The following is a 60,948-nucleotide window of genomic DNA, read 5'->3' as shown; positions in this document are numbered from 1 at the left end:
GAACACAAGAAGGAGGAGTGGGAAAGGGAGAAGCAGGCTGCCTGCTGAGCAGGGAGCCTGATGCTGGGCTTGATCCCAGGACCCTGGGATTATGACCCAAGCCAAAGGCAGATGGTTAATGACTGAGCCACCCAGGTGTCCCTAAAATTCAAAGAATATTATTTTATAACTAGGTGATTTCAGTGGCCAAGTAATACAGACATGAAAAATGAGAGCATTTGAGCATCCCGAGAAAGCTAGATTTGGAGCAGAGAGACATAGGCAAAAGTTGAGAGGACAATTTGCTAATAAAGATTTGGTTCTTTTCTCTATTGAGGTGGCTAATACTCTATTCTTGCCCTGTTTCATCAAAGCAAACAGTTTCTCTACAAACAGTATCAGTATCACAAATTACACTTAAGTGGGTATTATAAGACAATGAAAGTTGGAAATGTCTTCACTCCATATAAATTGAATTTCACTTTGAAAGTTGGTATATGTCATATGATGGGTAGGAGCATGGCCTCTAGAACCAGAGTATCTGGCTCAGATTTCAGCTCTGTTACTTACCGGTTGCATGCTTTTAAGGCAAGTTACTTGATTTGTCCTTCAGTGTTCCCAAATCTAAAATGGGTATTACAACCCCTTTCAAATTATTGTGAGGATTTACTTGTTAACTCATATAAAACATTTAAAGTAGTTTCTGGTGCATAGTAAGCACCGTATGTTAACTATTAATTCACGGATTAGAATTTCACCATCCAAGGGACATGATGAGCAACAGAAGGGGGAGGGTACATTACTATTAATACTCTCTCAAAAAATTGTGAAAATTCTGAAAATACCATCATAATTTTCATTTACCTCCTACTAGTGTATTAACAAGAAGTGTTTTAACAGTTGATGTCTCAAACATTATTTTGGCAAAATAAATCTAAATATAGGTAGAGATTCTATTCATATTATATATTATTTTAAGAAAGGTACATAAATATTTATGTTAATTATTATATAGGTGGGGTTCCTACAGGTCTATCCTATAATTCGATACATATTTTATATATATTACCTGATATTTTATTTACATATATATATGTATGTATATATATATAACCTGACTTGTAATTAGGGGGCTAGGGCATGGCATATAATTGGGTATTTAATGTGCAATGCCCGACAAATAGTAGGTGCTTAGTAAATATTGTTGAATAAAAGAGTAAATAACTAAATGATTAAATTAATTTATGTCAAGGATATGTCTAAAATTGACAAGAGGAAAGAAAGAAATGGGAAGTGGGCTAAATGTCATGGTTCTACAAGATAATGGCTTTGAAGCTCTAAATGCCAGAAAAGGGTGTAGGCAATACCAGAAAACTGAGACAGGGCTAAAATTCAATTTGCATCTAACATGGGGATATTTAACAACAGACTCTAAGCTTAGTGTTGAACTGTTGTAAGTCTTTCTTTAATGTCATCATCTCTGGCACCTGGGTAGCTTAATCGGTTAAGTGTCCACCTTCCTCTCAGGTCATGATCCTGGGATTAGTCCCAAGTCAGGTTCCCTACTAGATGGCAAGTCTGTTTCTCACTCTCCCTTTGCCCCTCTCCCTGCTCCTTCTCTCTCAAATAAATAAATAAAATCTTAAAAAAAAAATGTTATTTTCTAGGGGTGGGGGATGGGTTAGCCTGGTGATGAGTACTAAGGAGAGCATGGATTGCATGGAGCACTGAGTGTTATACGCAAACAATGAATCATGGAACGTTACATCAAAAACTAATGATGTACTGTATAGTGACTAACATAACACAATAAAAAATATATAAAATATGGATATATGATTTTTAATAAAATATGAAATTTCACTATAACTTACATTTATATAGAAAAGATGTAATTTACACATTCATTTCAGTTTTAGTTACACTGTCCTAAGCAACAAAGAAGTGAGCCATTGAGTCTTTGTACCTTTACTAGGTGTTGCTGTGCATATTTTGTCAGTGATGAGAATTACAATAACAAAAAGCAATTAAGAACCGATGGGATTCATGCCTTGTAGAGGTAATATATTATTAAAGTTTCAATAATCATTAACTTTCCCTTTCTTAAAAAAATCTGAAAAATAAAAAAATTTGTTTTGATTTTGTAATAAGAAAATTATTATTTAAACCAAAGTAGAAAACATATATATTATATGCAAATGAAAACACTGTCAAACAAAAAGAGATCATGTCATATTTATGAAACCCTTAAAAAGTCAGAAAGCCTACTCAGAAATTCATAAAATCAAGGGCAGGAAGTTAAGACAAATTCAAATCAGAAATATTCCTTTTTATTTAATCCCCTTGAAAGTCCTATAAAGAGTTTCTAGTCACATTCACCAATTTAATTTTTATAAATTCAGCAGCAATCTTTGGGACACTACGAGACAAAGGATGTACTGGAATCCTCAGTGAACCAGGTGGATTCTTGCTCCATTCCATTGTTCAGGTCTTCCTCATGGGGTCTTCAAGGCTAAACTGAAACCAGAAATAGAAAAACTGTTATTTTCCTCTTTATGCACACTTACATAGAATTATGTTGTAATATGATGTATTATATGACAGCACACACACATACACATGTATTTTATTTTATTATTATTTTTTAAAGATTTATTTATTTGACAGATAGAGATCACAAGTAGGCAGAGAGGCAGGCAGAGAGAGAGAGAGAGAGACGGAAGCAGGCTCCCAGCTAAGCAGAGAGCCCGATGTGGGGCTCGATCCCAGGACCCTGGGATCATGACCTGAGCTGAAGGCAGAGGCTTTAACCCGCCGAGCCATTCAGGCACCCCCACATGTATTTTAATACATGTGAGTTTGTGAACCAAACTCACATGTATTAAAAAGCTTACTACTTCCCTGAACAGAAAACTTGAAAGCAGTGATTTGCAGATTTCACTAGGCATAAGAATTATTTCTAGCTCATAAAACGAAGATGGCACCCCAAAATGCCATTTTTAAAAGTACCCCCACCTGATTCTGAAGCAGTGATTCAGCCGTGATTCCTCTTCAAGGAAAAAGTAGTTTAATCCTTATTCATTACATCAGAATAATATTCATATGTTCAAGATTATAAATCATAAGTCTATTGTAGTCCTAATCTAGCAAAGTTTGATATTTAATGTTTTCATATACATATACACACATATACTCTTATAGGTATAAACATTTAATTATATCTGATAACATGAGCCCATAAATGGAATGATGCTGCTTTTTTGAGGATGATTCTTCCTTTTTCATTTGGCCATACCATAATTTTCTAGCCATCAGCTCACTGATACTCATTCTGTTCCCAGTTTTTTTGCCACTACTAACAATGATATACATAGGAATCCTTACATACAAGTTCTTACACACTTGTGACTTTATCTGTATGGAAGAAGTTCTCAGGGGTAGAATTTTGCATGAAAGGATTTGTGGAACATTTAAAAAAATGTTTCCTAGACATTTCCAGATTGCTTTCTGCAAAGGCTACCACACCTCCCATTTCCAATAACAATGTTTGAAATTACAATTTTCCCTGTATTCCCACCAGCAATAAATAGTGGTGCTGTTTTAAATATTTGGCAGTCTGATTTACTTGAAGTGACACCTCAATGTTAATGGTAACTTGAATTGCCTGGATATAGTGGTGAATTTGAGCATTTATAAAGGTCTATTTGTCACTTGAAATTCATTTTGTATGAGTTGTCTTTTCATAGCTTTGCCCAGTGATGATCCATCATCAGATGTTATCCTTTAATAATTGTTAAGATATATATTAAGATGCATATATATGTATATTTATCCCTTTCATGCTATATAGCATTTATTACCTTCTATGTGTGTATGTGTATATGTATAATTTAACACTTTGCATTTATATACTTTTAAGAGTTCCAACTTTAATCCTGTGTCTCAATTCATATTTATTACATCCACCAAAAAATGCTAAAACAAAACCCATACCTCAGTATATATCATTTGTAAATATATAGTCCTCCCCAAATTGTTTTTTTTTTAATGGAAAATATATCCACTACCTCATTTCACCATTTTTTCTTTTTGACGTATAACTTAACAAATTCCTCATCTATTCACTATTTTCTTCTGTTATACTTTCCACATGAAAGCAAATTATAAAATGCAAATCTGATTTTGTCTTGCCCCAGCTTAATTGTTCAAAGCCCACTGCCTCCCTAACGGTCCCTAAAATAAAACATGAATGTGAACTACAATACAAGGCCATTCATGACGGAGCTCTATGCAGCCTTTTCAAGCTTAGATTCTCACCATTTCCTCTCTCTTGGGATTTACTTTAAACAATCATGTCTTTGTCAGTAGTATCTTTTATTTATGTGTCTTCAGTGCTCAGAACACCACTTGTCACTGTAAATATGATCAATACATATCTTTTAAGATTTTTATTTTTAAGTAATCTCTACACCCCATGTGGGGCTCAAACTTACAGACCTGAGAGCAAGAAATGCCTGCTCTGCTGACCAAGCCAGCCAGGTACCCCAATTCAATACATATTTTTGAAAGAAAAACTTCTTACTATTCCCCAGATGTGGTTCTTTTCTATTCCTCCATAGTTTGTACATGCTATGTCCTTGCCCTGAAATTGTCTTTCAATCATTTGATGCTTTTCCTGAATATCACATCTTCAGAATCTCCCCCAATTTCTTAGGAAAACTTTCTATGTTCTTATGGCATCTGGTACTACATTTACCATAGCATGCATTATACAAGTGTTGACATAAGTCTTTTCTCTTTCACAAAATGACCATTACAATATCTTGAAAAGATTTAATCCTATAAATGTACCCAGTTTCTCCTTAACTCCATGATGTACCATTGTTATTGCTTAGAATATATAACTAAGAGTTGGGGCACCTGGGTGCCTCAGTTGGTTGAGCATCTGACTCTTGATTTCAGCTCAGGTCATGATCTCAGGGTCGTGGGATCAAGCCCCAAGTAGGGATCCCTGCTCAGTCAGGAGTCTGCTTGGGATTCTCTCCCTCTCCCTCTCCCTCTGCCTCTCCCCTCTCTCTCTCAAATAAGTAAATAAATCTTTAAAAATAATAATATATAACAAAGAGTTGGATAAGAGTCACATTTATAAAGAGCAGTTATGTATTCTGAATATAAATATACATACATAAATATATTTACATATATATGGAAATATGTATATATACATTCTTTTTTTATAATAACAGAGGAGTTCTCAATTTTAAAAAACATGTACCTGTTTTGAACAACATTGAATAATTTCTCCTCACTCACCTTCTTGGGTTTAATTCCATTTTTCTTTTCAGTGTACCTCAGAATGGTCTTCTTTTTCATCCAGAAACAGGAAGAGATTTAGACACAGAAATTAGCTCACCATCATTAAAATCATCTGACTCATTGGGATTTTCTGAAAGGAAGAAAATAATTACTGGGAAATAAATCAGACCTCCCCCCAAGTGTTGTAACACCTCTTTGAACATTTAAGCCCATTGCCCACAGTTAGGAAGACAAGCGTGTGATTTACGGGGCACAGGAAGTCTTTTCCATGCCGTAAGTATATTTTCCTAACATAGTTGCAGCAAATACCACGTCCCTGGGATTGAAGAAGGGAGGCAGGGCCTTCTCAGAAGGTAAGGAATACGGAGAAGGTGTTGAGCCTTCATGGAGTAAGTGGGTATTGGGCTATTTCTTCCAACCCAGCAGAATCAGGCTGCCCAGAGGCAGAATTAGTCCATTGGTGCAAAACAGAAGTTGGAGGACAAAGAAACCTGTATGATGTAATGGGAAATAGCGATGGCTTCTATGGGAAAAAGAGATAGGAACTTTAAGTTTTTAGATTTTTAGGAGAAAATATCATAAATATCAAGTTAGAGAAAGGAAAGGAGCAGGAAGTGAGAAGGGAAGGAAGTGTGAAAGAGAAGTGAAAAGTGAAACCTTTTAGATGAATGTGTTCAGTAAGTTGAAGTCTGAGTCATAATATTCTACTTGCATGGTTCTTTGTACCTCCACCAGAAATAATCATCGACCTCTAAGCCAGATCGCATGATTACGTTCTCGAAGAATCACTTGTAGTTCGTTCCTGCCTTTCTTCCTTATGTGCATCATAAGCTTCCTATGACATGTTTGAGATTTCTTTCCATTGCTATGCAAAGTACAATGCCTCAGCTGCAATTGTAGCTACTGGTCTGAACCCCAGGGCTGTAGACCCTCAAAGAACCCACAGACCTGAGGAAGTCAGCACGTCCAGATCATCTGCTTTCAGGCAAGAATTCATCTCCCGGTATTGAACTTGGTGAACCGAATTCTCTCCTCTCAAGGAAACTGACAACAGAGGTCCTAGGTTAGGGATCAACAGATCATAATAAAACTTGCCCTCCCTACCAGGGCTTTTTCCCAGCAGTGCACACATACTCAATCTTTATCCATGCCCTTGTCCTTTTTCCATCCCTTCTAAGGCCAAACTTTTCTCTTTTAATGTTGCAAACTCAAAGGAAGCAGGGTGAGGCCAAAGCACCTCTACTGCCATCATATGCCACCCCAGTTTCTTCCTCCAACCAGGTGGCAGTCTTCTCTAACTCGGAGCTTAAAAAAAAAAAAAAAATCTCTAGGAAACCTATCCATCCTCTCTTCTCCATGCTCACTATCAAGTCCTTTTCATCTTTCATGCCAACTATTTCAAAATGCTACCCCTACAGCCTCTCACACATCCTGTCATCAAACAGAACTTTCTAAAAAACAGCTGGACTATTTCACCCCCTCCACCACATAATACTCTGACTAGTCATCTTCTTACCGTAAAGTACATGATTCATCCTTTGTTCCCCATCCTTCTACAGTCTTATTGTAGCTTCTCTCCTTGAACTCAACTTTTACTTCCCCTCAAAATGGCAGGTGGCCATCCTTTAAGCTTCTCTGCATTTGTATGTATTTTTCTCTTTCCCTATAATGCACTTTACCCAGTTCTTTGAACTTGATTATCAAAATGTCTCAAAGCCTCCTAGAAGCCTCCAATTCTCTCCATGCCCTAGTTAATTACTGTCTTCTCTGTGCCACTTGTGTTCCTTATTCCCATGAACAGGCAATATTACAGGGTGCCTTATTGTTTGCATATGTATCTCTTCTGCTAGACTTGAAATCCCAAGACTACTCAAACACTTCACTATTGATGTCTATACCTTCAGAGCCTAGTACATTGCTTAAAAGAACAGTAAAATGAGTACTAAGTATATAGTAAGAGCAAATAAATATTTGGGAAATAAAGGATTCCTCCCAAACCATATAAGCACATTTATCTGAAACTACCAATTCTATAATGTCCTGCTTAAACATACAGCTAGAGTACAGGAATCATCAACCACCCCAAACCCCTTTCTCCTCTGAAATCTTGTTTCCTTTTTTGGAGAAACTACTTGAACCTCTTCTAGGTTCCATTCTTTTGGCTGTTGATGCTTGAGTCTAATATGTGTACACTTGCTTTTAATAGGTATATCTATTGCCAATAATATGTATTTTATCCCAAGAATCTTCTTATCCCATTGAGACACTAGAAACACCATAGCTTGGCTCAGACCTGTAAGCCGCTGTTGCTGTCTTCGCCTCTGAATCCACAAGAGGAGAGCAATGAGAAAGGCCAACACAATGACGCCAAGGATCCCAAACACAACAACGGATGAGTGACCTAAGTGCAAGAAAGCATCACGAGAAATGACGTCTTAGCTGAGAGACTGAGGTCCCTGGTGCCATCCCTCTCTTAGATACAGGATGGCTGAAGTAAGCTTCGCAATCTTCAGAACGACTTCTGATCCAAAGTCTCTTAACAAAAAAGATTCTAAATAACACAGACAACTGGACCCATGCTCATAAACCCCACAATTATACCTCCAGCATTTGATGATCTGTGGGCCATGGCAATTTCTGTAGGAGAAAAGAGAAGGAGACTCAGTCTGGGGAGTAATGCGTAGAACAAATATTTCTATTTTTTGGTGTGAGTCTTCGGTGCCTCTCAACCAAGTAACCTACTCCTTCCCACCTAAAACTAGGGTTCCCTTATCTTTTACTCCTTCTGTGCAGAGAGACATGTAAGTCATATGCTTTTCCTTGGTGAAAGCCAACGGATAAGAACAAATATTCTCATGGTTCCTTGGACTGAAACATCATCACTCTTTCCCTACCAGATCCCTGTGTTGAGGTGTCCAGTCTTGACACAAGGCACTTAATGCCCACCCCCTTGTTGCTGCCCGAGATTCCAAGCTTACTCCAGGCTCCCGGCACTCACCTGAGCACCTCACAGCAGCATCTTCCTTGTGCCCACAGTCACTGTGCCCCCAGGGTCTAGCAGGACAATCCCACAAGGAAGACTCATTTCCTTTGCATGCCACTTCATTGAGCCAGATGGGCCCAGTCCCCTGACCGAATGCTGCCTCTTTTAGTGCCTCTAAGGCTGGGCCACAGCCCAGCTGTCGACACACCACCTGCGCGTCTTCAAGGTCCCAGGAGTCGTCACACACTGTTCCCCAGGAACCTCCGTGCCAGAGCTCCACACGTCCAGAACAATTAGAGTTTCCTTCTTGAAGTCTTATCTTGTCTGAAAAATCATAGACACCTAGATCATCTCTGAGAATATAAAAACTCCTAAGAGGTCACAGAAGAAAAGACAGATTTAAAAAATCTTTTAAAATCTTTATTTTAAGGGGCACCTGGGTGGCTCAGTCTTTAAGTGGCTGCCCTCAGCTCAGGTCATGATCCCAGGAGCCTAGGATCATGACCCACATTGGGCTCTCTGCTCGGTGGGAAGCCTGCTTCTCCCTCTCCCACTCCCCCTGCTTGCGTTCCCTCTCTCGCTGTGACTCTTTCTGTCAAATAAATAAATAAATAAAATCTTTTTAAAAAAATCTCTATTTTAATACTTTGCTTTTAAAAATAATATACTTTTAACAAAATTTGTCCTGTATGAAAGCCTATGTTCTTTCAGCAAACTGGGTGTATTTCATCCTGGACATAAGAATATTAGTTTGGGGGCACCTGGGTGGCTCCGTTGGTTAGGTGTCTGCTTTCAGCTCAGGTCATGATCCCAGAGTCCGATGACCGAGCCCGGAGCTGGGCCCCTTAACCAGTAGGGAAACTGCTTCTCCCTCTTCCTCTGCCTCTCCCCACCTGGTGCGCGCTCTCTCTCTTTTTCCCTCTCTTTCTTTCCTGCTTGCTCTCCCCCTTTCTCTCAAATAAATAAATAAATAAATATTTTTTAAAGAAAAGAACATTAGTGTGACTCAGGAAATGTGAAATAAATGAAGTTAATATGGTATAATGTTAATTTTCTCAAAAAGAAAATGATTTAGGAGACTGCCAGGTCTGTAAAAAACCTTTTCCAGTGTAAGAAGATGGAGAACAGCAAAATACCTTCAAGACTAATCTTTTTGACTGCTTCACTTCTTCCGTTAGTAAAGCAAGATAATATTTGAAAGAAAAGTGAGAATGGTAAGGTAGACCGTTCAATAGCCAACTACTGAATTATCTATTTTCTGCTTCTCATGTGTTCTCTGAGAAAGCAATTAAATAAAAACTTTCAAGAAGACCATGGGAAGTGTAATGCTTTTTGTACAACTAATCCATGATCCTGAATACCTATAAGCCAAATTAAATGAAACCAATTACGCCAACCAGGTAGAATAGGTAGCAAATGTTATTCATTCCTACTAAACGAGATCAGAAGATGATCATGGAATTACAAAATTCTCATATCAGCCAGAGGATACTCACCAGCACATGTGATCCAGGTCTCCTCTGAAGGTCTGGCCACTCTCTGTTTCCATGGAGCAGATGGGCACTGCCATAGCGTGTCGGGTCCTTTTGGACACTGGACATTGTCCACCCAAATGTGCCTGGACGTTGGCTTGTCTAAAGATGCAGGGATGATGTCTCCTCTGTCCGCGCAGCCCAGCTGCCTGCATACCACCTCCACGGTGGTTGCAGACATCCCGCTCTTGCCAATGCTGCCCCAAGCTCCATTGTAAAAAACTTCCAGACGCCCTGCACAGCTGTGTCTGTTGGTTTCATCGATCAGTCTCAGAGACATGAACTCTGGGGTGAAATACAGAGTTAGTGGTGTCACATCTTCTCTGAAGATTCACAGGGCTCCCTCCCTTTAAGGTGAGAATGGCTTTAAAAATAGGTACAGCATGTCAATTATTAGTAATTCTTTAGTAACTTCTAGATGATTTAGTAGATTTTGGTAAAACGTAGTATGTTGTACATTAAGTATAGTATGGTTCTATAAATAGCTTATAGTGTTCCAGTATTGGGTTTTGTGCTTAGGGATCTCTTTAGAAGGCCACCAATGATTCTAAATTGATTTCTAAATCTTAATCAAGGGCTCAGAGCCTTTTATATCAATCGCATAGCTTGGATTTTTCTCCCCAAATTACTGCAATTTTAGCCTCAAGAAACTTATTTCATTAATTTTTTTGCAGGTCTCTTGATAGTTAAATTTTAGTGAGATACTCAGACACTAAAACCAATGTTGTGTACATCACCTTAAAATGAAATATTTCCTTCTCTCTTTGTAGTTGGCTGCGTATGTCCTCTACCAGTTTATGTCATTAAATGTGAATGATATCAAATCACTTCTGGCATGTAGAATTTTTCACTTCCCTAAGTAACCAAGTCATATTTCTGTTTGTCCCAATATATCACCACTGAGTACAGTTTTCAACTTCACAATAGTTTCTAAGGCTTGCCACGTAACAGAATAAAAGCAGTGGGCTCTTATGATAATTTTTGCTCCTATGACAAGTAAGTTTCATTTGCCTATCATGGAAAATTACTTGGGAATGGTGATTATCTTTTGCCCTATGGAAGTAGTTCTGGATTTATTTCTTCTTGTCCCTTCTAATCTACTTCTTTATACAGTGATACAGTGCTCGCTTCGGCAGCACATATACTAAAATTTATACAGTGATACAAGTGGTGTGCTGAATATAGTTCCATATATATTCATAAAAGTTCTTGATTTGGGTTTTGTTGTCATGTTCACGATAGGTAAGCCTAGTTCTGTATTTTTCTCTTTCTGATGTTATACTACCTTGCACTTGGGGTAGCATCAATTAATTAATCAAATCTACACTTTGGGACCCTGACTGAAGCAATAGTTCCCTCTAAACCTACTGTTTAGGGAATTCTCTCAGTCCAGTATCCCTTAATCCCCTTGGCTCCTCCTCGGTCCTTCTTGAGTAATTGTGACCAGAGCTCCAGCACAGAACTCACCTGAGCAGATGACTCCTGCATCCTCCTTATGCCTGCAGTTGTGCCGTCCCCAGCCATGTGATCGGCATTGCCAAATGCGAGATTCTTTTCCGTTGCAGTTCATCTCATCCAGCCAGATGGGCCCTGCTCCTTCCCCAAAATGAGCAGAGCCAGTGGCATTAATGGCCATTCCACAGCCCAGCTGTCTGCACACCACGTGGGCATCACTCAGGTCCCAGCTGTCATCACAGATGGTGCCCCAGGAACCCTCATGGTAGACCTCTATTCTCCCAGCACAGCGACCGCTTCCATTTACCAGGCGAAGTTGACCACTCCCTGGAAAGAGAAAATAAAATGTTAATGAAACACCTTCCTAAGGATGGATAGGTCACTGATTTTTTTTTTTTATTTTTTTATTTTTTTTACATTTTGGTCACTGATTCTCACCTATGCAAGTGACACCACTTTCTTCTGGAGTCGTAGATCTTGTTGTGTCCAGAGATGAGGAGTTGCACGGGGATAGGGTCTGACTCTGATTTCCTGAAAACACCAAACTGCTCAGTCACACAAGATACACAGAAGTTAGGGTGTGGAAGGGAGACCCCAGCTGTCTGTGTAAGACAGACGAGCTGAGAACAAAGAGCTCTAGAGAGAGGGGACGGTGGTGGGTCAACCAGGTTGGGAATGATTTGAGAAGGGCCAGTACATGGTAAGCACCAGATAGGTAATTATGAGTTTTGTGAAAATTAAGTGTACTTTTCCTCTAGAAAGACACATGAGGTTACGTTCTGGCACACTTCTCATGATCTCTTAAAATAGATCATGCCCTTTCTCTTTTGTTCTTTGTCCCTATAAGTACACCGGCTCTGACGGCTCACCACCATGAGAAAGATTCGTCACCAGGGGTCCGTCATCCTCTTACCTGAGCAGATTACAGAGGCCACTTGTCCAACTGAACACAGCGACGCACCCAGAGCAGTGACAGGACAATCTCCCATGTGCCTCTCAGTCCCTGTGCAGTGAAACATGTGCCTCCAGATCTGACCGCTTCCTTTCCCAAAATGCGCTCCTCCCGGGGTAGAAAGGGCAACTCCGCATTTGAGCTGCTGGCACAAAACATGGGCATCTTCCATGTCCCAGTGAGAGTTGCAGAGGGATCCCCATTTTCCAAGTATCTTGAGTTCCACTCTTCCCTCACACTGGGACTTGCCATTCACCAAGCGGACTTCTGTGTATCCTGGAAGGAGAATAGGGCTTTTAAAAAGATGTCTGCAATTACCTAACCCCACCCTCCTCACAGTACAGGAACAACTGCAACATGTTCTCTGGGTCTCACTTGAGCAGACGACTCCAACATCCCTGCTGTGGCTACAAGTCCCATCGGGCCGGGAGGCTACTGAGCAGAGCGAAAGGTGGGACTCCTGGCCCTCACACTGGAATTCTTCAGCCCAGATCTGTCCATTTCCTTCTCCAAAATGAGCTCCCCCTAGGATGGAGATGACTGTGCCGCACTGTAACTCTCTGCACAGCACACTGGCAGCTTCCAGAGAGAAATCAGAGTCGCAGACGGTGCCCCACCTGTCGCCGTGTTTCACTTCCACACGCCCAGAGCAGGGAACTTCTCCTCCAACCAGTCTGGGTTCCCTGTGGGCTGAAGAATGATACTATTTCAGTGAGAAATGACATGAGTCTTCGATTTTCCTTCATGATGGGCGTGGAAAGGGGAGGCTGGGTTGTTTAATGATTTTCCATACTTGTTCGCCTTGGCTTTTCTGCCTGGAATTGGGCATAGCAGATTCTAGATGTCTCCATTCCTCACTGGACCAATTCATCTGAGAGAATTTTAGAACTTTGGTTCTTGGCATCAACCATTCCTAGAAGCATGATAACTCTTTCTTTTTATATTTTGTGTACATTATTCATAACACTGGAGACCACAGATCTATATTACATATATATATATATCTCCTTTTTTAATTTTTTTTAGCCTATATTCATTTCTCTACCCACCACTGTCTGGTGTTGGCCCCAACCCTTTTGAATGGTTTTATATATAATGTTGCAACATACTTCCTGTTTTCAAACTGAACATGGGATTTCTTCTTCTCTTTGATATGTGTTAACTTGATACATGAGATACTCCTTTCTCCCATTTTCTCCTCCTTCCCCTCTGACAGTACTTTACCAGAACCTTTCATGAATTCCCTGACCAAAATATTGTCCTCAACTCCCTCACCTTCTCTTAACTGCCAATAAATATGTTTTCATCTATATGTTTCTCTTTAAATTTTTATTCATAAACATATCTACTTGGACATTTGGCACATAAAGTGTTCAAAATTGAACGAATTATTTTACTGACAGGACCACAATATTCTTTACTCAATTAATTTACTCAATTCTTTACTCACAATATTCTTTACTCATCCAGACCAAATTAGAATCATTTAAAAATTGAACCACTTCTAAATGACTCTTAATCTCACAAAACAAACTGGGGGTTGCTGGGGGGAGGTGGGATTGGGAGAGGGGGAGCGGGCTATGGACATTGGGGAGGGGAGGCGAACCATAAGAGACTATGGACTCTGAAAAACAACCTGAGGGTTTTGAAGGGTCAGGGGTGGGAGGTTGGGGGAACAGGTGGTGGGTAATAGGGAGGGCACGTTTTGCATGGAGCACTGGGTGTTGTGCAAAAAGAATGAATACTGTTACGCTGAAAAAATAAATAAATAAAAATTAAAATAAAAAAAATTGAACCACTTCTTTATCTCACTTCTTTATCTCATAAATGATAATGATAATGAGAGTAAGAACATTAAATGAGCACCTACTTTATTTATGGCACTTTACTACATATTGAACAAACATTATTTCACCTAATCCTTACAATCTCCTCAGGGGAGAATTTTTTAGTACCATTCCAATTTTACAAACAGGGAAATGGAAACAGAGAGGTGTAGTAACTTGCTGCGGTCACACAGGGAGTTCCTGAAGGGCCAGGATTTGAAGGCAGACAGTATGTTCCAGAGGCTAGAATCCTGACCCTGTCAATTCACAGCTCATGTGGAATATCACCAAGGTCTGGTAGTCCTTCAGTATATTTCTCCTCCTTATTTGTGGCTACTGCTTTTTCTTTTAAGATTCCTTTATTTATTTTAGAGAGAGGGAGAGAGAGAAAGCGCAAGCCAGGGGCGGGACAGAAGGAGAAGGAGAGAGAGAAAATCTCAAGCTGACCCCCTGCTGAGCACAGCTCATGACATAGAGCTCCTTCTGGTGACCCTGAGATCATGACCTGAGCCAAGAGTCGGACCATTAACTGGCTGAGCCACCCAGGTAGGTGCCCCTGTTGCTACTGCTTTCATGTAATTTGTCTTCTTTTTTTTTTTTCTTGTCTTCATATATCATGTAGACCCTTGTAATGGTGTCCTAAGCAATCCTGTTACCTTGTTTCTAAGCCATCTTTCTTTTCTTTTTTTTTAAAATTTGCTTATTTTCAGCGTAACAGTGTTCATTGTTTTGGCATCACACCCAGTGCTCCATGCAATACGTGCCCTTCCTATTACCCACCACCTGGTTCCCCAACCTCCCACCCCCCCGCCCCTTCAAAACCCTCAGGTTGTTTTTCAGAGTCCATAGTCTCTCATGGTTCATCTCCCCTTCCAATTTCTCTTAACTCCCTTCTCCTCTCCATCTCCCCATGTCCTCCATGTTTTTTGTTATGCTCCACAAATAAGTGAGACCATATGATACTTGACTCTCTCTGCTTGACTTATTTCGCTCAGCATAATCTCTTCCAGTCCCGTCCATGTTGCTACAAAAGTTGGGTATTCATCCTTTCTGATGGAGGCATAATACTCCATCGTGTATATGGACCACATCTTCCTTATCCATTCGTCCACTGAAGTCTAAGCCATCTTTCGAATGAATCTATGTCATGCCCACACATGTTATTATGTTCAAGTATTTCACATGATTTCTTTGCCTTCAAGGCAATTCAACGTTTCTTTACTATTTATGAAATAATTCACCCTTTCACCAAATAGTATTAAGGACCTACAATGTTTTAGGCATTTGGGTGGGCTAAAAATTCTGTCACAGTTTAGTCCATCAGTAAAAATAGATACTACTACTACTACTACTACTACTACTAGTAATCATAACCATAGCAATGAACATGTATTGATCACTTGCTGTGTGATTCCTGTGGAGCAGGAATTATAATCACCACTTTTCTTTTGAGGAAATTGAAGCAGAGAGAGCTTTGGAAGATTCTCCAATGTTACCTGTCTATTAAAATTAGAGATGATAAACACTAATTTCTTAGCATGCCTTAAAATACTTTATGGTGTCACTTTTAAAGCTCTCATGTCCATTACTTTATCAATCATACCCGATGCTTCAATCTTAAAGGAGCCTGGTCATGCCATGTTTGTGTGGCTCTACACTTACAGTGTATTTCCTAACCTATGTACCTGGGAAAAAGCTATTTCTTTGCAGGGCTGCTCAATTTCTCACTGATCATCCTCTCCCTCAAAAACATACAAGTGAGCAGAAGATATACGTGTTCAAATAATGATGAGTCCAAGGGTGCCTGGGTGGCTCCTTCGATTAAATGTCTGCCTGCGGCTCAGGTCATGATCTCAGGGTTCTGGGTTTGAGCCCTACATCAGGTTCCCAGCTCACAAGAAGTCTGCTTCTCTCTCTTCCCCTCCCGCCACCCTCATGCTATCTCTCTTTTTCTCTCTCAAATAAAATATTTTTTTAAAAATGATGAGTCCAAAACTAAAAATATATGTTAGATATGAAACTAGTAAATGAAGGAGTGATCAGCTCTGTTTGAGGCTTTGCAGGAAAACTATAGAGAATGCTATAAATTTGAGCTGAGTTTGGAAATAATAAGATCAGGAATTTGCCAAGTAAGTGATTATAGATCCACATTTAAAGGATATAGTCATAGGGGCACCTGGGTGGCTCAGTTGGTTAAGTGTCCTACTCTTGACTTTAGCTCAGGTCATGATCTCAGGGTTGTGAAATTGAGCCCTGCATGGGGTTCTGTGCTCAGTGGGGAATCTGCTTGAGATTCTCTCTCTCTCTCTCTCTCTCTCCCTCTGCCCCTCCCCTGCTTTCCCTCTCTAAAATAAATAAATAAATAGAATATTAAAAAATAAAGGCTATAGTCCTGAAATATGGCATAACTGAGGAATTATGAATAATTTGGCATGATGGGATTTAAAATGTAAAGAAAAGGCACACCAGAAATAAAGCTAGGGGCACCTGGGTGGCTCAGTGGGTCAAGCCTCTGCCTTCAGCTCAGGTCATGATCTCAGGTCAAGCCCCGCATCTGACTCTCTGCTCAGCAGGGAGCCTGCTTTTCCCTCTCCCTCTGCCTGCCTCTATGCCTACTTGTGATCTCTCTCTCTCTGTCAAATAAGTAAATAAAATCTTAAAAGAAAAAAGAAATAAAGCTAAAGAAATGGGGCTCAGGTTTTAAGAACACTCTTTGCCAAGTACAATTCTCAAGATAAATAGGAGTTTCTTTTGACATTCTCAGTGATGATTCAAATTATTTGGAAGATATAAACTGTTTCCTTTAATTAATTTTTAAAGAAAGGACGTGCATTTGAAGGACCTTCTGAAGGGCATACGTCTTTTAGAAATGCCTGCTGTCAAACAGCACTAATTCCCTTGATGTTAGTTTCAGCATGACACAGATATCCTATCAGCACTTGCCAGTTCCTGAAAACGTTTCAGATCTGGCTATATGCTGTATTGCAGCAGTATAAAATACCCCAGCATGTGAAGATTTCACTACTTATCCATTAAATCTGAACAAAGCAAGTTTCTACTCAAATGTAGGTCGAAGAACACATCGCTTTCTAAACACAGCTCCAACTTTAAAGCAGATATGATTCCTCTACCCCACAAATAATGAAGGACTCTTGAGTTGAGTCCTTAATTTCTTCTTGTTAAACCATTATCTGGGCATGAAATTCCTCTAAGATATCATTAACTAGCACACATATGATCCCCTTCCACTTTGGAAGAGACATAAACCTTTAATTAAAGGGAGTTTCTTTCTTTTTTTTTTTAAAAGATTTTATTTACTTATTTGGCAGATAGACAGTGAGGAGGAAACACAAGCATGGGGAGTATGAGAGGGAGGAGCAGGCTTCCCACCAAGCAGGGAGCTTGATGAGGGGCTCTATCTCAGGACCTTGGGATCATGACCTGAGCTGAAGGCAGATGCTTAAGGATTGAGCCACTCAGGCGCCCCATAAAGGCAGTTTCTTAGGTTGAGCCAAAGTCATCATTCTTGTGAACTCCTGCTCTCTCATCCGGCTTCATCTTGAACAAAATAAAACATAGCTGGTGCCAAAACAAACCAAAAAATGAAACCAAACCAATAATCTCTTTCATGGTGAAAACGTATTAAGCACTTGAAAAGAGATCCCTTCTATAAATATCCTCTTCTTTCATTTTTCCTAAAGTGTTTGAACCCTGGGCAAAGGGAAATTCTTTCATGCAGAAATGACTTCGAGATTCCATTCTAGCTTTTCTTTTTTCATGAATCTGTTAGTAACACATTAATCTACACCATAAGTTGGCTTCCTCATATTGTTTACTCTGTGTACATAGTTACACTATTCAAAACTTACTCCTTTAAGAGATTTCTTTTCAGCTAAACCTGTGACTGCATTTTAACATGGAAGCCATTCATTTGATTTTTGCACCTGGATTTAGCTCCTTTGATCAATAATATAAACTTCCCCCCTGGCATAAGTAACTGAATTTGTCTTTCTTTCTTTCTCTAGAAGTAAATAAATAAATGAAGACATGAAGAACAAATGTGAGAAAGAATTCCTTAGAATTACTTCCTTTTGTTTAGTAATAGATAAACCTCACAATATGATTTAAAGAAACATTAACATATTATCACTTATTTCTTTCCAGACTCTGAAGAAGTATAAAGCATTCTAGTATCAAAACTATTTCTCGGGGCACCTGGGTGGCTCAGTGGGTTAAGCCTCTGCCTTTGGATCAGGTCATGATCCCAGAGTCCTGGGATCGAGCCCCGCATCTGGCTCTCTGCTCAGCAGGGAGCCTGCTTCCCTTCCTCTCTCTGCCTGTCTCTCTGCTTACTTGTGATCTCTGTCTGTCAAATAAATAAATAAAATCTTAAAAAAGAAACTATTTCTCAAACCTTAGTAAATACAAGGGTGGCACAGTTGGTTAAGCAACCAACTCTTGGTTTCAGGAGAGGTCGTGATCTCAGGGTCTTGGGATCAAGCCCCACATCAGGCTCTGTGTTCAGTGCTTAGTGTGCTTGGGATCTCTCTCCCTCCTCCTCTGCCCCTCCCCCACCCTGTGCTCTCTTTCTCTAAAAATTAAAAATAGATTTTTAAAAACCTGATTCTTAAGTTCAGATGGTCTCTGTGGTCCATACTCAGACATTACAAATAAAATGTTTGGGAATCAAAGTAACTTTGTAGCAAATTTTCTTAGACCAGTTTGTGATTGATTGATTGAAACTGCACATAAGAGATAAATTTTTGCCTTATCTTTCTAGTCTTCCTGCTTTTTTGAGTTCTTTGGTCCTTTTTAGCCTTAAAGCCCTGTGCTTTACAAAACTAAGAACTCTAATTATTTAGACAGATAATGGAATTTGTAGTTTGCATTTGGCAGGCACAGAGATAGTATTTCCATGATTTTTCCCCCAGGAAACCTTCTAAAGTACCAAGAAATCAAGACATAAAATTACAGGAGTGACTAGGTGGCTCAGTCAATTAAGTGACCAACCCTTGGTTTTGGCTCAGGTCATGATCTCATGGGTCGTGAGAGTAAGCTCCGTTTCCACTTCCAGCTTTCAGCTCAGTGGGAAGTCTGCTTGGGATCCTCTCCCTATGCCCCTCCCCCTAATTATGGGCACTCCCATACTCTCTCTCATAAATACATAAATCCTTCAAAAAAGAAACAATATTACAAATTCTATTTCTAGCAAAACAAGAAGAGTGCTAAAACCTATGTACCCACTAAGTAGAAGAGCTTCTAAAAACTACACAAACATAACAAAGGAGTTTACAAAAGAAGGCAAAGAACACGCATGACATACTTAGCAAACAAAAATATAGCTCTGTAAACAGAGGGGCCCACTTTCAGCTGCAAATTTACAATATTTGGGATTTCTATTCGACGCAGTTGAATAGAATCCTAAATAATTCAGAATGTTACCAAAACTGAAGTGCTCTAGTAATAAAACCTAAATTCTGGATGCAGTTGAACAGAATGGGTAGAAAAAATACATAATAACTCAGATATTGTAGGTTGGAAAGCTGATGCCTTGTTATCCCTGATAAGATATTTGAATAAATGTCACCTTGAAAAGAAAACCATGTGCTCTCTGAAGCTGAAAAATCAGAGAATGTACTTGGAGAACAAAAAGACTGGGGAAAAAATTGGAATGCTGGCATGGCATAAATCCTCCTTGCCACTTCCAGTACTTACAAGAGAGAGCTGAGCTCAGACTTGAAGTAGCCAGACTACAAGAAAAAAATGGAAGGAAAGGGGCGCCTGGGTGGCTCAGTGGTTGACCTTCTGCCTTCGGCTCAGGTCATGATTCCAGCGTCGTGGGACTGAGCCCCATATCGGGCTCCCTGCTGGGCGGGAAGCCTGCTTCTCCCTCTCCCACTCCCCCTGCTTGTATTCCCTCTCTCGCTGTATCTCTCTGTCAAATAAACAAAATATTTTTTTAAAAATGGAAGGAAAAATACCAATTTTGTAAGGGAGACATGTTCTGCCTACAACTACTACATAATGTAATGAGAGATCTATAACTTGGAACTTGCAGGACTGAAAAAACATAAAAACAACAACCCAAACCCTAAGTATCCTATACCCCAAACTGAGGTGGTGATAAAACTGTAGGCTTAGCAGAACATAGAACTGACACTCTACATATGAAGTTCATAGCCTACCAGCAAGACCAGGGCTGTTGTCTTGTTTTTCCTCCCAAGCCCTAGGTTTTAAATGATCTTAGGGGGTCGGCCAATAAATTAAGAGGAAGGGGCTGGTCATAGCAAAGATCAGAGTCTGTAAATATTTTCCTTGACTGGTTAATTTCATGTGGTATTAGATGAAAGAAAATTGACTAGAAGGGTACTAAGTTTGGAGAGAATTGTTTTGCTGACTTTGAGGACAGCAGACATTGGCCAAGGATAAGTCAACCTGTAAAGCAATCCAAGGGTCCGTAAACCAATGTCAGCAGAGAGTGGGTTGTGAAAGGTGTGCAGGCTCCAAACCACACTCAGATATGACTGTGGAGAGCATGCAGCAGAAGGAACTGCCCTGAGAATACCACTTGGGCCGTGAAGGACATGGACAGAGGACTGCTTCTCAGAGGGCAGAACCTGGCCTATCAGACTGGTTTACCAGGAGCTCCCTCGGTTGCCCCTCAACTTCTCATTCTTGACCAACAGGATTTGATAATTACTGCAGAAAAACAACTCCAGGTACTTCTTGGTGACCACAGAACCACCCAAACAGCTTTAAACTGCTTATCTATTTGGCTTATTTCAGTGAGAAAAGTAAACTTTTTCTTTATCTACTCTTATTTGGCTTTCTTTTGGATGCTGCTAAACTTCATGCTAACTAATATAAAATACAATTCATAGGAAAATATTTAGAAGAAAATGATCAGACATACAATAATGCTTACACATGCCCAAACACAGGCAAAGTTCCCCCCAAAAAGTTATGTGGAGAAATATAGTCCATAGTTAGTTGTAGCCTGATACACGATGACAATAAATATTATGGAGACATAATATGACAACATAAAGATGCATAATATGACTAAGTTAAGGTCAAATATGTCTCTCATCTCTAAAAAGTAATCCAATCAGAGGTCTTTTTAAAATAAATCTGAATTCTACGATGAATACAAGGGATGCGTCTAGAACAAAATGATTCATAAAGATTGAAAATAAGAGAAAAAAATAAAGCAATTGTGATATTAATATCAGACAAGTTTGATTCAGAACAAGAATCATTCAACCACAAAAAATGGGAAAGTCTGTAATACTAAAAAGCATAATTCATAATGACAACATAACGGTCATAGGAAGATCTATGTCTGAGATGCACAGAGCATCAATTCATCAATTATATGATATAGTCACTGGTATACTCAGTGGAAAACCTATAAGGTTTTCCTTATGAATTTATGAACTAGGAAAGAATCAACATTAATTAGGCACTGAACTCAAGAAGTTAAATCCGTCAGAAATCAGAGAGGAATTAATAGAAAGAAAAAATTATAATGAATTAGAAAATGAAAATAGTATTAATCTTCAAAAATCCAAATGCTGGTTCATTAAAAAAAAAGCAAAACCAAACTAATTTTATCTAATAAAAGAAATTAAAAGTATAAATAAAGTCACACATAATAAATGACAAGAGAAATGTTATTGATAGAGAAGTAATTTCAGAAAGGTCTTTAAATATTGATATGAAATTATGGTCAAGATATTGTACTAAGTGAATACTAAGGTACAGAATAATTTACAAAATATGCCATCACTTGAACAACAAAATGAGGTGAAACTTATATATAGATTTATATATATATATAGATTTATATATAATATATATAGATTTTTATATAAATGTAAATACTATATATGATATATGATTATATTATATATATATTTATATATATTATGTATATGTTATATGTATATAAATATATATATTTTTCTTTAGGAGATATATTGTGTAAATACAAATATATATATGTATATATATGCCAGCCATGGAAGTTGCCAGTGAAGAGTAGAACTAGACAGTTGGGGAAATCTTTCAGGAAGAGCTTACATTTTCATTTCAAAGTGTGAACCATTAAACACACACACACAGATGAAAACACACACACACACTCAAAAACAAAGTGTGAACCATGTGACTATACTGTCTAATCAAGAAATCTCTTTTAAAAAGTAAAGAAGAATGGTTGAAAAGCAGATATGCATATTCAGCTTTGTACCTTAGAAGACTATGGTTTCCAATCAGAGGATAATTTCTAGGTAACTAGAGGAAGACACCATTTGCAACATCAGGTAATGCACATAGGAGCACGTGTAGATCAGGATGTATCCGAAGTAAAGCCTTTGGTTAGTGGACACAAAGCACCACATGACTACATCTCTACATGGTGAATGATTTTGCTCTTAGGTGGCTTTCCCTAGAGTCTTTCTTTTACCGTATCGGTAATCGTTACGTCAATATGTTACCTGACAGTTGTTAAAGAAGGCATCACTTATCAACAACGTTAGCATTTGTGTAAATGTGATTAGCATAAAATATTAGAGATTTCCTTAAACCTGGCCAACTCACAGCTTACTTTGGAACTGCTAAGAGAGGTTGCAGTGAAATACACAAAAGCCTTCAGAAAAAAGAAGTTCTTACATAGAAAGATGGAGCCCAAGGGTTAGTCATGCATGTCTATCCAACATATTTTTAAAATCATTTGGAGACATTCCCATAAAACACATATTTAAGTTCTACCTTCAAAATTTTAATCCTTATTAATCTTTCAATACTTCCTTGGATTTAAAAAATGACTCAATTGTTTTGTTTCTTAATGAACAAGCATAGGGAAGAGAAAAGAGAGAGGCAAACCAAGAAACAGACTCTTAACTACGGAGAACAAACTGATGGTTACCAGAGGGGAGGTGGGGCCAATGAGATGGAGGGGGACGCTTGTGAAGAGCACTGGGTGTTCTTTGTAAGTGTCCAATCACTTATTTGTATATCAGAAACTAATATTACACTGTATGTTAACTAACATATTTTTAAGATTTTATTTATTCATTTAGAGAGGTGAGGGACGGGCTGAGGGAGAGACAATCCCAAGCAGGCTCGTTTCCCCAACGAGCACAATGCAGGGTTGACATGAACGTGAGATCATGACCTGAGCCAAAATCAAACAGTGGTCACTCAACCAACGAAGCCATCCAGGTGCCCCTTAACTAATTGTTACTTAAATAAAAACAAAAACGGGGCACCTGTGTGGTGCAGTTGGTTAAGCATCCAACTCTTGGTTTCAGCTCAGGCCATGACCTCAGGTCGTGAGAATGAGCTCCGCACTCAGTGGGGAGTCTGCTTGGGATTCTCTTTTTCCCACTGCCCCTCCCTCTGCTCAGTCTCTCTCTTTCTCCCAAATAAATAATTAAATCTTTTTTAAAAATTACTGAAAAGCTAAAGTGAACAAACACAAAATAAAACAAGTCTTACCTGTGACCAAGTCACGAAATGAATTATAAATTCATCTGAAACACATGATGAAATAGACATTTTCTGGTTTCTTGCCTGAGAGCTAGTCATAAGGACCAATGTTTCTCATCAGTTTCAAGGATCTAACTGGAAATTTACACTTCTGGAATTTGACTTCTTCACACGTTGACTGAAAGTCTTACCTGAGCAGGTAACTTTAGCTTCTTCATAGTGTTCACAGCTAAGGCCGCCCCACTGCCAGTTCTGGCAGTCCCAAAGAGAAGATTCATTTCCAACACAGTTGCTTAAAAACAGCCATGTATCTGTTGCCTTAACTTTCGAATAACTCTGATAGGACGTTTTGAGAGCAGATCCACATCCCAAATGCCTGCAAACCACATCGGCTTCTTTCAGGCCCCAGCCTCTATCACATACTTTTCCTAGCAGCTTCTGAATTTCCACCTCCACTGTCCCGGCACAGCGGCTGCCTCCGCCAACAAGTCTCAGCTCCAGATCGGATCCATCTTCAAAAGAAACAAAAACTTAGTCCATAGAGACATACGGAGGTTAGCAACCAAAGGATAGGGTGTTTTTGTTTTGTTTTGTTTTATCTTGCTCCTTCCCAGATACTGAGGCATTGGAAATGATGACTTACCCATCTCCTGACATTTTTTTAACAGCCAGTATAGGCCATGAGTTCAGTTAGAAACAGGATTATAGTTTCAAGGGTTAAGAAAAACTGTTGATGGCAGAAAAATATGAGCAAGTCGGAGATTTGTTAAAAAGACATAACATTCTGTGTCTCGGACTTAGAATCTGAAATGTGGTCCCTAAGAGCAGCCTGAATAGTTACTACAGAAAATAATCAGACGACCCTCCAAACTAGTCAAATAAAGAATGGGGACATCTGGGTGGCTCAGTAGGTTGAGTATCCAACTCTTGGTTTCAGCTCAGGTTGTGATCTCAGATCTGTGATCTTGGGATACTGATCTTGGGGTTGTGGGATCAAGCCCCAGTGTGGAGTCTGCTTGTGGATTCTCTCTCTCCTTCTCCCTCTGCCCATATTCTCCAAATGATGATAGATAGATACATAAACTCTTTTTAAAAAGAAAGAAAAAAAAAAGAATGTGTTTAAGATTCCTTACAACAAGGAAATGATTAGTTATCTCTATCTCTCCCATCTTGCCCATTCCTACTCCTAAAGAACAGAGGTCTTTTCTTCTTATTTTTTTCTTTTTATTTTAACTTACCAGAACATGTCACACCAGCATCTTCATTATGATTGCAATAATGCTTTCCCCATTCATGGTGTCTACACTGCCAGAGAGCAGATTCGTGTCCGTGGCAGGAAACACTGTCAAGCCAAATGTGTCCTGTTCCCTCACTGGTGTTAACTCGACCAGTGGCGGTGATGGCAGTTGGGCATCCCAGTTGCTTACATACGACAGCGGCATCATGACTATCCCAGCCATCATCACACACTGTCCCCCATTCCCCTTGGAATTTTACTTCTAATCTTCCTGAACATTCAGTGACTCCATCTACCAGTCTCAGGCTGAGATCTGCTCCATCTGTAAGAGAGCCATAAAACAAATTATGATAAAGAAACAAAAATAAGGGGGGACTCTAAGTAGGGACAGAGAAAACATATAATACCACTGGAAATCATTAAAGGTGGAGAAAGAGTAGCTTGGGCAAGAAGACAGGACTTTTCAGAATGGCTAGTATGAAAAAGATAAGAAATAACAAGTCTGGCGAGGATGCGGAGAAAGGAGAACATTCTTGTACTGTTGGTGGGAAAGAAAACTGCAGCAGCCACCATGGAAAACAGTATGGAATTTCCTCAAAAAATTACAAATAGAACTACCTTATGATCCAGGAATTGTACTACTGGTTATTTTCCAAAAAAATTACAAAAACATTAATTTGAAGGGATCTATGAACCTCTATATTTATAGCAACATTATTTATGATAGGCAAATTATGGAAGCAGCTCATGTCCATCGATAGATAAACAGATGAAGAAGATATGGTGTGTGTATGTGTATATATATATAGATATAGATATAGTGGAATATTATTCAGCCATAAAAAGAATAAAATCCTGCCATTTGCAATAACGTGGATGGAGCTAGACAGTATGATGCTAAGTAAAATAAGTTAGTCAGAGAAAAAAAATCATATGATTTCATTTATATATGGAATTTAAGAAACAAAACAAATGAGCAAAGGGGAAAAAAGAGAGAGAGACGCAAACTGAAAAGCAGACTCTTAACTACAGAGAAGTGAAGGTCACCAGAGGGGAGGTGGAGGAGAGGATGGGTGAAACAGGTAAAGAACACTTATCATCATGAGCACTGAGTAATGCATAGGATTGTTGAATCACCAATTTGTACACTTAAAACTAATATAACACTGTATGTTAACTATACTGGAATTAAAATAAAACACTTGATAAGAAAATTAAAAATATAAATGCCATGTGATCCCATAATTCCACTAATGGATATTTACCCAAAGAAAATGCAAATGCTAATTTGAAAAAATATATGTACTTCTATGTTTACTGAAGCATTATTTACAATAGTCAGGATTTGGAAGCAGCCCAGTATCCATCTATAGATGAATGGATAAAGAAGATGTGGTGTATATATATGATAGAATATTACTCAGCCATCAAAAAGAATGAGATCTTGCCATTTGTAACAACATGGATGGACCTATAGGGTATAATGCTAAGTGAAATAAGACAAACAAAGAAAGGTGAATATCATATGATTTCATTTATATGTGGAATCTAAAAAACAAAACAAATGAATAGACTCTTAACTGTAAAGAACAAACTGGTGGTTGCCAGAAGAGAGGAGGGCAGGGGGGATGGGTGAAATGGATAAAGGGGATCAAGAGGTACAAACTTCCGGCTATAAAATAAATAAGTCAGAGAGATAAAATGTAAAGCATAGGGAATACAGTCAATGACGCTGTAATAACTCTGTATGGTGACAGATGGTGACCACACTTATTGTGTGAACAGCGAGTAATTTATAGAGTCATTGAACCAATATGTTGTATGCCTGAAACTAATATAACATTTATGTCAATGATGCTTCAATAATAACTTTTTTAGAAGAAGAAGACAGGACTTTTCAGTACAGAGAGCATGTACTATAAAAAGAATTCCTGGGGCACCTGGGTGTCTCCATCAGTGAAGCATCTGACTTTGGCTCAGGTCATGCCTTAGGGTCCTGGGATCAAGCCTGATGTCTGGTATCGCACTCAAAGGAGAGTCTGCTTCTCCTTCTCTCTTTGCTGCTCCCCCTACTCTCTCTCCCTCTCTCAAATAAATAAATGAAATCTTAAAAAAGAAAAAAAAGGAAAGGAAAAATTTCCTAATGAGATCCAGGGGCTACATTTTATTTAGAGATTTGTTTGACTATCACAGAGTTTTAATTGGAATTATTTGTTTTTCTTGCTAAATCCCTATTTGCATGCATTCAGGGGGTATGCACACACTCCTGGTTGCCCAGGACTCAACACTGACTTCTGCCTCTGACTCCTTCAGTATCTGTAACTACCCAGTTTGCATTAAACGCCTGGTCCCTTTGTGACCACTTCCTTAGTCTAAAAGCAAGCAAAGAGAAAAGGGGACCTCAGCATTACCACATTCACCTCCCCCAGTCAATATTCCTCAGAGAACAGAGCTTGATCTTGAGCAATGTCTTATAATAAATAATTTGCCCCTTCCTTCTGGCAGTTTTAGCATTTGCTGCCCCAGTACTGTTTACTGTGAGTGCTAAGCATTGAGAAGAAATGTGCTGACTGGGGACCTGGAAAGATTTGGGCGGGGAAAGGAGAATGGAAGGTAAGTCCTGTGCTCTTGGATCCCCAGTCCCTCTCGCTTTCTTCAGCTAACAAATTCCATCTCCTCTGTGGGAATTTCATTCTTTGTAGTTCAAATAATAGATTATCATGTTGTCCAACAACAACAAAGGCCAATGTAAGATACAGAAAAAGAGCCAGAACCCCTATGGCACTGTTTAAGTGTTTGAGTGCCCCTGGGCCTGCAGCCAAGCGTACCCCCTCAATTTCCCAGTTTTCTGAGTCAGTATCCTCTTTCCTTAAAGTTAGTTAGTTAGTTAAAGTTTGAATCAAGCTTTCTTAATTGGAAAAAAAAGATATCTGGTGACTACAGAGACATTTTTACTCCATTATATTTTTCTGAATGTTCTCTGGGGTTCAAGACCTTCTAGGTCAGTTTTGGACTAAGAACTCAGGTGAAAAAGGGGTGTCATCTCTGCACACACAAATTCAATGTCCCTGTCCCCTGAGCAAGTATGAAACATGGAAGTCTCTAGACACAAAGTCTGTTCCTATCATAACACTAGCATAAATAAGATTTTAATAGAAAACCAAACTATTTTTATCATTTGATTCTGTGAATTTGAGCTAATATTTTTGGGAAGGTGTGGGTTAAGCTCGTTGCAGGGAGAGGATGATAAGGAGTGTGATTCATTTTTAAAACTCATCCCCAAAGTACAATTTGCTAGTTAAGCTGGTTTTTTTTTTCCTTTTTTCTTTTTCTTTCTTCTCTTTTTTGGGGGGGTTGGGGTAAAGAAGGAGGACTGGGGTATTCTCCAAACACCTCCTTCTATCCTCATGACTGGAATCTCAGTTTCACTGTTCATCCTTCCTCCCTAACCTAGTTATTCTCCTTTCAGTTAAGGTAAAATCTCCACAGGTATCAGGTGGGGAACCTGAAATTAGGTCATAATAAGATGATGGAAGAAGAAGGTCTCAATCTGTTTTTAAGAGTTCAGGCTCTTCAGACTCTCACCCCCTTTCTTTTGTCCTCTCAGGAAGAATAGAACAAACCCGGACCAGTCCTTACCCATGCAAATCACTCCAACGTCCTCAGAGTGATCACAGTTATGCTTTCCCCATCCTTGGTGCTTGCAGTTCCAGAGAGCTGACTCATTTCCACTGCATATAAGATCGTCAAACCAGATTGGTCCAGAACCTTCTCCAAAATTAGCTGAACCAGAGAAACTGACAGCACTTCCACATTCAAGCTGTTTACAAACCACAGACGCATGATCTATGTTGAAGTTATCATCACACACTGTTCCCCACTGTCCTTCGAATTTGACCTCTATTCTTCCAGAACACCGGTTTCCTCCATTCGCCAGCCTCATCTTCACATTGGATCCATCTAGAGCAGAGAAAAGACCAGAGTTCAGAAGTCATATTCATTCAGAAGTGACTTTAGGAAATAAGATTGTTCTGGGTGTTTGAGATTTGATGCTGTCCTTAAAAATGGTGCCTCATTTTGGATGTTGCCCATCTTTACATAGTGGAGAATTTTAATTGTTTAAAGACCAGCTAACAACTAGCACTTTCATCTACACCTACGCACTAAGGAAGATGTTTTACAGATTAAAATTTTCTTTCTGCTTTGTTTTATTTCCTTCCATTATTAAGACAAAGTAAGCACACTTTTATATAGAAATTGGTCAATTTGACTTAAAGCACTTATTTTAAAAACTAGAGAAAATAAAATGAGCTCATCCAGCAAAGTAGCAAAAATGGCAAACTGAGGTCAAATATAAAATTAGAAAACAGGAAAAAGGAAAAATAAAAATGCCTAAGCATGCATAATAGTTTGCAAATCATCCTATGGCATACCAAGTTAATAAAAATTAAGGAAAAATAAATCAAAATAATCCATTTCTTACCCATCTCCTGTTTGAATCAAAGCTTCCCCTCCCCCAAAACATCTGGTACCATTTTTAGCAAAGAACAGCTTTTTCATAAAGGAAAATCTCTCTATACACTCTTCCCTAGATTTTCTATGAGGACTAAAATACCTAAGAAAAGGAGATGTGGGATGAAATCTGGGCACACGTGGAAAACAAAAACTGTTTGGGCTTGAACAAAATTTTAGAGGCTTTCTTTTTGAGAAAGGGGGTCACTTTTAAAAGCTCTAAATACCAGGCAAAGACCTCTCACTTAACAGGATTTTTTTTTTTTTTACTCTGGACAATTAATAATCATAAAAGCAATAGTTCACAATTAAAATATGCATCTGGCACTCCAGTGTAACCCCTGTGTTATCACTCTTCACAGCACTGAGCACTATGTGTTATTCCCACTAGCCCCACTTCACAGATAAGTATTCTCGGTATGCCTAATTGTCACAGGGTCACCCACCCGGAAAAGAGCAGAGCCAGGAGGTGAAAAGAAAAAGCAGTCTAATGCCAGCGTTTATTGTCCTGACTGCTATACCATATTGTCCCTGTGCGCGTGATAATAGCAAAACCTCCCAAGAGATGAGGCTCTGAGCATTAAGCATTAGACACAGCCTCTGAAATCTCATGAAACTAGGGAGTCCGTGGGTGGCTAGGCATGCACCATTTGGCACCTTCACTGTATAAACTTCAAAAAGCAAATTTGATTAAATCTATCCTTAAGTATGAAAAAACAGAAAACAAGAGTTTAAAGTGCTACACTGATGTCTTAGCTTAAACCGTCGGCTCTGTAGGCTGCAATAATTCTAGTAAGAGCCTGGCAAGAGTTTTTTTTTTTTTTTTTTAAGATTTTATATATTCATTTATTTGAGAGAGAGAGTGTGGAGAGGAGGAGCAGATAGAGAGGAACGAGCAGACTCTGTGCTGAGTGTGGAGCCGGACCCCGGGCTCCATCCCACCACCCCAAGATCATGACCTGAGCCAAAACCAAGAGTCTGATGCTCAACCAACTGAGCCACCCAGGTGCCCTGAGCCTGGCAAAACTTATTATGATTTTTAACTTCGCTGTAGATGTTACTATTGTTATTCCCTATCTTTCTGGTGTAATGATTAACAATAAAAAACTAGAATAGGGAGGAGGGGAAGAGGAGGAGGAAGAGGAGGAGTGGGGAGTGCAGGGATGGACGGAAGGAAGAAGAAAAAGGTAGAGCTCTACATGTATTAAAGCACCGAGTTTTCAGAAACTGAAGTTAAAAAAATTTAAGAACTTTGCTCAAAATAACATTCATGAGTGGCTGAGCTGGAATTTAGTCCCACATTTTTCTAGATACTAGCCTGTGTTGTTCCCAATACACCCCAATGCCTGGGGAGAGATGAGTCCTTTCTAAAAATCAATCCCATGGAGGAGACTGTTTCTGAGAAGGGGGCTAGGAGAGAGAGGCCAGTGAAATGAACAAGGAGAAATGGGAAGCCCAAGAATCTGAATTGGGTCATAAATATGACCTTGGGATTTATAGCAGAAAGGTCTGACACAGAACTTTCTGAGTTATTGTAAGGTCAACTGAGATGAAATTTATGAAATGTTTTATAAATCAAAACCACCATGGGGCACCTGGGTGGTTTAGTCTGTTAAGCATCTGACTCTTGATTTTGGCTCAGGTAGTGATCTCAGGGTCCTGGGATCAAGCCCTGTGTTGAGCTCTGCCATCAGGGAGGGGGGCTATTTGAGAATTCTCTCTATGTTCTCTCTCCTTCTCCCTATGCCCTCCCCCAGCTCTCTCTTTCTCTTTCTCATAAATAAAATAAAGAAATCTTAAAACACACACACACACACACACAACAATTCACCATTAAATGAAGTGAACAGCATTATATACTGAAAAAAGCAATTATACTTGTCAAAACATCCTTCCTTCAACAGAGAATTAGTGCTAGGAATATTTATTTCTCAATTCAGTAAGTTGATTATCAGGGAATGGACAAAAAGGTCAATGCCCAACAGTAGCACATTACTGAGAAAGAGGACAAAGAATTCACTTAGATATGATATTTTTAAGTAGGAGTAGAGACTTACAGTAAGATTACTGACTGTAAAATGAGGCTGGTCACTTCCTCATTGATAGTGGTATTCACAATCTCTTGATTTCTTTTCAATGGGGCTTGTCATGCATCTTCCTGTCTTTGGCAACGGTTTGGGTGATTTTATATAGGAAACAGACAACTTACAGAAAACTGGCTCCTTTTCATTTTTAACCCATCTACATATTTCTCCCCCACAAAGCATTTCATGTCGAGGCTTTGACTTTCGCAAGTCCTACCTGAGCAGGTTATTATAACGTCCTGCTGATGAGTGCAGTTATGCTTTCCCCATCCATCATGTTTGCAGTCCCAGAGAGCAGATTCATTCCCTCGACAAGAGACATGATCCATCCAGATGCGTCCAGAGCCCGCCCAGGAATTAGACCATCCAGTGGCTTTGATAGCAGTGGGACATTCCAGCTGCCTGCAAATCACAGAGACCTCATCCATGCCCCAGCCATTATTGCACACAGTTCCCCATTCCTCCTGGACTTTCACCTCCACTCTCCCGGTGCACTTGTTTTCACCATCCTTGAGCCTCAGCTCCTTCTCTTCTCCCCCTGCAACAATGCATAAAGACAGCCATTGGTCGGGATCCAAAGAGCACGTGGAGAATTATCATTCCTTAGATTACTTATTTATTTTTCAAAGCCAGATTTGAGAAGCATTCCCAGACTCATCCATGGTATAATAGGAGAATGCTATTTCATGGGTACCCAAGTACAAATATCAGCATCACAGGCTTCAGATGAAGCAAGGACATAAAACCAGTTAAGCTAAGTAATGCAATAATGCTGATTTATATAATCTCCATAGAGAGTTTACTATGTAAATAATATATTACAAAATTTTATAGGTACCAACCATGTAAGTTTCTCCAAATTCCTAAGATAGATAGGAAGAAGGCTCCTGATGAGGATGAAAAAACCAGTCTTAAGTAATTTAACACCCATTATACACATATAGGGAAAACATCAAGGATTCTTAAAAATACTAGTTGAAATCTGGCTGAAACTTTTCTACTTAAATGGAAGTCGAGATAGAGATATTTTCCTATTACCTGCTATCATGAAAAAAATCCCTCACCCACCCCCAAACCACCTCCCTCAAATGTTTCAGCTACCATCCTATGATTACTTTAACGTAGGAACCTGTGGTCTCACTGATGTCTATCTGGCCTCCCTCAATACATTTTAAGGTAAATTTTGGCACTGAATTTTTTTTTTAATATTTATTTATTTGACAGAGAGAAATCACAACTAGGCAGAGAGGCAGGCAGAGAGAGAAGAAAGGAAGCAGGCTCCCTGCGGAGCAGAGAACCCGACGCAGGGCTCGATCCCAGGACCCTGAGATCATGACCTGAGCCGAAGGCAGAGGCTTTAACCCACTGAGCCACCCAGGCGCCCCTGGCACTGAATTTATTAAAGTGTTCCTCAAATTCCATTTCATCCCAATAATTCTGAGTTTTTTCCTCCTCTGTATTGTCCCCTATTTTTTAGGTATTTTTTTTAGACCTATTTTAAATCTTTAAGCAAAGTGAACATTTTTTTCCTGTGAAAGTTTATTTTATTTTGGGGGAAACCATGCTATTTTGTTCGTATTTTGGTGTCACATGGTTAGGACCTATTTTCTGCTTTTAATATCTGATCCCTTGAAATCATGAAGCATGTTTTCATGAAGCATTATTTGCATTTGACAAAGCACTCACCGAGAGAACTGGTGATCAAACAGGCACTGAGGACTGAGACCACAGCCACAGTGGAGGGACTCAAGAGGGTGAAACATCTTCTACAGTCTGTGAAAAAAAAAAAAAGGAAGAAAAGGACAAAAGTATTGCCTTCCCAAAAAGAGGCTTTGGAGAAGAAGAATGGTTTCAGAGATTCAAGATTAGCAAGAAAAGTCAAAATGGCAAGGTGAACAGGAAATATTCATACCCAGGATCACATACTCTCAGTGAAATAGCTTTGGAAATGTTCATGTTTACAGGCAAGCTAGGGGTGAGGAATTAGGAGCAAGTTGCAGATGGAAAAGAATTTCAAGAACTGACCTTAAAACCTAGAAAATCGAAAAAACACCGATGAAGATTAGCAGGGGCACAGAATGATAGTCAACTACTGAAATCTCCAAACCCACTGGATCCAGATGGTTACATGGTTAAGTTCCAGGAGGGAACAGATTCTTTGTATCAAGGTCAGCTCTGCTTCACCAGTACTGACACCGTGTCTGTTCAACAGTAACTGGACACTGATGGACTAAAGTGACAACGTTTATATGTGAAAAACTAAATTACTGCATCATATCCTTAGATAGAGCATCAAGCTCTAAAGTTTTTATTACTCTCACTTGTTATTCTTACTCTAACCTGACATAAAAGCAAGCACGTGTTGGTGGCCACACAGGAGCACACACTTTGGGATAAGTCACTGAAGTGTGCCCTTAGGACATACTTTCATATGGTATGCTCTACTGTGATTAAAAAGCTTAGAAAAAAAAGGGCTTCTCAGTGGTTCAGTTGGTTAAGCATTGGCCTTCGGCTCAGGTCACGATCCTGGGGTCCTGGGATCGAGTCTCCAATCAGCCGGCTCCCTGCTCAGCCAACAGTCTGCTTCTCCCTCTACCTCTCCCACTGCTCATGCTCTCTCTCTCTCTCCCTCTCAAAAAAAGAAATAGAATCTTTTTTAAAAAGAAAAGCTCTGAAAAAAATTTTAAATGCTAAATGAGTCTAACACATCCATATAAATCACAAAGCAGTTTTTAACACTCAGGGGATGCTATTCTAAATTTCCCTAAGTGATCAACTTGTAATCAATATTCATTCTTGTATGGTCTATGTTTTCTAATAATTGTTGCTTTCTTACTCAATCTGGTTCAGTTCATTTCAACTCCTTTCTTAATCTCACCTCAGCAATTTACAAAACTGATGCCAAATCTGATCTTTTTTGGTGCCAAATCTAATCTTTATTCCCCATTTTCAATTCTGAATCTATGGCAGATACAAGTTACTGCCATAAAACCTTAATGCCCACTTCCCATTCCTTACCTTTCCAATGCCAATCACTATTAAATAAGATTCACTGACTGTTAACTTCATACTACATTTAAAGGTAAACGTAGAATAATTGAGAAAAGAGTTTACCAGCAGATCCAGAGTTTCCATGTGGGACCATTCTGAGTTTGTCCAGTCCAAGGTTCTAATGATTTCTAAATCTTCTTGTATTTTTCTTTAGAAATGTTCTGCTAAAGAGAAGGACCACTAAGTCTTCTAAAAATCATCTCACTTCCACAAAACAAAACAAAACAAAATGAAAAAAACCCAGAAAGGCTACATAATGGAGGTGGAGTCAGTCAAAAAAAAAAAAAAAAAAAGGGAAGTCATTCATAAACTGAGGTTCCCTTTCATACTCATGTTTTCTTCAATATAGGACATGAAACAACCAAAAGAAATTGAGAAACATTTACTACAGATTTATAGAAATTAAGGGGAAATATTAACTCATGTTCTATTGTCTATATGTTCTAATGTTCTAAATGAATATTTAGATTTCAGTACTCTGTTTTGGACTAATAGAAACAAAAATGACAATCATTATGTAGTTATGTCAAAAAACTAAAGTGAAATAAGCAAAGTATAATTAAATAATATTTTATTATAAATCACTTGTAATACTATTACTATAATCAAATGTGCCAAATGAATAATTTTCTATAGACTATGTACAGAACTTGCTTTTTCTTTTCTAATGAGATGAAGAGCAACAATAAAATTAGCCATGACCATTTATGGAGTCTGCAAATGGTGCAATACAAATTTACAAGACATAATTTAAGCTCTAAATATCTCAAATTCAAGTGACAGAAATACATACACTAGGAATAATAAGTAGAAGTTCAAAGCAAAAGGTGAAAAATAGAGGAAAAAATGGTTATATCAACTGGGAGACAGGAATGAACAGTCAGATTTCTGTGAGAAGATGCTTAAATTATGTCCTGAAATATGAGAAAGGCTTTGCCTCAAAGAAAAAAGACAAAGGGATTTAAGGCATAAGAAAAAACACATACAAAGCAACACAGTCATGTGAAAACATGGAAATTTGATGGTCCATGGTGGCATGAATATTCTCAGGTATTAGTGGTGGGCCAGAAGAGGGGAGTTTAAGAAGCATCACCAGTTTTACAAGGAGATACTCCTTACAGTCTGGTCAACAAGGGCATGCTGGTGTCTTTCCATTTCTTGGACATAACTAACCTCTTACACACATTGTTCCTTCTGTGTGTATTGCTTCCTACCACTGTCTTGCGAGAGCTAACCCTTACTCACCCAGCTTTTATTTCTTAGTTAAACTCCACTTCGCTAGGAAAAAGAACCTTAACCTTGAATTATTCGGGAAAATGTGTGCTCCATGGTAACCTGTGCTTTGGAGATCATAACTTATACTTTTTATAATTATTTATTGTTCATCTTACTTGTTGGTCTTAAAACACCAAGGAGAGGAAGTGTGTCTTCTTTTTCAGCAAGACATCCATCAGCCCTGGACAAAGGGGAGGCACTTGAGAATATCTATTTTTTTGTTATTGTGAAAAACGTTGTTGATAATGCTGCTACTGTTGCAGAGGTAAACAGCAACATGAAGTTTACATGAAGAAAGGCATCCTGTACCTTATGTTATAAAGTCCTGTGCCTTGGCATGGGAACTCTCTCGAGGCAGTAAACTAGAGCAACCATGGGACTTAACTTAGTTTCTCATCTCTCATGGATTACTGTCTTTTGTTGCCTATTTCATCTGTTTTTTTCAGTTATTTCTGATGGGAGAATAAATGCACTTCCTTTTTCTTCCTTCTTAATGGAAGCAGAATTTTTTTGCTCACTAAGATTTTTATCTTTTGAATTTTGCATTGGTCTAGTCCTTCCACTCTGCTACTATTTTTTTTTTCCAATTAGGCTCTTCTTATAATCTTAACAGATTTTAAAAATTACATTCTACTTTCAGTGCATTTTACTCTTGCCCTCATTTCTATTACCACCCCTGCCTCCAATCATCTTCAATATTGCTACCACGGTAAAATGCAAAACACGAAACATCTTTGGATGCTTGGGTGGTGTCGTTGGGTAAGCATCCAACTCTTGGTTTCAGCTCAGGTCATAATCTCAGGGTGGTAAGATTGAGCCCCACATTGGGCTCTGTGATCAGTGGGGAGTCTGCTTGAAGATCCTCACCTTCCGCCCCTCCCTTCACTTGCTGTCTCTCTCTAACATAAATAAATAAAACTTTAAAAACACACCCAAAACCATCTTTTTGATACTCTAATTTTGAAAAACATTTACTGTCATTATTTGTCTATATATAACCTGTACTTTGAAAATGGTAACTCATACTTTATATAATTATTGTTCATCTTACTTTAGTCAATATACCAAGGATAAGAAGAGTGTCTTCTTTTTCAGCAAGTTGAATATATGACTCCTCTATTTGTTATTTCTTGTCACTTTCATTTTTTCCCTTTGCCCTTCAATCCTGCTGCCTGCACCCTTTTCTCTCCCCAGCTCTTGTCATGGACCAACACTCCAGTATTTGATGCAGATCCCCAAATATGCATGCACACAGCCTTGTAAAATGAGTTTTGCCTGCTTGTGTTTTTAAATTACATAAGTGATATGTTATAATTAAAAAGTAAAAGGGGAACCTGGATAGCTCAGTCAGTTAAGCATCTGACTCTTGATGTTGGCTCAGGTCATGATCTCAAGGTCATGAGACTGAGTCCCATGTTCAAGCATGGAGCCTGCTTGAGATTCTCTCTTTCTCCCTCTGCTCCCTCTCTAAAAAAATAAATAAGAAAAGATAATAATAACAATAATAACACAAAGAATAAGTAGATAAATGGAAGACTATTATTATAAAATTTAGGTACTATACTTATAAAGTGGCAAAATATCTTTTGAAGGTAGACTATGATGAGCTACATTGTATACTATAAACCTAAAAGAGCCACTAGAATAACAAAACAAAGAGTGGTAGCTAATAAGCCAACAAAGTAGATTAAGTGGAATCAAAGGTATTTAATCCAAAAGAAGTCATAAATAGAGAAAAGAAGGAATAAGAATTGATTGAACAAATAGAAAACAAAGAGCAAGATAATAGATTTGGACTCAAATATATTTATAATTATATTCAATATAAATGATCTAGGCACACCCAATTAAAAAGCAGAAATTATTTATTCTTCTCCTATCCCCCTAACCCCCCATGTTGCTTCTCCATGTCCTCATATTAGGGAGATCATATGATAGTTGTCTTTCTCCGATTGACTTATTTCACTAAGCTTGATACGCTCTAGTTCCATCCACGTTGTCGCAAATGGCAAGATTTCATTTCTTTTGATGGCTGCATAGTATTCCATTGTGTATATATACCACCTCTCCTTTATCCATTCATCTGTTGATGGACATCTAGGTTCTTTCCATAGCTTGGCTATTGTAGACATTGCTGCTATAAACATTCGGGTACACGTGCCCCTTCGGATCACTATGTTTGTATCTTTAGGGTAAATACCCAGTAGTGCAATTGCTGGGTCGTAGGGTAGTTCTATTTTCAACATTTTGAGGAACCTCCATGCTGTTTTCCAGAGTGGTTGCACCAGCTTGCATTCCCACCAACAGTGGAGGAGGGTTCCCCTTTCTCCGCATCCTAAATGAAACAAGATGGGATTGGGAGGGAGACAAACCATAAATGACTCTTAATCTCACAAAACAAACTGGGGGTTGCTGGGGGGAGGTGGGATTGGGAGAGGGGGAGGGGGCTATGGACATTGGGGAGGGTATGTGCTATCGTGAGTGCTGTGAAGTGTGTAAACCTGGCGATTCACAGACCTGTACTCCTGGGGATAAAAATACATTATATGTTTATTTAAAAAAAAAAATTTTGGAAGGGGAGGCGAACCATAAGAGACTATGGACTCTGAAAAACAACCTGAGGGTTTTGAAGGGTCAGGGGTGGGAGGTTGGGGGAACAGGTGTGGGTAATAGGGAGGGCACGTTTTGCATGGAGCACTGGGTGTTGTGCAAAAACAAAGAATACTGTTACGCTGAAAAAATAAATAAAATGGAAAAAAAAATTTCAATGGTAAAAAAAAAAAGCAGAAATTCAATTTCAATTCAATTCAACTATACAATGCCTAAGTAACATAAAAAATAAAATAGGCTAAAGGTAAAATTATGAAAAATGTTATGCCATGATAACATCAATGAAAAGAAAGGCAGAATAGCTATATTAGAATCAGTGAATGTGCATTTCAGAGCAAAAAATATTTCCAGTGACAAAGAAAACCATTTCATAATGGTAAATGAGTCCATTTATCAATAGTGCATATCAATTCTAAATGTTTATGAAATTAACATGAAAGCTTCAAAACCCATGAAGCAAAAACTTATAGAACTGCAAGGAGAAATAGCAGATCCATAATTATGGTAGGAGATTTCCATCTCTCTCTGTCAATAACTGATAGAACAACAGGCAGAAAATCAGTAAGAAGACAGTAGAATTAAACAAAATTACCAATCAACTTAATCATGTAAAGGACAGTTTATTCAATAACTAGAGAATATAGGTTCTTTTCAAGTGCATGCAAAACATTTGACTAGGTGATATTTCTGGACATATAAAATTTCTCAACACATTTAAAGTAATTCAAAACATACAAAATATGTTCTATGATCACAATGGAATGAAATTAGGGGCTCCTGGGTGGCTCAGTCAGTTAAGTGTCTGACTCTTAATTTTCGCTCAAGTCATGATCTCAGGGTTCTGGGATCCAATCCTAAGACAGGTTCCCCTCTCAGTAGTGAGTCTGCCTGTCTCCCTCTCACTACACCCCCCTCCCTAACTTCACCCTCTGCTCTCACTCTTTCTCCAAAATAAATAAATCTTTAAAAACCTCAACAGACTGAAATTAAAAATCAATAACAAAAATATTTTGGAAAACTTTAAATATCTGGAAACTAAATAATAATCCAATGGTCAAAGAAAAAAATCAAAAAGGTAATTAAAACATGTTTAAGAATAAATAAAGAAAACATCAGACTTTGTGGGATGTCACTAAAACACCATGTAAAGGGAAATTTATAGCACCAAACTCTTATACTAAAAAAGACATGACAAATAAATGACACCAATTGTCATAGAAAGAGAAGAGAACCAACAGATTCCTCTCCAACCTGTAACTCTGATGTGTTCTGGGTCAGCTTTTAGTTCTTGATAGTATATTACTGTCCTCTAAAGCCTTTCTTCACTGTTACCCTGTGGTTCTGGCTTCTTCCCACAGAAGCACAATCGCCCCCAATGTATCATATAGTTCTAATCTCTGGAGACCACCAGCAGCTTGACTTGACAATTTAGACCCCTTAAGAGTGTGAGCTGTTAAAACTGCATGCCTACCTCTCCCACTCACTGCCATATCTTCCATTCCCCACTGGGTTTTGGAAAGGAAGGATTCATGAGGACCACCTCCTTCCTTTGTGACCCTGGCTCTTCAGTCCCCTCCCAACATCTCTAACTAGTTAGGTCGCAGTGGTGCTCACTTGCTTGGAAGCAGGCTCCCAACAGGGAGAAGAGCTCTCTACACGGTTTCTCTGAACATGACAGGACAGGGCTCTCTATCAGTGAGAAAAGTCATAGAAATTTGCAGTTCGCATATGTGGGTTGTGATGTGGAAACTGAGATTCCTTATTTATTAATGGAAACTGATTGATTGATGGGTTGATTGATTATGGTTTTTGTTGCTCTATCTTGTGGGTCTGGGAGAGATTCCATTATTCTGACATGGCGTCCTTTCTGTAAGAGGTACTTCTGCAGGTGAGATATGGGGTTGAAGAAGCCCAACCAGCCTCTAAAATCATAGTGGCCTTTAAAGAAAGCTGGTCCTCAGCACTAACAAAATGGCTACAATAGCCTACCGCTTTTTCAGAAGACTTTTTAGGGAAAGATGTTAGGTTTTCAGTAATTGTTGCTCTTTGAGTTTTTAGAGCATTGAGATTTAGGAATTTTAAGGGGATGAGAAGGGTTGTTCAGGGTTTGACTTATAGATAAAAGATTTTCTCTTGTGAATTTATTTTCTTTTCTTATCCCCATCATTTCTTTCCCTGTACCTTCTTACTAGCCCAATGTGGGCACCTTGCTTTGTTTCTGGTTTTGCTTTGCTTTATCATTGGTTGATTCCAGCTCCCAATTAGTCATGTAAGATGAATTTCAATCCTTACCTCATATAATACAAAAATTAACTCAAAATGGATCAGAAACATAAACTGAAGACCTAAAACTGGAAAACTTTTAAAAGAAAAGAGAGGAGAAAAATCTCTGTGACCTTAAGTTATACAAAGATGTTCTAATACCAAAGCATGAGTCATAAAATGGTAATTTGATAAATCGCATAGCATCAAAATTTTAAAATTCTGCTCTTCGAAGTCACAAAAGAATGAAAGGCAAAAGAGAGAAAATACTTACAAATCATGTATCTGATAAAGGACATATATTCAAAATTTATAAAGAATTCTCAAAACTCAATACTATGAAAACAACCAGTCTTATTAAAAAAAACAATACAAGAATTTTGTACAGACACTTCACCAAGGAATCTATAGGATGGCAAATAAGCACATGGAGTGATTCTCTACATCATTAGTCCTTAAGGAAATGCAAGTGAGGAATCACAATGAAATACAACTTCTATACCTATTAGAACATCTAAAACTACAAAGATTGACTACACCACATGTCAAGAATGCTGAGGAACTGGAACTGTCATACAGTCTTAAAGAGAATTTAAATGATGCAACCACTTTTAAAAACAGTTTGACAGTTTTTTAAAAAAAATTAAACAAATTCTTCAGTTTTTACTTAAGGCAAATGGTAACATATGTCCCTTTAATGACTTGTGCATGAATACTTATGCCAGTTTTATTTGTAATAGACAAAAACTAGAAACAAACAAAAGGTCTTTCAACTGGTGAATGGGTGAGCAAGCAGCGGAATGAACTATTGACACAGGCTACAACAGGAATGAATCCTACATTGTGATTCTATTTCTACAGAATTCTGGAAAATGCAAAGCAATCTCTTGTGACTGGAAGCAGTGGTCCAGAGATGGATTGGGAAGGGTGGGAAGGAGGGATTACAATAGAAGGTAATGATGAAACTTTTTGGAGCAAATGATATGTTCATTGTCTTCATTGTGTTGATGGCTTCAGGTGTACACCTATACCAAAAGTAAAAAATTGAAACCTATAAGCATGTACAGCTTAGTGTCTATCAGTTATACCTCTATACAGCTGTTTGGAAAATTTTAGTGAGCAATTATTAGTGGAAGGTAAAGGAAAGGGAGAAGTCAGCCCCATCTTCCAGGTTTACAACATATTATGGGGCAGGGCAAACCCTCCAGTGAGAGTCATGTTTGGGGGGAACTAGATATGTACAAAAATGTAGGAGGATCTGGAAATTAGAACATAATTCCGTAGGAAATCTGTGACATATTTATATGGGCGTATGCATGGCATATGGAAGAAGGAAGAGAAATAGAGAAGGAGGGTGGTACCAGATTTTGGAACTTCTTTTGAATTTTTATTTTTTAGTTTTTAATTTTTCTAAGATTTTATTTATTTATTTGACAGAGAGAGAGATCACAAGTAGGCAGAGAGGCAGGCAGAGAGAGAGGGAGAAGAGGCTCCCTGCTGTGCAGAGAGCCTGATGCGGGGCTTGATCCCAGGACCCTGAGATCATGACCAAGGCTGAAGGCAGAGGCTTAACCCACTGAGCCACTCAGGCACCCCCGTCTTTTGAATTTTTAAACAGATCTGGGGCTTATTAGTAATGCCACCGTGCCCATATTCTCATTGTGTCCCTTCTATAAATAAAGTCATTAGCTTCACCTAGTGATTTATAATGAAATAAGCTTTATTATTGTGCTTAAAATCTCTACATATAAATTGTAGGTTGATAGCATGATTATACAAATCAGGAACAAATTCATGCTTTTTCCTTTGTCTTCCACCACCCACCCATAGAGAATATCTGGGTTCTCTTCCTAATGTGTCTAAGATACAGTCTCCATAGAGCTGAGCAAGCTCAAGTTCAACTTTTCCTTTCTTTAGGTTCTGCCAATCACTGAATAAGCAGTCACATTAATTGTGTAGTCTTTGTTGCAGTTTATGGAGAATAGTCATTTATACCTGATTATCCTTTGTGACAGAATGCCAAAACTCCTTTGGTTCCAGGTTCTTCAATTATTATTATTATTATTATTATTATTATTATTAGCCTTTCTGGAAAGTTCTTCACCCCTTGTATCTGATTTTATTTTTTCCCCTCAAAACCCCAGAGTACAATGTCTTCTGACCCCTCTGTGCTCTTGGCCCTCATTCAATATTGCCCTTGTTCTCAGATTATTTTTGTTTAACACTCTACCACACTGTGCACAAATTTAAACTACACAAACTCATCATTTACATTGAACATACAAAATGTGCTTGTTGCATATGAGTAATACTTCACAGGCTCCTTATTGCCTAATAGCTGGCTGTGATTCCATCATACTCTGGTATTTTTTCCCCAATTCTAGTAATTGGACTTCTGCTTTGCTCCAGCCTTGCAACAGTCTTTGTCATGTACCAAAGTAATTCCAGTAATTTGTTTCAGATGTCTATTTATGCTTCACTTACTATCTTGATTACCTCTCCAGATCAATGAGTGCCACAAGCAATATGTAGGAAACAGAAGCAAGATATTGTCTTCATGCTGTTTTACTACCAGCCAAAGGCTGGATATCTTTCTCTTTACTCCAGCAGTTGCCATCGCTAAGCTACCTAATATCACAGTTTTATGGTTTGTAACTAGAATGTATTACTCCCCTATTGAGTCTAAATTGTTTTTCTCTACAAAGTAACATTATAAATGCTGCTATGCATTTATGGCTTCCTGAAAATTATTATTTTCTTAGCCTTTATTTTGTTCTTTAAGCTAGTCAAACACAACTACACCCTATGTATGGAACAGCTTCTGAATTACATGTGATGGATAATCCCATACTGACCTTTCTCCTTGTTCACAATCTTTTCTTGCTCTTTCTCCACATCTCCGGTAATAGAAACTTTTTGCTCTCCATCTGGTCTCTGATTTTATCCCTGGGAGCTTAGATTTTGTGTTGTACCCAATACTTTCAGAATTTGATATTTGAATTTCCCAGTGTTCCTCAGCATAGACTTGCAACTCAAGCTTTTCCTTTTTATAATTTATTTGTAAATAAGCAATTCATACTCACAATTTGCTTTCCTTTCATCCAACTGAACTCAGTTCAATATGGTTTCTACTCCCTATTTTATATTTTTGCATTGAATAAACAAATACATTTAAGTGATATTTGTGTCAAGTACTTTGTTAGTTTCTTGGAATGCATTAGAAATTAATTCCTTCAAGACTTCTGATCTCATTGAGCATATAGTCTAGGAGGAATGGTGGACAGAAACATAATACTAATAAAGTATTCTATGTAAGATAGAGGGCAGGAGCATAGCAAGGGGACTTAACATCCTACAAACAATTTTAAAGGATTTGTATGACACCCAAGAACAGCGTCCTTTAAGTTGAGCTCCAAAGGATCAGTTAGACAGCTACACTAGAAAAGAAGATTTTCCTAGTGAAAGGGAAGGCATTTTGAAAGTCGAGGAGGTAAGAAATAGACCGATGCACTGCAGGAAATAAAAATCCAGTATAACTATAATAAAGAAACATGATGACATTGGCATTTGATGAGTTCAGAGGCAGGGCAGAAACAGATCTCATAGAACTCTTCAGGCCACCTTAGGAATTCTTCATTCAGGGTATAAAGAAGACCCTGGGTAGTTGTAAATGAGTAGTAATACAATCATATTTCTGTTTTCAACAATTACTCTGGCTATGTTATAAAAAGAGCTTGCAAAAGGGCAAAAGTAAATGTCATAATGCCAGATTGGAGACTCTTACAGTGTTCACTAAGAATGACACATAGTGTGGATGATGGGAGTGGTGGTGGGTTCATCTGGGTTCAATTATTCCTATTTTAAAAAAATGACTAACTAGCGATGGCTCAGTTGGATAAGTGTCTAGATGCCTTCAGCGCAGGTCATGATTCCAGGGTCCTGGGATCAACCTGGGATCAAGCCCCATGTTTGGCTCCCTGCTCAGTGGGCAGCCTGCTTCTCACTCTCCCTCTGCTTACTGCTCTGCCTACTTGTGCTCTCTCTCTGTCAAATAAATAAATAAAATCTTTTAAAAAAATGACTGACTGAATAAATAAGGTATGTATGGTTACCAATAATGACAATGTGCCATAGCTCAAGGATTATCACTGATTTGACCATATCTACCTGAGATCCAAGAACAGAGGAAGAAGAAAACAAATGGATGTGGGCAAATGCACATTGGTAGTCTAAAAGATAAACTTTGATGGTTGAGGATGAGGGGTGAGAGGACTTAAGGCTTGAAGGATTGAACAACAGATCAGTTTGTCATTAACTATGATAAGGAGTCCTGGAGGAAGACTGGAACCAAAGGCAGTGGGTTAGAAGTGGGCATGCGACAGTTGAAGTTTCTTTCAAACATCCAGGAGGAAACAACGAGAAAGCAATATACATGCAATTAAGAATTGCAAAGGAGTGGGGTGCCTGGGTGGCTCAGTGGGTTAAGCCTCTGCCTTCAGCTCAGGTCATGATCTCAGGGTCCTGGGATTGAGCCCCACACTGGGCTCTCTGCTCAGCAGGGAGTCTGCTTTCCTCTCTCTGCCTACTTGTGATCTCTATCAAATAAATAAATAAATGAAATTAAAAAAAAAAGAATTGCAAAGGATTACCTTGAGTGAAATAAGTCAAGCAGAGAGTCAATTATCATATGGCTTCACTTACTTGTGGAGCATAAGGAATAACACGGAGGTCATTGGGAGATGGAGAGAAGTAAGCTGGGGGAAATTGGAGGGGGAGAGAAACCATGAGAGACTGTGGACTCTGAGAAACAAACTGAGGGTTTTGGAGGGGAGGGAGGTTGGGGGGTTAGGTGAGCCTGGTGGTGTGTATTAAGGAGGGCACATATTGCATGGAGCACTGGGTGTGGTGGATAAACAATGAATTCTGGAACACTGAAAAGAAATAAAACTAAATTAAATATTTAAAAATTTGCAAAGGATTTTCTCTGATTGACTTATTTCACTAAGCTTGATACCCTCTAGTTCCATCCACGTTGTCGCAAATGGCAAGATTTTATTTCTTTTGATGGCTGCATAGTATTCCATTGTGTATATATACCACCTCTCCTTTATCCATTCATCTGTTGATGGACATCTAGGTTCTTTCCATAGTTTGGCTATTGTAGACATTGCTCATATGATCTCCCTGATGTGAGGACATGGAGATGCAACATGGGGGGTGAGGGGGATAGGAGAAGAATAAATGAAACAAGATGGGATTGGGAGGGAGAAAAACCATAAATGACTCTTAATCTCACAAAACAAACTGGGGGTTGCTGGGGGGAGGTGGGGTTGGGAGAGGGGGAGGGGGTTATGGACATTGGGGAGGGTATGTGCTATCGTGAGTGCTGTGAAGTGTGTATACCTGGCGATTCACAGACCTGTACCCCTGGGGATAAAAATACATTATATGTTTATAAAAAAAAAAATTGGAAGGGGAGACGAACCATAGAGACTATGGACTCTGAAAAACAACCTGAGGGTTTTGAAGGGGTGGGGGTGGGAGGGTGAGGGAACCAGGTGGTGGGTAATAGGGAGGGCACGTATTGCATGGAGCACTGGGTGTTGTGCAAAAACAATGAATACTGTTACGCTGAAAAAAATAAATTTAAAATGATCCTATATTTAAAAAAGAAAAATTTGCAAAGGAGCCAATGATACTGGAGATGTAAGTTTTAAAGTGTTTATCTAGCAATTAAAGACGTAAAAATTTTTGAGATCACTTGCCCTGAGAGCATGGGTAGTGATGAACATCCAAGAAACTCCAACATAGAATGATGGGACAGAGAAGAAACAGTCTTTCCAGAGAAACAGAGAAGGAACACTCAGATGCCTTGAGAAAATCTTGGAGAGTGAGGCTCTATAGTCAAGAAAATAAAATATTAGGAACAAAAAAGAAAACAATTCATGTGGCAAAGGATTTGACATACTGAGTGAGATGAGGACTCAAAAGAATTTTTTGGATTTGTGATGTAGAGGTCAATAATGAATTAATGTACAATGTCAGTGAAGAAATTTTATTTTATTTTATTTTAAAGATTTTATTTGTTTATTTGACAGAAAGAGATCACAAGTAGGCAGAGAGGCAGGTGGGGGGTTGGGGGGTTGAGAGCAGGCTCCCTGCTGAGTAGAGAGCAGGATGAGGGACTTGATCCCTGAGATCATGACCTGAGCTGAAGGCATAGGCTTAACCCACTGAGCCACCCAGGTGCCCAGTAATTTTATTTTTGTGTGTGAAGTATGAACATGTGACACAGATTGTGGGACAGTGAGGGCATAACCAAACAGAAGGCCCAGAGGAGGATTGATGTTATTATTTAAAGTGATTCTATCTGCTCATTTTTTTTCCAGCAGTGATCACAGCTAGGGGAGGTAAACAAGATGAGCAATGGGAGCAGAACAAAATCTAGACTCAGTATCTCTCTGGGTCACTTCCCCATCATTGTGTAACAATTCATCATTACTAATTCCAGAAGCAGTAAAACTGCAATTTTACCAAGAAAAGGCTACTTCCCATTCTTTCCATCCCACTATTTTTTTTTTTAAACAGCCTATTGCATAAATCATTTCTAGCTCCTGTGAGACATTCTAAAGAAAGGCTAGGGATGACAAGTTCTTCTCTCACTCTCAACTGGCCACTGCAATTTCCAGCAACATGCACAGCGTGGCTGAAAGGAAACTCAAGGGTTAGTGGTTTCAGAAAGGGGAATAGTGTTTGTCTTGAAGGAATGTCCAGGAGTTCAACTTGTGTGGTCTCAGTTACAGGAAGATAATTTTTAACTTCTCATCAGTTGAGTGAGGAGAAAAACCACCACCTGGAGTGGATGAAAGGCCCCACGTAGTTGGGCTGATTTGAGTCCTAACACTATAGTATGTGTGGAACTCCAATGGGATCTTGAAGAAAGGAGAAAGGATTTACAGATGTAACCAGTGCCCTTTGCTGAGATGTAAATGGAATCACCATGAACAGGAGTTTGAATTCTTAGTCTGCTAGCTTGAACTGGTAAGAGGAGGAGGGAGAAGCTCAACTTCTATTATTTGCCACAGTTCTGGAAGATCATTCAAGACACTTGCTTCCTAAAAAGACACCTTTAAAATCTTCATGTGTATCTGAGGTTTATACTTAGTGCTATGACATTCTATATCTTACTCTTCAGTGTATAGAAACATTACATTTTAGAATCTTTTGCCTGTCTACTATTTTTAATTTAGAAAAATAGTTCCACAGATTTTTAAATTTTCTTTTTCTCTTCTTTAACCCCCTTTCAAAAGTTGTCCAATCAAACATGACTTTAACTTCTAGTCACTTTTTGGCCAAAAGTTTCCTACAACTTACTTTATGTTTGTATTTTTTAAAAAGTTGGATGGAACTAGAGGGCATTATGCTAAGCAAAATAAGTCAATCAGAGAAAGACAATTATCATATGATCTCACTCATATGTGGAATTTAAGAAACAAAACAGAGGAGCATAGGGGAAGGGAGGGAAAAATTAAACAACATGAAATCAGAGATGAAGACGAACCATAAGAAACTCTCAATCAGGGGCACCTGAGTGGTTCAAATGGTTAAGCATCTTCCTTCGGCTCAGGTCATGATCTCAGGGTCCTGGGATGGAGCCTGGCATCAGCCTCCCTGCTCAGCGTGGAGCCTGTTTCCCCCATCTGTCTGCCAGCCTCTCTGCCTACTCGTGATCTCTCTCTCTGTCCAATAAATAGACAAAAATCTTAAAGAGAGAGAGAGAGAGAGACACTCTTAATAATAGAAAACAAACTATAGGGTTGCTGAAGGGGAGGTGGGTAGAGGGAAGGTGTAACTGGGTGATGGGCATTAGGGAGGGCACTTGATGTAATGAGGACTGGGTATTATATGCAACTGATGAATCACTGAATTTATCTCTGAAACTATAGTGTAATAATACAATATAATGTTAATTAATTGAATTTAAATTTTTTAAAAAGTCCTTGTTTTGTTAAGAAAAAAAAGGAAAAAAGGGCTTGTTTTGTTAAGGAAAAAATAAAATAATATAAAAATTTTTTAAAAAGTCAATAGTTTTTTACAAGGATACTTTCAGATAGTAAAAACTTCACCTTTGGTTGAGAAATTTATAACATTTAACTATCTGGATAAAACAATTTTTGAAATACATGTCAAATTTTACCTTTTCATACATAAAATTGTACAAGCAATTTTACCTGGGGAAAAACTATCTGAATCAGGAAATATTATGGGGGGAAATATAATGAGCTGATTCTGAGATAAAAATATAAATATTATGTCACAGAGTAATAACATATTAACTCATTGGTATCTACTACTAATCTAACAGAAATTTCTTTATCAAATAAGTAGCTAATAGCAAGTGAAACTCAGGGGAGGTAAAGAAAAGCTCAGTTCTAAAAAAGTTAAGATTTTGGAATAAAACACAGAGGAAGGTAGAACTGTGTCATCAAGAGCTGTAAGGAAAATTGCAAGAGATAGAAAATATCAATAGACATGTAGAATGTAAACCCCAGAACAAAATTATCAAAAACAAAATTTAGGGGCACCCGGGTGGGGGTGGCTCAGTCAGTTAAACTCTGAGTTTCAGCCCAGGTCATGATCTGAGTTGTGAGATCCAGCCCTAAATCTGGCTCCATGCTCAGAAGTGAGTCTGCTTGAGATTCTCTCTCTCCCTTCCCACTGTGCACCCGTGTGTGTCCGTGCGCGTGTGCACATACCTGCGTGTGCACTCTTTCTCTCTCTCTCAAATAAATAAATCTTTAAAAAATTTTAGTTCTATAAAACTAATCATAGGATAGAGTTAACAGCCACTCATATATCACTAATTTGTTTGAGCCTGGCACATAATATTGAGCGCTAAATGAAAATGTGTTTAATATTTAATAAATTAATAAATAATAAATAATAAATTAATAAAAGAATATATTTTAGTTTCAAAGTATCTTGTTCAACATTTTTTTAATAATATACCTCATTTGAGTCTTATTCTAAGATAATGTCTGAGTATGCCATGGAGAAACTTTTCATTTAATGGATCTGTTAGCACATTCATTCTGTAATTTAGCTCATGCAGCTTGGTGTATGCCAGCAGCTGTGGTGAGTGCAAGGAACAAAATAAGCATAATCCTTACCTTCAAAGAATTCACAATCGAATCTAGAGCTTAGCCAATTACAATGCCCTAAGATTTATTTATTTTTTTAAGATTTTTATTTATTTATTTGACAGAGAGGGACACAGCAAGAGAGGAAACACAAGCAGCGGGGAGTGGGAGAGGGAGAAGCAGATCCATGCAGGGCTGGATCCCAGGACCTGGGATCATGACCTGAGCTGAAGGCAGATGCTTAACACCTGTGCCACCCTGGTGCCCAAGATTTTTTTTTTTTTAAGATTTATTTATTTTAGAGAGAGGGAGAGAGAGGGAGTGCATGGTTGGGGGAAGAGGGGATGAATCTCAAGCAGACCCCTTGCAGAGCATGGAGGCCAACTCAGGCCTCAGTCGACACCCCTGACCTCACAACCCGAGCCAAAATCAAAAGTTGGCTGCTCACTGATCAAGCCACTCAGACACTCCACAGCGTCATTAGATTTGAATACAAATCATATGAGAGCATGTTTTTTAAAAGGAGAGTCTATTAACTCTGTTCTTGGTATTTTTTTTTCATTTATTTTCAGCATAACAGTGTTCATTGTTTTGGCATCACACACAGTGCTCCATGCAGTACATGCCCTCCCTATTACCCACCACCTAGTTCCTCAACCACCCACCCCCCCGCCCCTTCAAAACCCTCTGGTTGTTTTTCAGAGTCCACAGTCTCTCATGGTTCATCTCCCCCTCCAGTTTCCCTCAACTCCCTCTCCTCTCCATCTCCCCATGTCCTCCATGTTATTTGTTATGCTCCACAAATAAGTGAGACCATATGATACTTGACTCTCTCTGCTTGACTTATTTCGCTCAGCATAATCTCTTCCAGTCCCGTCCATGTTGCTACAAAAGTTGGGTATTCATCCTTTCTGATGGAGGCATAATACTCCATTGTGTATATGGACCACATCTTCCTTATCCATTCATCCGCGGAAGGGCATCTTGGTTCTTTCCACAGTTTGGCGACCGTGGCCATTGCTGCAATAAACATTGGGGTACAGATGGCCCTTCTTTGCACTACATCTGTATCTTTGGGGTAAATATCCAGCAGTGCAATTGCAGGGTCATAGGGAAGCTCTATTCTTAATTTCCTCAGGAATCTCCACACTGTTCTCCAAAGTGGCTGCACTAACTTGCATTCCCACCAACAGTGTGAGAGGGTTCCTCTTTCTCCACATCCTCTCCAACACACGTTGTTTCCTGTCTTGCTAATTTTGGCCATTCTAACTGGTGTCAGGTGGTATCTCAATGTGGTTTTAATTTGAAACTCCCTGATGGCTAGTGATGATGAATATTTTTTCATGTGTCTGATAGCCATTTGTATGTCTTCGTTGGAGAAGTGTCTGTTCATATCTTCTGCCCATTTTTTGATATGATTATCTGTTTTCTGTGTGTTGAGTTTGAGGAGTTCTTTATAGATCCTGGATATCAACCTTTTGTCTGTACTGTCATTTGCAAATATCTTCTCCCATTCCGTGGGTTGCCTCTTTGTTTTGTTGACTGTTTCCTTTGCTGTGCAGAAGCTTTTGATCTTGATGAAGTCCCAAAAGTTCATTTTCGCTTTTGTTTCCTTTGCCTTTGGAGACATCTTGAAAGAAGTTGCTGTGGCTGATATCGAAGAGGTTACTGCCTATGTTCTCCTCTAGGATTCTGATGGATTCCTGTCTCACATTGAGGTCTTTTATCCATTTCGAGTTTATCTTTGTGTACGGTGTAAGAGAATGTTCGAGTTTCATTCTTCTACATATAGCTGTCCAGTTTTCCCAGCATCATTTATTGAAGAGACTGTCTTTTTTCCATTGTATATTTTTTCCTGTTTTGTCGAAGATTATTTGACCATAGAGTTGCATTTGACAAAATCCAGCATCCGTTCCTGATGAAAAAGTATAGGGATAGAGGGAACATTCCTGAACCTCATAAAATCTATCTATGAAAGACACACAGCAAATATCATCCTCAATGGGAAGAAGCTTGTAGCCTTCCCGTTGAGATCAGGAACACGACAAGGATGCCCACTCTCACCACTCTTGTTCAACATAGTATTAGAAGTCCTAGCAACGGCAATCAGACAACAAAGAGAAATAAAAGGTATCCAAATTGGCAAGGAAGAAGTCAAACTCTCTCTCTTCGCAGATGACATGATTCTTTATATGGAAAACCCCAAAGACTCCACCCCCAAACTACTAGAACTCATACAGCAATTCAGTAACGTGGCAGGATACAAAGTCAATGTACAGAAATCAGTGGCTTTCTTATACACTAGCAATGAAAATACAGAAAGGGAAATTAGAGAATTGATTCCATTTACTATAGCCCCAAAAACCATAAGATACCTGGGAATAAACCTAACCAAAGAGGTAAAGGACCTGTACTCGAGGAACTACAGAACACTCATGAAAGAAATTGAAGAAGACACAAAAAGATGGAAAACCATTCCATGCTCTTGGATCGGAAGAATAAACATTGTTAAAATGTCTATACTGCCTAGAGCAATCTATACTTTTAATGCCATTCCAATCAAAATTCCACCGGTATTTTTCAAAGATCTGAAGCAAATAATCCTAAAATTTGTATGGAATCAGAAGAGACCCGAATTGCTAAGGAAATGTTGAAAAACAAAAACAAAACTGGCGGCATCACGTTACCCGATTTCAAGCTTTATTACAAAGCTGTGATCACCAAGACAGCGTGGTACTGGCATAAAAACAGACACATAGACCAGTGGAACAGAGTGGAGAGCCCAGATATGGACCCTCAACTCTATGTTCTTGGTATTTAAGTCTTCAAAACAAATTCTGGTTCAATAATGTGAGATGACCCTATCTTAAATAATGATATGAATAAATAAGTAATAAAATGAAAGAAACTAAAAAATATTTATTTTTTTTAAGATTTTATTTATTTATTTGACAGAGATCACAAGTAGGCAGAGAGAGAGAGGAGGAGGAAGCAAGCTCTCTGCTCAGCAGAGAGCCTCGATCCCAGGACTCTGGGATCACGACCTGAGACGAAGGCAGAGGCTTTAACCCACTGAGCCACCCAGGTGCCCCGAAAACTAAAAAATATTTAAGCTGAGCATATTATTACATTAGAAGTTGCCCCTGGAGTCCATCCCAAATGGTGGAGTTCACTGCATTTCCAATTGTATCTTTGGAGCTAGATGCTTTGGCTTTTCAGCCTCATTATTTCATGGCCAAGCTTGCACACAATAATAAGTTAATTCTCAGTGTAGGCACCTATGATTTAAAGTTAAAAAAAAAAAAAGCAGGATCTAAAGTAAGTTATTTCAAAATTAGGTCCAGTAAATAGTGAAAGAGCAGGAATAACTAAGTGGGGGAAAAGGGCCGTCTGACCAAGTAAGAGAGACCGCCTTGGATGTGGGGTCGAGCAAGCGTTCCTTTGAGGGCTAACACCCGAAACAGAATCTGAGGCGGTGTGGAAACCACTTGTAGCTGTCCATCAGGCAAGACTGCAGGAATGAGGACACTTCTCTTGGTTCATCAGAATACGCTGATGTTATACACATGTGAGAAAGCAGGAGTACCAGTGAGTGCGTTACAGAATAGGATATACAGAAGAAAAAACAGACATTGCAGAAGTCTTTATACTTTCTGCAAAATGATATGGTCTGGAAAATGGATATTAAAATTGGAAAGAATGAGACCTTTTCTTTTAAAATTAAGAAAAAGTCAGTTTAAAAATCAGATATTGAGGGTTTCCTGGGTGGTGTGGTTGGTTAAGCCACCAACTCTTGGTTTTGGCTCAGGTCGTGATCTCAGGGTCACGAGATCCACCCCCATTTCAGGCTTCACGCTCAGCTGGGAGTCTGCTCGAGATTCTCTCTCCCTCTCCTTTTGCCCCTCCTGCTTGTGCTCTGTCTGTCTGTCTGTCTCTCTCTCTCTCTCTAAAATAAGCTAGTAAATCTTTTAAAAAATCAGATATTGAGCATGAAGAAGCAAAACATTCCTGGGGACAAATGGGAATAGCAAATACTGAATTCTGACGTGTAATGAACAAAGAGAAGGAAACTAAGGTTTAGTGAAAATCAAGCCAATCTTGTCTGCTAACAATTGCAGATGACCCATTCTTACTCAGGTGATGTGTTGTACAGTTGCAGGCAGGTTGCCTAGTTTAATCTTGCCAACTACCTTGGGAAACAGTAATTTCTTCATCTTGCAGATAAGAATACCAAGGTTTATAAATTAAATGGCTTACCCAACTTGCTTATTATGTAGAAGAATAAGGATCAAAACTGACATTTTGACTTCAAGCCCATTTTCCTTTCCATTTAAATATATCTCCCTCACAGTTAAAATACCTTTGGAACTGTATAAAAAAGATCCCCAGGGGCGCCTGGGTGACTCAGTCAGTTAAGTGTCTGCCTTCAGTTCAGGTCATGTTCCCAGGGTCCTGGGATGGAGCCCCAAGTCAGGCTCCCTGACTCCTTCTCTCTCTCCCTCTGCCTGCCACTCCGCTACTTGTGTTCTCTTTGTAACTCTCTGTCAAATAAATAGTTAAAAATCTTTTTAGGGGCACCTGGGTGGCTCAGTCATTAAGTGTCTGCCTTTGGCTCAGGTCATGATCCCAGGGTCCTGGGATCGAGTCCCACATCGGGCTCCCTGCTCAGTGAGAAGCCTGCTTTTCCCTCTCCCACTCCCCCTGCCTGTGTTTCCTCTCTCACTGTCTTTCTTTGTCAAATAAATAAATAAATAAAATATTTAAAAAATTTTTAATTAAAATTAAAAATTTTATTATTTTTATTTTATTAAAATAATATTAAAAATTAATATTTTTATTAATAATAAAATATTTAAATTTTTTAATTAAAATTTTTATTTAATTTTAATTTTAATTTTAATTTTATTTTAAAAATTTAAAAGATCCCCAATCCTTAGAGCAAGGAGAAAGAAAATTGCACAATGACTTTCCATCATGAAGAATACAGTTCCAAAAACCGGAAACTCATTTAGGCTGAAAGAGTTGGAAAGAAGGGAAAATCTACATCCCTAGCAAAACTTAAATCCTTTAGAAAAGTGCCAGTACAAATGGGCAAATTATAACTTGGTGGATTTCTGAGGTATTTGTGTTTTTTCTTATTGTTAATAATCTTGGTATAAGGATGTTGTTACTTATTTTTGGTAAAATGAATCTTTTCTCTAATTCTCTCTAGAAAAAAAAAAAGCAATAAATTAGGTGAGAACCACACTTACTCTTCCTGTTGAGTTCCAACACTGGTATGTGGGCCCTAGCTTCATCCTTGTACAATTGCCTTATATTTTGTCAGCATAGAGTTGAATGTTTTCATACACAGATTTTTTTAGGAGTGTAATGTTCTTCCCTTTTTGAAAGCAGCTGTTTGCAAAAACCAGGAACATCACACCCAGTTATTTGCTGAAAACCTCAGTCTTTTATTCCATAATAAGAATTGAGTACTAAATGTACACAACAGATTCCCCCACCCCATGTGTTTACTATTAAATCCTTATGTCCAAGAAATTTAAGATTTTACCCACAGACTTAGATTTTAGGGAAGCAAGTGGACAAGTATACTAATATAAATACTCAGAATTATTTAGCATAGCATGATTTTGAAACAAGCATGTTTCCAGTAAGAGCAGAAAGTTGTCAGCAAAATTTAGGACATCTAAGGATTTTGGATGGCTTAGTCAGTTAAGCATCTGAATTGATTTTGGCTCAGGTCATGATATCAGGGTTGTGGGACTGAGCCCTGTGTTGGGCTCTGTGCTGAGTATGGAGCCTGCTTGAGATTCTCTCTTCTTCTCCCTCTGCCCGTCCCCACTCACACTCTTTTAAAAAAAAAAAAATCCATTCAGTGGAATACTATGCAGTTGTTAAGAATGATATGGCATTTTGGGGTGGCACCTAGGTGGCTCAGTCATTAGGCGGCTGCCTTCGGCTCAGGTCATGATCCCATGGTCCAGGGATCGAGCCCCATGTTGGGCTCCCTTTTTGGCGGGAAGCCTGCTTCTCCCTCTCCCACTCACCTTGCTTGTGCTCCTTCTCTGTCAAATAAATAAAATCTTTAAAAAAATATAGCACATTTTTATGTATGGACTTGTAAAAACCATGCTATTTTATAAGTAAGAAAATCAGGATACAGAATATTATTTATAGTATGATTACATTTTACAAATGTCTGAAAATATATGCACATACACATCCATGCATATACTAAAAGTTCTGAAGTAATAAAATAAAAATTGAACTGTACTTTATTTATAACTGATACATTTTTTATTTGTACATTAGAAGTAAAAGAGTATCTTTTAAAATAGTATGTGGCTCCCTAATTTATTTATCTCTTCAATCACGTACTTAAGAAATATTTACTGATCATCCCGTCGATGCTAGTCTCTGAGATAAATGGTATGAATTCATAGATGAAAAAGGTGCCATAAACAAGAAAATCAACAACTACAACAGAGTGCGGTTTAGATTTGGATGGCCAGTGTAGAAGGGTACTTAAAGAGCACTGTTAAGCATCCCTTAACATCAATGGGGTCAAGAAAACTCTGTCCTCTGCTAAATCTGAAACTGCATCAATAGTAGTCATGAAGATAAAGGAGCCTGCTTGGGATTCTCTCTCTCTTCCTCTCCCTCTCCCCCTCCCCCACCTCACATGCTCATTCTCTCTATCTCTTAGGGAAAAATGTCGATAAAAAGCAAAAATGTGATTGATACGTCATTAGAAGATATGTCAATACCATATGATTTCATTCGTATGTGGCATTTAAGAAACAAAGCAAATAAACAAAGGAAAAAAGAGAGTGAGAGAGCAGCAAACCAAGAAACAGACTCTTACCTACAGAGAACAAACTGATGGTTACCAGAGGGGAGGTGGTTGGGAGGATGGGTGAAACAGGTGATGGGGATGAAGGAGGGCACTCATTGTCAGGAGCACTGGATGCTTTATGGAAGTGTGGAATGACTATATTATACACTTGAAACTAATATTACAATGTATGTGAACTAACTGGAATTTAAATAAAAACTTTTAAAAAAGGAAAAAAAGTAATGGAAAGCTTAGAGAGACTTTATGTTGAACGAAAGTAAATCGTTGTAATTATCCGTGACAGCTTTTCTGATGAAGATAAATGAAATCCATCATGTTGACTACCAAATAAATTATTTGACTTAAATGTTAGAAAAGACTTGTTAGAGAACCAGGATGAATGGCCATTTAGGAAATGTGCCAATGGACTGCTGTGTAAGTCTGAATGGAGTATTTCTTGGAGCTGGTTCTGATTCAGATTCAAACTCAGTTCTAATTCTTTGTGCATAGCTAACTCCATAAATGAAATTAAAAGAACAATCTGAAATAGGCATTATGATCTTTCAGTGGAGCTCTCCTAGTCTAAGTACTATTTAGACATTACAGGATGTAAATAGGGGAAAGCCATGGGTTACCCATATGGCTCCTAAGTTTTCACTGTCACATGAAAGGCAGGCATGTTGATGGCAACACCACACTTTTTCAGTTCTTTTGGTCAAAATTCTTGGAGTCATCATTGATTCCTCACTTTCTCCCATATTGCATATCCAATTCTTTGGGAAATCCTATTTGTATTATTTTATTTTTCTAAGATTTATTTATTTATTTTAGAAAGAGAGAAAGAGAGAGAGAGCATGAGCAGGGGAGGGATAGAGGGAGGGAATCTTCAAGAAGACTCCCAGCTGAGCACAGAGGCCATCATGGAGCTTGATCCCACAAACCGTGAGATCACAACCTGAGCCAAAACCAAGAGTTGGATGTCTAACTGACAGAGACATCCAGGACCCCCTGTTAGTATCACTTTAAAAGTAGGTATACATCTGTTACAATCATCCTGATCAAAGTCCCCATCATCTCATGACTATCCTGCCTTAGCCTCCTAACTCCCTTCACCTGTCCCAAGCATCTATTCTCAACTCGGTGACTAGGGTAAATCTTTTAATTCTAAGTCATATGATAACATTCATTTATTCAAAATTCTCCAAGGGCTCCCTATCTCACTCAGAGTTAAGACCTGAACCATTTACAGTAGTCTATAGAAGGCTAACCATCTCCCGCCACTGCCACCACTCTCCTTACCTCTCTGAATTGACTTTGATCCTTTCCCTACTTTTTAATCTCCTCCCATACTGACTATGCTGCTGTCCCTAAAGCACATCAAGTGTAGTCCTGTCTTGGGCCAGTTGCTCCTAGTGGTTTCCTTTGTCTACATTAAATTCCTTCACCTTCTTCAGATCTCAGCTGACCTTAGTAAGTCTTTCCCATAATAATTAAAAAAAAACAATTCCTTCTCATACCTCCACTGTTGTATTTATTTTTCTTTTTGTCTATAAAATTTTTACTTTCTTACAATACAATATTATTTATTTATTTGGCCTATTTCTTTTTTTTTTTTTTTTTTTTTTTTTTTTTTTTTTTCTCATTTTATTTATTTTTTCAGCGTAACAGTATTCATTCTTTTTGCACAACACCCAGTGCTCCATGCAAAACGTGCCCTCTCCATTACCCACCACCTGTTCCCCCAACCTCCCACCCCTGACCCTTCAAAACCCTCAGGTTGCCCCAACCTCCCACCCCTGACCCTTCAAAACCCTCAGGTTGTTTTTCAGAGTCCATAGTCTCTTATGGTTCGCTTCCCCTCCCCAATGTCCATAGCCCGCTCCCCCTCCCCCAATCCCACCTCCCCGCAGCAACCCCCAGTTTGTTTTGTGAGATTAAGAGTCATTTATGGTTTGTCTCCCTCCCAATCCCATCTTGTTTCATTTATTCTTCTCCTATCTCCTACCCCCCCATGTTGCTTCTCCATGTCCTCATATCAGGGAGATCATATGATAGTTGTCTTTCTCCGATTGACTTATTTCACTAAGCATGATACGCTCTAGTTCCATCCACATCGTCGCAAATGGCAAGATTTCATTTCTTTTGATGGCTGCATAGTATTCCATTGTGTATATATACCACATCTTCTTGATCCATTCATCTGTTGATGGACATCTAGGTTCTTTCCATAGTCTGGCTATTGTAGACATTGCTGCTATAAACATTCGGGTACACGTGCCCCTTCGGATCACTATGTTTGTATCTTTAGGGTAAATACCCAGTAGTGCAATTGCTGGGTCATAGGGTAGTTCTATTTTCAACATTTTGAGGAACCTCCATGCTGTTTTCCAGAGTGGTTGCACCAGCTTGCATTCCCACCAACAGTGGAGGAGGGTTCCCCTTTCTCCACATCCTCTCCAGCATCTGTCATTTCCTGACTTGTTCATTTTAGCCATTCTGACTGGTGTGAGGTGATATCTCATTGTGGTTTTGATTTGTATTTCCCTGATGGCGAGTGACGTGGAGCACTTTTTCATGTGTCTGTTGGCCATCTGGATGTCTTCTTTGCAGAAATGTCTGTTCATGTCCTCTGCCCATTTCTTGATTGGATTGTTTGTTCTTTGGGTGTTGAGTTTGCTAAGTTCCTTATAGATTTTGGATACTAGCCCTTTATCTGATATGTCGTTTGCAAATATCTTCTCCCATTCTGTCAGTTGTCTTTTGGTTTTGTTAACTGTTTCCTTTGCTGTGCAAAAGCTTTTGATCTTGATGAAATCCCAACAGTTCATTTTTGCCCTTGCTTCCCTTGCCTTTGCCGTTGTTCCTAGGAAGATGTTGCTACGGCTGAGGTCGAAGAGGTTGCTGCCTGCATTCTCCTCAAGGATTTTGATGGATTCCTTTCTCACATTGAGGTCCTTCAACCATTTGGAGTCTATTTTTGTGTGTGGTGTAAGGAAGTGGTCCAATTTCACTCATTCCTATTCTCCTGAAACTGTTCCAAAAAATAGAAATGGAAGGAAAACTTCCAAACTCATTTTATGAGGCCAGCATCACCTTGATCCCAAAACCAGACAAGGACCCCACCAAAAAAGAGAACTACAGACCAATATCCTTGATGAACACAGACGCAAAAATTCTCGCCAAAATACTAGCCAATAGGATTCAACAGTACATTAAAAGGATTATTCACCATGATCAAGTGGGATTTATTCCAGGGCTGCAGGGTTGGTTCAACATCCGCAAATCAATCAATGTGATAGAACACATTAATAAAAGAAAGAACAAGAACCATATGATACTCTCAATAGATGCTGAAAAAGCATTTGACAAAGTACAGCATCCCTTCCTGATCAAAACTCTTCAAAGTGTAGGGATAGAGGGCACATACCTCAATATTATCAAAGCCATCTATGAAAAACCCACCGCAAATATCATTCTCAATGGAGAAAAACTGAAAGCTTTTCCGTTAAGGTCAGGAACACGGCAGGGATGTCCATTATCACCACTGCTATTCAACATAGTACTAGAAGTCCTAGCCTCAGCAATCAGACAACAAAAAGAAATTAAAGGCATCCAAATTGGTAAAGAAGAAGTCAAACTATCACTCTTCGCAGATGATATGATACTATATGTGGAAAACCCAAAAGACTCCACTCCAAAACTGCTAGAACTTGTTCAGGAATTCAGTAAAGTGTCAGGATATAAAATCAATGCACAGAAATCAGTTGCATTTCTGTACACCAACAACAAGACTGAAGAAAGAGAAATTAAGGAGTCAATCCCATTTACAATTGTACCCAAAACTATAAGATACCTAGGAATAAACCTAACCAAAGAGACTAAGAATCTATACACAGAAAATTATAAAGTACTCATGAAAGAAATTGAGGAAGACACAAAAAAATGGAAAAATGTTCCATGCTCCTGGATTGGAAGAATAAATATTGTGAAAATGTCTATGCTACCTAAAGCAATCTACACATTTAATGCAATCCCTATCAAAATACCATCCATTTTTTTCAAAGAAATGGAACAAATAATCCTAAAATTTATATGGAACCAGAAAAGACCTCGAATAGCCAAAGGAATATTGAAGAACAAAGCCAAAGTTGGTGGCATTACAATTCCGGACTTCAAGCTCTATTACAAAGCTGTCATCATCAAGACAGCATGGTACTGGCACAAAAACAGACACATAGATCAGTGGAACAGAATAGAGAGCCCAGAAATCGACCCTCAACTCTATGGTCAACTAATCTTCGACAAAGCAGGAAAGAATGTCCAATGGAAAAAAGACAGCCTCTTCAATAAATGGTGCTGGGAAAATTGGACAGCCACATGCAGAAAAATGGCCTATTTCTTTTCCTG

General features: G+C 38.7%; 1 protein-coding gene across 7 annotated transcripts; it reads right to left on the bottom strand.

Annotated features, from left to right (window-relative positions):
• Positions 1–2,287: 2,287 nt before the first annotated feature.
• Positions 2,288–34,620, bottom strand: CD163 (CD163 molecule). Of its 7 annotated transcripts, none has more exons than XM_046012749.1 (17): positions 34,483–34,620; positions 33,055–33,141; positions 31,586–31,906; positions 28,412–28,732; positions 24,774–25,094; positions 23,727–24,047; positions 12,593–12,907; positions 12,179–12,493; positions 11,704–11,796; positions 11,278–11,592; positions 9,775–10,095; positions 8,294–8,602; positions 7,897–7,932; positions 7,589–7,696; positions 6,244–6,354; positions 5,293–5,425; positions 2,288–2,496 (listed from the first exon to the last, which is right to left on the bottom strand). In XM_046012749.1, the coding sequence occupies exons 1-16, from the start codon at positions 34,511–34,513 to the stop codon at positions 5,349–5,351; spliced, it is 3,402 nt and encodes a 1,133-aa protein (XP_045868705.1). In that variant the 5' UTR covers positions 34,514–34,620; the 3' UTR covers positions 2,288–2,496; positions 5,293–5,348. The 7 variants fall into 7 exon arrangements, with proteins under 7 accessions (XP_045868705.1, XP_045868707.1, XP_045868708.1 ...); XM_046012751.1 differs by having other exon boundaries at positions 5,293–5,343; XM_046012752.1 differs by having other exon boundaries at positions 5,293–5,340.
• Positions 34,621–60,948: the final 26,328 nt, after the last annotated feature.

This window comes from Meles meles, chromosome 7, assembly GCF_922984935.1.
Source record: "Meles meles chromosome 7, mMelMel3.1 paternal haplotype, whole genome shotgun sequence".
In the NCBI taxonomy this organism is placed as follows: Eukaryota; Metazoa; Chordata; class Mammalia; order Carnivora; family Mustelidae; genus Meles; species Meles meles.
The sequence above is the reverse complement of the archived record's forward strand: the minus strand, read 5'-3'. Positions and strand labels throughout refer to the sequence as shown.

What these genes read in the sequence shown, in the direction of transcription:
- CD163 (XM_046012748.1), bottom strand. Translation starts at nt 34,513, where the DNA reads ATGGTCCCACATGGAAACTCTGGATCTGCTG. An exon ending in CGTTATAATAACCTGCTCAG is followed by an intron (nt 28,733 to 31,585) that starts GTAGGACTTGCG and finishes TCTCTGCTCTAG; the next exon opens with ATGGATCCAATGTGAAGATG. An exon ending in TGCAGGAGTCATCTGCTCAG is followed by an intron (nt 10,096 to 11,277) that starts GTGAGTTCTGTG and finishes ATTTCACCCCAG; the next exon opens with AGTTCATGTCTCTGAGACTG.